Source organism: Indicator indicator, chromosome 25, assembly GCF_027791375.1.
Source record: "Indicator indicator isolate 239-I01 chromosome 25, UM_Iind_1.1, whole genome shotgun sequence".
NCBI lineage: Eukaryota > Metazoa > Chordata > Aves > Piciformes > Indicatoridae > Indicator > Indicator indicator.
Window position 1 is genome coordinate 7,402,864 of NC_072034.1, and position 72,089 is coordinate 7,474,952.

The window sequence follows — 72,089 nt, forward strand, 5'->3', positions numbered from 1 at the left end:
GTGCTGTGTACAGGGGTACAATGACCTCCCTGCTCCTGCTGGCCACACTATGCCTGATGCAGGCCAGGATGCCATTGGCTCTCTTGGCCACCTGGGCACACTGCTGGCTCATGTTCAGCTGCTGTCAACCAGTACCCCCAGGTCCCTTTCCACCTGGCTGCTCTCCAGCCACTCTGATCCCAGCCTGTAGCTCTGCATGGGGTTGTTGTGGCCAAAGTGGAGCACCCGGCACTTGGACTTGTTGAATGCCATCATGTTGGACTCTGCCCATCTGTCCAGCCTGTCAAGGTCCCTCTGCAGAGCCCTTCTACCTTCTAACAGATCAACACCTGCTCCCAGCTTGGTGTCATCTGCAAATTTACTGATGATGGACTCAATCCCCTCATCCAGATCATCAATAAAGATATTGAACAGGATGGGGCCCAGCACTGATCCCTGGGGGACACCACTAGTGCCTGGCTGCCAGCTGGCAGTGGCACCATTCACCACCACTCTCTGGGCTCTGCCCTCCAGCCAGTTCCTAACCCAGAGCACAGTGCTGCTGTCCAAGCCATGGGCTGTTAGCTTGGCCAGGAGTTTGCTGTGGGGGACAGTGTCAAAGGCCTTGCTGGAGTCCAGGTAGACTACATCCACAGCCTTTCCCACGTCCACCAGGCAGGTCACCTGATCATAGAAGGAGATCAGGTTGGTGAGGCAGGACCTGCCCTTCCTAAATCCATGTTGGCTGGGCCTGATTCCTTGGCCATCCTTCAGGTGCGCAGTGATTGCCCCCAAGACAATCTGCTCCATGATTTTCCCTGGCATGATCTTCATTTCCCTGTATGATCTTCTACCAGTTCCATTAACTGCTTGGGAGCTGGTATTGACAGAGCCTTTAGGACAGAAGAATGTAGCTCCTGAATCTTGCATACACCAATTGCTTGATCTCCTTCTGCAGTCAGCTCCAAACAAATAACTGTCATTACAATTATGTAGATTTTAAGGGAGCAAAGACACCATTTTCCATTATTACAAATCAAGTTGGCAGAGTTCACTGTAATATTTTCCTGCAGAGAGAGATTATCTTTCTTTTCCTCAGCTCTGATTTTAAATGGTGGTTCTAGTCATACATCAGTCTAAAGTTAGCTTCAATGAACCAAGAAAGGTTGGACCAAGTGATCCCTGAAGTCTCTTCCAACCAGTTCCAATTCTGATTCTCTATGAACTTAGTCTAGACACACAGTAGTGCAAAGGAACTTTGGTGATGCATAAGGGTTATAGCAGTGATGAGTTTTCTTGGCAATCCCAGATGATCTCTGCTTTTGTCCTCAGACAAGGTGCCAGCCACTATATTCCCTACATGTTGGACATGTCAGGTTCCAGGCTTATAGATTTTTATGGCCATGAATCTGACTCCCCTCAATTTACTCAAGGATAGGAAATGCTCAAGAAAGTATAAACTAATATATTCTGGGAAAGCACACATGCTTCAGTGTGTTTATGCTGAGCAGGAGCTCTGAAATATTGTATGTGAGCAGATAAGACACCCATGCTCAAGATTTTATATCTATAGGGCTCTGGGAATGATTAAATCCAGAGAAAAATATGCAAGAGGAGGAAATGAGTTTCCTATTTCCTCCCCCACACTCTCTGGTCCTGTCTCACTTGCTTCTGAAATCTCACCACCACTTCCCATACAGACAAATCATATCTGTGCCTCTTTGCTGCTCTGTCATGGATGGGAGCCAGAGGAAAGTCAGAGAGCAGAGTAATGAGAGACTGGAATATGCTTGTTCAGACTTCCTGATGAAAAGGCAAGCTAAAAGGAGGCAAAATCCTACACTGTGGAAAACCTGGCACACCATAGAGTTAGAAAGTCCCCATGGTGAAAAGACAGGAGAATTAAAGTTGGGTGAAGATGAAACTTTTGATCTTTGAAGACCCAGAAATCTAAAGAGGAAGAAACTGCATCAGATCAGATAAAAATTTCTGACTGCCCGTCTTAGGCTCTGTGTTTTCCTTGCCTGTCTTTGACTTCTGTTTTTACTGTAAGTTTTACATTAAAACAAAAATAGAAGTAACAAAATACAGAAGAAAACATTTCAAAGAGTTCAAACTGTGCAGAAAATGAAAATAGGAGGTGTCTCTGAATCCGCTTTCTGCTGGACAGTTTCTATTTGGATGAAGTGCCACTTCCAAGAGAATCCTGTAAACAAGCTGGATCTTCCCTGGGTTTTCCAGGAAGCCCAGTGTTTGCAGTATGAGATATGTATCTTTCCAAGACTTTCTGAGTGTACTTGGACCAAGATAGGGGAACGAATCAGTTTTACCCAGAGGCATCTTTTTAATTGTCAGTGTAACACTCTATTACCTTAACATAGTCTGTTGCTAGTCATATTAGAATCATAGAATCATTAAGGTTAAAAAAGACCTCTAAGATCACTGAGTCCAACCCTCAACCTAACACCACCTTGGCCATTAAATCATGTCCCCAGATGCCATGTCCACACTTTTCTTGAACACCTCCAGGGACAGTGACTCTACCACCTCCCTGTGCAGGCTGTTCCAATGCCTGACCACTCTTTCAGTGAAGAAATTTTTCCTAATATGCAACCTAAACTTCCCCTGGCACAACTTGAGGCCACTTCCTCTCATCTTGTCTCTAACTACTTTGGAGAACAGACTGACCTCTTCAGCCTGACCCTCACCTTTGCTGGTCCAAATTGCCTCCTAAGAGCAGTTAAAAAGAGAATTGTTTTCTAGTTTGGAAGTAAAGATTGAAAGAAAAAAGTAAAGTTGAAGAAAGCTCTAGAGGGCTTTGCAATGAGATTGGTTCTTGTCTTTTGCAGTCAGCACTGCAGAAGCCAGGATGGGTTTGTAGTGCAGAGCTTGCCAGGGACTGCACTGGATGCTCACAGAGCTAATAGGGAACATGTTCAGAAACGAGCTTGCACCACAACAAAGAAATTAATCACAATTTGTTGGCTTGAGCCTGAAAACAATTTCTCTGGGTCTGTATTGACTGCAGTTCTGTTTAGCTTTGAGTCTCCTCAGCATTTAGAGTTCTCAAAATAGTGCAATATAAACATTATTCCATTGGGCCAAACCTCCATTAGGTTTCAGGTCCCTGAGAAGGGAGTGCCTTTACCTTTGAAAGGGACTCGAGATTAAAGCAGCAGCAATCTGCCAGAGCAGTCTCTGCTGCCATGTGGTTAGCAGAGCCTGCAAAGCCAGTGGAGCAAAACCAGTGTGAAAATAGGATGAAGACTCAGGGGTTCTCTCTGTAATATGCCTCGGGGTTGGGATACACCCCAAATTGAGCACAGTGCCCCAGCCTGGACTAAGGAATGGTTACAGTCTGGAGATATTTAATCTCTTAGACACAAGCATCTTTTCTTCTCCTTAAACCCAGGCTGAGTAGAGGATAGGCCAACCAGCATGAAAGGGTAGCAGTGGGAGAGCCTGCAATCACTTTTTCATCTGTCCCTTAGGATGAAAGAGGAATATGTGAGTCATTTTCTTGTACAATGGAGAAGCCTGAATCCCACTGTATCTGGTTAATACCAAGGGCTGCCCAAACAGTATTCCATTGTAATTTGTCACAGACTAAGTGCAATCATCAGTGCTTCTAGGGGTATTTTTCTCATGGGTTTTGTGCTCAGCATTGAAATGCTGCTCTTCCAGTGCAATCTCAGTTACCAACACCTCATAACAAAGCAGTTTCATCAATAAGTGATAAACAATTGTCATTATTTCTGCACCTCTGCATTGAAAACCAGAACACTGAAGCACAGCAACAGAGCTGTTCACATGGGCTCAAGTTTATTATTAATTTTTTGGGTGTATCTTTTCAGACTCACATTGTGAGTCTTTTTACACTAAATGTTTCATAAGCTGCTATTACAGCAATAAAAAACAAAGCCAGGGAAAACACTGAGCAGTTAAGCCTGCATTCTAACAAGTGATATTGCATTGTTCTTTCTGAGAGGCACACAGTCCAGTGGGAGGAAAGGGGATTGAGGTTTGCTTCTTTTCTTTTTCCTTCCCCCCCTCCTTTTTTTTTTTTTCTTGTATCCAGTATAGAGTTCCTTGCAGTGTGAAGTAGCTTTTCTTTTCAGACATCCTGTTCCATGGTCATAAAGATCCTTCTCTGCCTGCCAGACAATGACCTGAGGATGCAGTGTATTTGCCCAGCAGTCCTCCACCATGCTCCAGCTGGATTGCTTTAAAGTAAGCTGATTCTCATTTGACAGCAAATATAAGTCTGAACAGCTATGTGGGGATTAAATTAGTGTGTAAAATGAATGGATACCTTGTGCTTGTTTCTCCTAATGGCAGAGGGGAAGTTCTGTCAAGAAGCTGGAAACTACCTACCTCAAAAAGAAAGTGGAGATGGGCAGCATGCTAATCACAGTCCACACCTCCCTCTGGAAACTGATTTTACTTGTGAACCAAAAAAATGTGGGTGAAACTGAGACAAAAAGACCCAGTGCAAAGCCCACAAGAGATGAAGGCAGTGAGCCTTCACTCTACAACATGCCATCAGGGTCTGGAAGTGGCTCACCAGTGATGGGGCCATTCTGGGCACCCCCTGCTCCTCCACCACCCTTGAGATCTCACCACATAAACTTGGTCACACAGACGGGGCTGGCAGGCACAGAGCTGGTGTAGATGGGACAGGGTGTGTTGGCCCAGACAAGGAGCCACACCAACAGGTCTACACCACTTCAAAGGCCAGATTTGGAGCATTGCCCAATGCCACCTCCATCCCATGGCAAGAGGATTTGTTACTCCATTTTCAGGAGAGGGAGTGCAAGGCAGTAGCGTATAGAGAAACACCTCAGGTCCCACAGGCTTAATAGCCCTGGCTTGGTGCTGGCACCATGTTGCAGCTTCTCTTCTGCTCCACAGCACTTGTGGGAGCCTCTCAGCTCTGATGCAGGGACCCACAGAAGCCATCCAGGTGAGGCAGCACCAAGGCACCCAACCACCTTTGCAGGGTGGTGATGCTGAGCTGGAGCAGAGAGGCCCTGGGGCCAGGCTGTGACACACAGGGGCTCTCTGCTTGGTCCTCTGAGGACATTGTATGAGCTCAGGAGCAGGCCTGACCTCAGCTGCCTCCTCCTGCCTGCACTGATTCACCCCACAGGAGCCAGCACAGGTCAGCAGAAGCCTGTGTGGCCTTGGGGCTAGCAAACTTGCTGGCTAATATGTAGATGCTTGGGCACCATGTTCCCATACACATCCTGCAATATTCATGCTTGAGGGAGCACACCTGGAGAATGCCAGTCTTGTGTTAATCTTAAGTAACAGAGAACGAACTGTGCCATAATATGGCTGCATTTCATATTTAGAAAGAGTGTCAAGCTCTTTGAATAGCCCTGAGTGACAGAAGTCATTCCCAGAGAGCCATCCCTCCCTAAAGCCTGCACTGCAGGAGCTGGGCTGAGATCCTTGCAGACAGATTGCCTCTCTGGAAGGTTCCATGGCACTGCAGTCTCAACAAGCTACAGCAGTAGCTTCATTGCACAATAGATCTTGGGCAAACATGTCCAAAAGAGAAGAAACCTACTTCAATAGCCTGGTGTAATTTCAAATGAATGAATGATTACAGTCCACGTCCTAAGGGAGCAGTCACAATGTGCCAGCCTAATGCTAGGGCAGCTCCCTGATATCCAAACGTCCTCTGACCAGCTGATCCCAAATGGGACAGCCCAGACTACAAGAAGGGAGATTCAGACTAGATGAAAGCAATTAGGGTGGTGAGACCTGGTTGTCCAGGTGGGTGGTGATCCCCCACTCCTGGAAACATTTCAGGTGAAGTTGGACAGGGCTCTGAGGAACTCTTCTGTTCACATATGATATTGGTCACTGCTAATGATAAGATTGCTGGGACAGATGGATTTCTGATGTGTCCTGAAATGGCAGTTCTTCAATTCATCATGTCAGCTTGGCAAAGGGGATAGACTTACCCTCTTTAAAAGCGGGTTTCATGTAAATGAGCTGGCAGTGTGAGCAAGAAAGCACTGGAATAACAATTTAGTTTCTTCTGCTTTTCCTTCAGGTGAAGGGAATCTCACTCTTGAAGTACTGCTATGGAATCAGTGCAACTGCTCAAGGAGGGACTCTCTAACCCATGTAAATAACAATGTCCCTGAATAATTTTGTTCATGTATTTCACAGGTTAAAAAAGTAATGAGCAAAATCATTTCAAAACTCAACTTCATCCAGTCCTTTTGTGGGAAACCTCAACAGAAGCCAAGCAGACTGAATTAACTAGGGTGTTACCAGGGCAAACATTGCAACAGAGCCAGAGCAAAGGCACTTCTGCCTTCTCCCTGGTCTGCAACAAACACCTCCTGCAGACAAAGGAGGACTCTTGCTCTTAATTATGCACCCACTAATAACACAAGGCTTATTCTGTAATAAAGCTTTTTAGATGTGGCAAAGAGTGATCTACATTTTGAAGACTTCTGACACAAACCTTCCACCTCCTGCTTTCTCTCACGCACCCAAATCTTGTACGTCAGTGCTGCTTCTGCTTTTTGCTCCTGCCTTTCAGAAGTGGAAAGGCAGGTAAACAGCATGGCCCTATCTGCCTTCTGAAAAATCTCTATGCTTTGAGCACTGTGCCTGTGAAAAGACCTTGTCTCTCAAACCCATGAATACCACCAAACGACAGCCTTCAAAACCAGACAGCCCCATTAATTCGTCAAGAGGCTGACAGCTAACCAAGGCACAAGGGAGATGCTGAAAGTCACCAGACAGAAACATTCACGTTGCTCTATCTCCCATTCAGCTCACATAAGGAGAAAACTGGCACCAAGACATGCAGGCTGGGGTGAGAGCTCAATATCACCTCTCACTAAGTTTGAAAAACTCTGGGGTCTTTCCATATGTGTCACTCAGGTTCCTGGATAAGCCTCATGGATTTTTTTTTTTTTTCCTAGATGGGCTCTTGAAAGATCTGTGGCAAAAACATGACTACACACAGAGCTTAGCAAGCTGTTCTACACACCAGGCCACTCAAGCCCACACCAGATTCAGGAAGATAGCCAGCTGCCCAACCTAATACAGATCTTCTAGCTGAGAAGTTTCCAAATCAGAGCTGAGTCATCTCCAACACAGCTCCCACGGCTGGCCAAAGAGCTTGGGCTGGTGACACCCAGCTGTGTGGACACCCTCCAGACAGTTATACTGCAAAGGCAGAGAAAGCAACTGAAAAGAAAAAACAGAAGATGAGTTAATGCCAGACAACAGGTTATGCAGGGAAGCAGAACTGCCTAGTGCTGGGAGAGACCCAAAGGCTTTTCCTGACTTTGTGTTAAGTGACTGACAGGGCTGACATTAGCTGAATATTCCCCTTGCTTGTTTTTTTTGGTTTTTTTTTTTTTTTTTTTTTTTTCTGTGAAGTGTTTTGGGATTTACTGGTGAAAAGTAACACCTTCCTTAAGAGCTGTACAGAAAACCAGCAATGCAATTAGGAGATCATCATTATTATTAAATCAATCATGAGCACTGTAGCACTGTGCTTTGTCCAGCTGTGCTGCTGAGTAAGACTGGATTGTTTTGTACTTGGGAAAAAACACAATGGTAGCCAGTATAATGCAAGAAAACAGAATAAATGGTAACAAAGATCCATTTTGTCTTTGTCATCCATGAATAAAGCTCTGAATTTTAAAGAGTCTCCCTATAAGGCTGCTTAATATTCACCAAGACATAGCAAGTACACAACAGCTGTGCTCACAGCCTTAACTCATGATGGAAAGAAGAGAATTTTATTACTTACATGATTTTTTTTCCCAATCTCTTTGGCCTAGGAGATACAGATCAAAACCAAGTTACATCAAAGAAGTTAAAGGAAAAAAAAAAAAAACCAAACCAAAACACAAACCCCCAAACAAACTCAAACTCTAACAGCTTATTATGTTTTGTCCCCCAAACTCTGCTTGTCTGGAATCTTGGATATTAAATTAACCAAGAAATCTTTAATGTCATCAGGAACAAGGAGGTTCCTTTGCTCCTTTAATAAAGACTCCAAGCACCTTCCAAGGAATGTGTAAAAATGTGTCCCTTCCAGCAGTTCCAAATTAAACAGACTTTGTCAATACAGATCTAGAAATGGAGATGCTCATCACCATTCTAGCAGTGAAAAAAAAAAAAAAAAGGAAAAGGAAAGTCTTTAACATAGTTGAACGAAATATTCTGAATTTCCACTTTAACTTACCCTGTCTCAGTGCTTCTGCTACATCTCTCACAGGCTAACTCTACCAACATTTTTTTGTGTACTTTCACCTCTCTTTCATGCAGAAAAGAAAACCCAAATCTATCATCCTATGTACAGGTGCTGTTCCCCAGCAGGAAGCATTTATGATCTGCCCTAAGTTTGTAATGAACAAAACTTAATTAGAAATACAACCATATCTTTAAATCAAATCATAATCCAACTACCAGGCTTTGACTGGAGAAACAGCAGTAGGTGTCTGGAACAGCTTTCAAACTCCTTGCATTTTTATTTGCTCTCAAACCAACTCATGAATCAAAAATTTCTAGCCACTACCTTCTTCAGCTGAAATTCTAGAGTTGCAGTTTCCAGGCTTTTTGATTTGCAAATGCCTAAGGCCCCCTTACAAATTCCAGTCATTCTAGATTTTTTTTTTTTCGGGGGGGGGGTGTGTGTTACATTTTTATGAAGCCCTTAAAATTCATTCATGATTCATGAGGGTTTTGCAGACTGCAGTTGGAAAAACACAGTACATGGGGCGACGGCTTGCCTACATTGTGCGAGTCAGACTTCTCATCTTAACTCTGTGACCTATCATCATTTAAAAAACAAAACAGTAAGTAAATTTAGGACTAGTAAACAGACTGAGATGATGATTTCTGAACCTGGGCTACTTAGCACAGACCAACAGCAAGTTAGAAGAAGACTAACGTGCAGCAAGATTTACTCTGAACACAGCTGCTGACTTAGAAGCTAAAGATTTTAGTCCCCCACAAACAGGTTGCATCCTGCTTCTTTGTAAAACTTTTCTTTGTCAGGTTTCTCACAAAGAATTAAGCTTACTTCCCAGAAAGAGCAGATTGTGTTCTGAATTGACACAGCCCTTCAGCAAAGATCAGCTCTTACTTGAAACACTCAGCTACCTGGTAAAGCCAGTGGCACTGGGTCACCTGCCCTCACTCTTCTGCCAGTGGGCTGTGGGGAATTTGAGCTTAAAGTCTGTATTGCTTCAGCTGAAAGAAACCAAAGATAACTGCTTTAAATCTCCCACATTTGTGTTTCTGATTAGCTCTATCTGGCACAACCATTTACTGCATCACAGAACAGTTTGCATTGGAAGTAATCTTTGGGATCACCTAGTTCCAACCCGCTGCCATGAACAAAGACACCTTCCACTAGACCAGGCTGCTCCAAGTGCCATCTAGCCTGGTCCTGAACACTTCCAGGGAGAGGGCATCCCCAACCTGTCCCAGTGTCTCACCACCCTCACAGTAAAAAGCTTCATCTTTACCTCAGGTTTAAATTTAATCCTCCTCATCTCCCAGTTGTTCAAGGGCATGCAAAAACAATGGTGAAAGCCACTGTAGTCCTGGCAGCTCACTATGCAAATGATGGAGCAAGCCACAAAAGTCAACTACCAAGCAGACTGGGGAGTCCAAGATGAAGAAAAAGGTCCCAAACCAAATCACAAACTCCACAGAACACAAACTGTGTCCCTTTTCCATCAGGAACAGCTGCAGGATGCAAACGAAATTCCTGAAGGTGCAAGACAGATCCAGGACATGAAGGGGACCTACAAGAAAGCTGGGAAGGAACTTTTCACAAGTGCTTGTAATGACAGGATGAGAGGGATTTAAGCCTGAGGAAGGTAGATTTAGACTGGATATAAGGAAGAAATTCTTTACAGTGAGGGTGTTGAGACACTGAAACAGATTGCCCATGGAGTTCACAGATCTTCCCTCCCTGGAGGTGTTCCAGGCCAGGTTTGATGAGGCCTTGAGCAACCTGGGCTCATGGAGGGTGTCCCTGCCATGAGGCTGGAACGAGATGATCTTCAAGGCACCTTCCAGCCTAAACCATTCTATGAAACTATTAAGATTTTATCACAGCAGTCCATTGGAAATTGTGTTCCTCTAGTTCAAAGCCGACATGCAATCACTGTTCGGTGGCTGGACTAAGACACACTTAGAAACATAACAGCAAGAAGAGCAGACCTTGCTGGGAATTAGATTTCCAGCCTAAAGGTCAATTTGGTTACATCACTGACATATAAATGTGAAGGCTTCTTTAACATGATGATTTGCCAAGTAGATTTCCCAGTCCCATACCCTCTTTCTGTGACTCTTTGTAGCATAACATGATTAGGATTTAGATCAATGCCAAATTCTCATCGCTCCCTCTCTCTCTAAAGGCCTCCAACTGAAAAGCTTCAGTTCCCTGTGCCAACTAGTCCCAGCTTTCCTTTGGACAATCCATGTAATACTCATGCCAAATTGCTGTAAAGGTCTCACAGAAGAGGTGAAGCATTATTCAATGTGATTGTTTAGATTCCATCGAGTGAGAGATTAAAAACAGGTGCTGAATAATTTTATTTCAATATTATTACAGTGATTATCTGCAGAAAATGTCTCTGAACCCTAGAATAGCTTGCTCAAAGATTAATTCAGTGAAAATGGTTCTTTGCCTCAATGAAAAATAGCCACTGAACTGATGCCATTTCAGTTTGTTATTTCAGACATGAAGAATTTAATAAGAGGGTCAATAATTATTGTGAGAAACCAGAGGAATAGACAGAAATCAAGCTGACAGCTACTGGCAATTTTGTCTGTCCCTTTCCTCATCTTAGATATCTGTCCAGCTGTGAGCACCAACAGCTGGAAGCAGTGTGAGGCAGAATACAGAGAGGTAAACCTGAACCATCATGTGCAGCAGGTACAGCCAAGCAACCCCTTCACACTCAACAACTCTCTGCAGAGAAATCCCCACGGGTATATAATGCAGAGCAGAAGTGAGACAAAAATCAGTAGGGCAAATGGGATTATTGCAATGACTGGAAAACTTCTTTCTCCCATTTTTTTTTAGTAACAAGTAAAAGAAAAATGAATAGTTTCTGCTTACACTGAAAATCCTGCAGACAAACACTGCTCAAAAAGATAATTAACAAATATCGTTTGAAGTCATAAAGAACTTAGAGCAACTGAAATGTGGAATTTATTTGCCCTTCCGGTATAGACAGCCTATAATGATCATTTTAAACCAAAGAACATGCAGCAAATTATCTCCTGCAAATGCTAAGGGCTGACTCAGATCAATCAGGTCAGCTGAGTGATGAGCTGGGTCACAGGAATGAATATTTTGCTAGCCTAGATTGCCCACTGGACCCATACATTGTGTTTCAGTAAGTCCTATTTAAACATTTTATAACGTTTAATAATCTTTTCCTGAGATGTCCCAGGAAATGAGGTAGTAAAATTAAAACAGGTAGATGTCTGCTGAAAAGCAAATATATTTATTATGCACTTTCATATACACAGGGATTTTTGCTTAATATAATACAAGGAATAAAATAAAAATTTTACAATGTGAAATTCATTCAATGTACATTAAAGGCTATTTACAACCCACTCCAGGAAAAAAAAAAAAACAAACCAAACAAAACCAAACAGTCAGTCTGCAAACTGAGTTAACTGAGGAGTTCAGATGGGGAGTATTAAGCGTAACAGACATTTGCATAGCAGAGTAACTGATGAGGAAAAATACCTTTTCATTTTTTAAATAAATGCTAATGGTTTCAATACTGATCACTGAGAAGACTAAAAAAATGCATCAGTTGTGCCTCTGTCTCTTGATGCATTTCTCTTCTGCAGAGTTTTTCCACATGCACACAGTATTGACAGCCATGTCCACAAAACAGTCTTTTTCCCTAGCTCTCCCATCGAGAATTTTAGATGTCTTGTGGAGATGACCTTGGAAGGACCAGTGAAAGGGGATTCATGGATTATTCTGTGTTGCTTGGTTTTTAATTCCTTTTTTTTTTTTTTTAGGTTGTGAAAACTTACATTGCCAGAAGAAACCGTGCTGAGTCACAGCTATGCAACTCCATTCACCTCGACTGTACAGATGGGAAAGAGCAGAGCAGGACAGAGCAAACAACAGGGTGGGGGGAAACAGCAACTTCTCTTGGGATGCAAAACCCTCACAAATGATGGTATTAAAAAAAAAAAGAAAAAATCACATACAACAGCAATGTGGAATTACACAGACCTTCAGATGTTTGATGCAATAAATGTTTTAAAGCAATCCATGCTCTGTTCCAAAGTGATATTCAGAATCTGTAAGAACTGCCCTTCTGAAAACATTTCCGACAGGTCTACTTTCTGCTGATTTGGATGGAAGGTTTCCCCAGCAACTATTTCAACTGTAAATACTATTCACACAAACCCCATCAGGCTATCTATAAGTTGTGGCCCCTTGTGAAACTGGCCATAGTTCTACGTCCTCTGTCCACAAGGTGCAATTAATAACAGCACAATAAAATTAAATAAATATAATCCCAATGACAGTCAAGGTCAGCAGAAAAATGTCAGCACTCAGGGATCCCTTTCTACAGAACAAAACATACACCTAGGAACTAAGGAAAGTTGTGTTTCTTGCACAGTATTGCAAACGTACTACGCTTGAGGTTTGGAACAAGTCTGCTGAGAACATTTTGGTAACTTTCTCTTCACTGAGCCACTAACCCTCTTAAGGCCATTCTGCCAGTCTCCTGTTATGTTTATTTTATAATTGTCCCACAGGGACAAGAAATTCAATATGTGAAACATTCAGAATAATCAATATTGCCGCGTGTCAACTTTCAACTTCTAATTCTACTACGTGCTGAATACCTGACTAGAAAAAAAGGCTTTTTACATTTAGTAACAAGCAAATAAGAATGGAGGTGCAAGATATTAAAACAAAACAACAAACCCCAAATGTTCTGATGATTGTTAATCATAGTAACAAGACACAGAGCCCTTCAGTGCCTCAGAATATGCACTAAATCTACATCCAGGGGCCATTTATCAAAGATGAAAGGTAGCCATACATTTAATTAATACTCTGTGAAAAATAACCTCAGCTTTCTAACATCTGAGCTGTGGAACAGTCAGAATTGGAGTATGAAAAAAAGATGAAATCCAAGTCTTAAGAAGAAATACTCACATACAAAAATAGGCTTACTTTCTAAAGAGCAAGGCTGTGTAATGGTGAATAGTAGAATATAGCTCGCGTTCATAGGAGAAAATAACCCACTTGTTTCATTTTACCACTCCTAGAGCTGTGCAAGTAAGATGTGCACATTCAAAGGAAAAATTCGTACTGTTCACTTTCACAACAATGGCCTTGATTTTGCTCTCTTTTGTAGAAGTAAAATTCTTCTGCTGTGAGAGTGGGGAACCAGCTTTCCATTACCCGTAGATGGGACTATCCAGGCTCCCAACCAACTGTGCTCCAGGTACAGAGATACTCACACTGGCTCTACCTAACCCATCTGAAGCAGGAACACATTCATACAAGTTTGTGCTTTAAAGAGCTATTGTCTCAGGAACAGGGCTAACTCAGTAATCTCTGTACCCCCAGACAAGGGTTATCTAAACAGTTTGCTCTTCCACTGTACTCTCACTACAAATTCTCATTAACAAAGAATCTGCATCTTCCATGGTTTTACTGACATTTTCAGTACAGTCCTCTGCCTTGGAAAAAAAAGAAAGAGCTGTTTCTAACATACAAATGTATACATGAAAGCAGGATCAGACCTTTCACTTTAGCACCTAAAACATACCCATATTGTGATACCTCATCATTGTAACAATAATGGAGGCTATTTAAGATCAAGTGTCCAAGAGCAAATCTGCCTGTTGCTTTCAGTGGTCACCACCTGCCATCCAGATTTGGTGCTGTAGTACCAGAGAGTGGATTTTACCTCTTAAAAATCCCAAAGATACTGCAGATACTTGCAGTCCAACCCCTTTGCTACCACTGAACAGCTATTTACACAGACAGAACACACAGTACAGTATTTATAAAATACTGTTACAAGACTTGTATCTCTGGAGAGAACTTCTTTAAGTACACAGGGAACTGACCATACATTACAACAATGCAAATGTGGCAAACTGTTTGCTTATTTTCTTTAGCCACAGGAAAATAAATACAAAAAGCACACTGCCTTTCCATACACAGTTCACTGTGGCACATGCACCTCTACCAAGCATTCCGGAATAGGATGTCAGGATTCCTTGTTCTTACCATTTTCAGCTGTTGTCAAGGAAATACAGCATGTATCTTTCTGCAGTTAAAAAAACAAAAGTGCTCGTTCTGGGTATTAAATACAAAGTACACAAAATAAATTTCTGAAGCACAGAGGGTTATACTGAGAAGGCAGCCTGAAAATGTAGGCACATTACAGTAAGTAAGGTAACTGTACTGTGGTAATCACATTCTTGAATTTCTAGGTGGACTAATACAAGCACTGTTTGCTTCCATCCCAGCCAGCTGATGAATCATTCAGAACAGAAGAGCTTCTGGTCATAGCATCGTGGAATTGGCCTAAAAGTACAAAATAAAAACACTTAAGTTTTTTAAATGCTCTGTTAATATGAACAAGCAGTGTCAGAAAGAGCTACAGCACTTCTAGTTATAGTTAAAAGCACATAACAACATACTGATGACTAAAAGTTTTTCCTTGTCTAACTCAAATCCCGTGACTGATTCCCTGGGCTTTCTCTCTCTCCCATCCAAAGCAGTTAGGTACCCACAGCAGGAATGCTTCCCAAAGAGAGCATGGAAGCAGCAGCCAAAGAAGGAAAGCTACTCCTCAGGTGCTCCAGTAGAGTATTTCTGAAGTGTTTCTCCACAGGTGACTACTTTGTTCACTGGTCAGGGAGATTACTGGGTTTTGTGCTCAATGCTTGGCAAAAAGAGAGGTAAATTATAACCTTTGCCAAGTACTTCATAATCCACACAAAATGGTTTTAAACTTCCGTATTTAAAATGAAGCTATGCCAAACCATTAGAGAAAAAGCAAAAGGAACCATTTAGTTATCCACCACCTCATGTGCTTAGCCACTTGCTAAAACCCAAGCATTCCACTGAGAAAACTGAATTTTCAAGTAAAGCACAGATTTACTCCCAGTAAAGCAAAGCACAATTCAAGGTTTGAAATTATATGTGGAGTGCTTCAGTTTGTTCTTTTTTTTTAATATAGTTTATATTTTAAAATCAAGAAAGATGGAAAATTCATCATAACCAATCTTTTGATGGCAGGTCAGGTCAAGTCAATGCATTCCAGGTCAGAGCCATCAGACTTATTTACAATAAAGCATAACATGAAAGCAAGCACTGAGCATCAGGTGAAGGTACAGAAGAGTTAGGAAATACCGTTCTTAATTATACATTTGAATGTTTTATGGAGGCAGGAAAAATTACAAACTGATTTAAATCCTGTTTGGACATGATGTAGAACTGTGAGAATCTAAAGTTCTTTCATGAAGATTTAGGGCCCATTCTCTCACACACTTGCTCCTCTCTGTGCCTGCTCCTATTGTCCTGCCTCTTCTCTTTTGCCTGCCCCACAGCTCCTCTGAGCCTTTGATAATATTTTCATTTTACAGATGTGAAGGCTCTAGTATGTAGCTTACTGAAAGCATTAAATTAAAATACTTGAAACAATATAATCAAAATTCCAACCACAAGGAAACCTCTCAGAGCTCTGCATGATGTTCTAATACTCTGCATTTCACACCTAGGTGGATGCTCTCCATCTAGTGAGATGCATTCCATTTCCAGGACAATTTGGGAAAAACTCTGTCTATCTGTTTTCTGACAGCTGAAAAGCTCCCATTTGTGGATTCTGCACCACCTGCAAATGTCCTAGAAACCTGCAGACTTTGATGACTTGCAGCAGAACTGAGTCAGCTAGAGAGAATGTTCTTGTTCCAGACAGCAGCAGTCTGAGCTGTCAAAAAGGCATCATTTGCACCAACAAAAAATGTTTTTAAAAAGAAATAAGCAATAAGAGATGTGCATAAATTTCATAAAGATGCTGATTCTTTGAAATTCAAATAAAAAATATATTAATTATTAACACATTCCCAATATTCCAAAAAAGACAAACCTCCTGACAAGGAGGGAGAAAAATAGTTCTCTTTTAGCTGACTCACTGACAACCCAGGTCTGAAAAAGCTACATAGAAGTCCTTTTTTTCAACCTAAAATTCACCATGGAAGAGAAAGTAAGAGCTCTAAATGAATTCCACTGAATCACAACTACAGAAGGGTCAGAAAATTGGTAACACAACATCGATTCTAATCTTGCTTTGAGGAATACCACCTCTTTTACAGGATGGTCACTTTCCCAGTAAGAGAAATATAAAAATCAAAGCTTGAGCATTTTAACTTTTTAATTTGCACATCATTATGCTACTGAGATTTTGCATTTGAAATCCAAATGCAAAAGCAGTTGCCTGTAATTCAAAAGCATCTTCAGAAGCTTCCTATAAAAAAAAAAATTTACTAAATAATGAAATAATCACTGTATCTGAAAATATCACAAATTAAAATTCCCAGCTGTCTTTATGCTTGAAGTGAAAATTCCAAATCAATGTTACATGGAACTTGTTGCTTTATTCAGTCACCTATCAAAGACAGTGAGGTATGAGTTGAGCAACCAGAATTCAACAGAAAATATGAGGATGATCCAATCCCTCTACAACTGACACTTACAAATGACAGCAAGACAAGTACTTGTCATTCCTTCCTTAAGAAAGGAATTAGGATAAATGCCAATGAAATATAATTTTAGTATATTTAACATGTACAGGATGAAAGCATGGAAGCATTTGCTTCTATTGTGACTGGATAGGTTACCTTTTATAACGGTGTTTCCTTCTTGTAGTTGAAACTCGGGTCACTACCTTCAATCTGTAGTTTTAAGGCTTGCTTAAGGCTGAGTTCTGTCTCTGCGGGAGGATAACCCTCCAGAACCTCCTGATGCCCTCTGTCCTGCACTGTGCGTGGGACAGAGACCCTACCAAGAAAAACCTGATTGCTCTGAAGGTGGTAATTTGGATTTGTCATAATTCCATTCCTCTTCTTCTGTTCTCCACTCTGTTGGTGGATCAGGAACTGTTGCTGAGATCGACCAACTTCTTGCTGAGCTGGGGGGACCAAAATTTTGCACTGTGGCTCTGTGGGCATCGATTTAAGTGGCACGCCTGTCCCAGGTTTGGCAATAGGTACTCGTTTATCAAACTGAGTCATTTCATACTCTAACACTTTTGGTTGGGAGGAACTACTTTGTTTTATTTTTTTCCCAGCTGACCCAGATTTGCTGGAGTTGTCCGTTTTCCCCCCTTTGTTGGCTTTAGTTGATTTTAGACTAGGTTTTACTTGGCTCCATTCAAATTCACTGCTTGGTGAATTATGATTTTGACTTAAGGAATGAGTTGTGGAGGAAGGAGAAACGATAGACTGCCTACTTCTGCTGCGTGGCAGGGAATGCTGCTGGATTTGCTCTGTGAACGACAGGCTGTGGAAGCTATCGATGGGCACTGTCTGAGCAGTCGCTGTTGAGGACGTGGTGCGGAGAGAAGAATTTTTGGAACTCTTCAGGGAATTATTTGATAAAGATGATTTCTGACGGTCAACTGTGGAATCAGGAGACTCTGAAGGAGAGCTGAAGGCATGAGCGGGTCCGTTAGATAAGCCACGCATACTAGGCTGCATATCCCCACCAGTGCTCCCTGAACTATTGGACTTCATTGTCAGTGACTGCATTTTAGAGGAGACTGACTGCAAGGGCTTTTGCTCCATTGTGTGAACTGGAGATGGAGTGCAACCATTCAGAGTAGACGCACCATATTTTTCCAGTAATTTAATAATCTGAGAGTGTCCGTTTTTAGCTGCAACACGCATAGCGGTGCGCCCAAACTGGTCAGCATGATTTGGATCAGCACCATGCTCTAGTAATATTTGGACAACGTCAATGTGCCCTTCTTGGGCTGCAATGCAGAGTCCAGTAGCACCTTGATTACATGTGTGGTCAACCAGAGCTCCATGCTCAATGAGAAGCTGCACTACTTTCACATGACCTTGCCATGCAGCAGACTGCAGAGCAGATCTCTTCTCGTTATCAGCAGCATTCACATCAGCATGGTACGTTATCAGCACCTGTACCATCTCCACATGGCCCTGCCAGCAGGAAACATGGAGTGCTGTTCTTCCTTCAGCATCACTTGCTTCTACGTTTGCACCATTTTCTAGAAAATACTCAGCCATTGTAAGCTGGTTTTCTAATGCTAAGATGTAAAGGGTGGGCCGCCCATCAGCATCTTTGTAGTTTACATCTGCTCCGTGGCTGAGCAGTAGCTCAACTATATCTCTGTGACCTTCTAAAGCAGCAACCCGGAGAGCATTTCTCCCATCATAGCCTCTCTGATCAATGTTGGATTTATTTTCCAGTAATATCTGCACACAATCATAGTGACCTTCTTGTGCAGCTAATATGAAAGGTATACGTCCATCATTATCAATTTCATTTGTTCTAGCACCTTGTTCTATAAGAGCTTCACAGATCAACCTGTGACCTTCAAAAGCTGCCATATGCAAAGGTGTCCAGCCTGCATCATCTCTATGATTTTCATCTAGCCCCCTGTCCAGCAGAGTCCGTACTACTTCAACATTGCCTTGTGCAGAGGCTATGCTCAGAACTGTTCTCCCTTCACTATCAATGCTATCGACAGCTGCACCCCAAAACAAAAGAGTATTTACAACTGAAGCGTGGCCCATGGAGGCTGCTGCTAGAAGTGGCGTACGGCCATTGTTGTCTGTATGATCAACATCAGCTCCTCCTTCTAGAAGCAGGTCAACAACATCTACATGTCCTTCATAAGCAGCTACCAGCAGCGGAGTCATGCCATCCTTATCACAATGGTCAACTTCAGCACCACGGTCAATTAGCAGACTAACCACAGAGGCATGGCCCTTACTGGCTGGTACACAAAGTGCAGCCACAGACAGCGCAGTCCTTCCATCCACATCCTCGTGGTTTACCTCTGCACCATGATCCAGCAGGTGCTCCACGATCTCTTTATGCCCCATGTATGCGGCTGCAATCAAAGCTGTTCTGCCCTCGTTATCAGCCTTGTTCACTTCAGCACCGTGTTGAAGCAGATTCAGCACAATATCTTCGTGTCCTCCCCAAGCTGCTGCTCTCAGGGCCGTGCGACTGTCGGCATCCGCGCAGTCCACTTTGACCCCAGCGTAAAGCAGAGCAGAGACCACCTCAGTGTGCCCCCCCCAGGCTGCGGATCGCAGAGCCGTCCAGCCATCATGATCATTGTGATTGACGTTAGCCCCACATCCGATCAAGCAGTTGACCACCTTGGTATGTCCCTGCCGAGCAGCTAAGGTAAGTGCCGTTTGCCCATGAGCATCTTCTATCTCTAGGTCCGCTCCCCTTGAGACCAGCAAGTTCACGACGTCGAGATTGCCGCTGTAGGCTGCATTGGCCAGGAGCGTTCTCCCGTTGGAGTCGCACTGGTTCACTGACGCTCCGTTGTCTAACAAGGTGCGGATGGAATCCTCTCTCTCCAGAGCCTGCCGAACGATGCAAGACGTGCGGTCATCTTCACTGTTGACGTGAGCACCGGCTTTGACCAGCAGCTGTAGTACTTCTTGCTCCTTAGGAATTAAGGTTGACAGGGAGTCTTTGACAGGTGTGCCATTCCAGATCATCCACAAAGCCAGCTCGGAAGTCTCTAACTGTAAATTTGAATTAATGAGGTGCAACGCAAACTCTTGAGCCTCTAAGGGTGTTAAATCCTTTGCTCGGCAGGTGTAGCTCATGGCCAGCATCCTGTGTCCCTCTGCTGCATTACACAAGTATTTTTGTGTACAGTGCTTCACATCCAGCAACCACTCTGCAAAGCTGTAGTGGAACAATATTTTTGTATTTCCAAGCCCATCAATAAGGACTTTTGACAGGACATCCAATTTGCGCTGAAAGTCTTCCATCGTCAGCGTCATATTTTTGGTCCACACCGCATGATACAATTCCGTGATGGTTAATGGCCTACAGGCTGCGAGGATGACATTGAGAATAGGCTGGACTTTTGCAAATTGCTTTCTCACAAAAAGTCTCTGGCAGAGCCAAAGGTAGAGGCCGTTTAACGTGCCCGGAATATCACGGATCTCTCGTAACATAATAAAATTCTCCACGACTCCGTCGAGGACCCGTTCCAGATACAAAAAGCAGCCGCTGCTTTTGATGTGAAGCTGGTTCAGCATCTCTGCAGTTTCTTTTGTGAGATGTTGTCTCAGTGCCTCTTCCTGGTCTAAACGATGAAGAATGTATTGTTGCACATCTTTCACTATGTAAGCCTTTCGTAGATCATCCAGACTTATTTTTCGAAAACCTGTTAAAAGGGGAGGAGAAAGTTGTTAGTAATTCAAAGCTAGTTTCACTTAATGCTAAAAAAAAAAATAAATACAAGACAGGCATTTCTGGGTAGGCAACTCCCACAGAGTTTTGTGTGCATGCATGGTGAATGCAAATTAATAGTAATAGCAGAGAACCTTGGTAATAGTCATTTTTATCTACTGCAAGAAGAAAATATGCTACTAACGAAGAGCAGAGGGCTGAAGAACCTTCCCTGGGGACAGGTTGTTAGAGTTGGGGCTGTTCAGCCTGAAGAAATGACGGCTATGGGGAGACCTTATGGGGTACCTGAAGGGGTCTGCAAGAAAGCCCTAAGGGACTTGTTACAAGGGCTTGTAGTGATAAGGACAAGAGGGAATGGATTGAAGCTTGAGGAGGGTAGGTTTAGACTGGATATTAGGAAGACATTATTTACAGTGAGGGTGGTGAGACACTGGAACAGGTTTGCCCAGCGAAGTCATGAATGTCCCCTCCCTGGAGGTGTTCAAGGCCAGGTTGGATGGGGCCTTGAGCCATGCAGTCTAGTTGCAGGTGTCCCTGCCCATGACAGGGGGGTTGAAATTAGATGACCTTTAAGATCCCTCCCAACTTAAGCCATTCTATGAATCTATAAATAGGTCCAAAAAAAAAAAAAAAAACAAACCAAAAAAATCACCAACATCACTTTGAATCAGGCATTGTGCCTCTCCCTTGGATAATATTAACACCTAAGCAAAACCACCAGAACTGCAACCAAAATAAGACTATTAAGTATTATTATATTATTCAAGGAATAATCCCTTCTCCAATGTGGTTAAGAGTAGAATTCCAAATCATTTTCAGCTATTTAGATTAAGACAACTATTACATTAATAGAATTATAGAAGAGGTTATTCACACCTGGTGCATATGCATGATCCAATTAAATAAATTATTTAATCTTGATCACCTTAGTTTATTTTACAAGTTTTTAAGATATAGGAAAGAGACTCAGAAAGAGTTTTACACATCTTAACACCTCTGTGCACTGAAAATTGCTTATTTTTTTCCAAGACTGAATTTCAGATAAAAACCCCAGTTCTTTTTATGTGACATATTATATAAGGAAACAGGTTTTCTCATAGTCACATGATCTCATTGTTTCTCCAACCTGTTTACTCTTTAGAGAAAGAAGGGAAATGACTCCATACATACATTCTGTGTCCATCTCCTCCCTACACACGCACACCCCATCCCCCAAGCAAACAACGCCGTTCTTAGCAGCACGTGTGAAGGAGTCCCTAGGATGACCTCTGTGGCCACAAGGCTCTCAAGCAAAAGGCAGAATGAAGATACAGTTGTGTGGATGACCCAGCTATGCCTGTCATTTAAAACACTTGCTTTGGTGGTGCCAAGTCAAGCATTTCATGAAGATCTACCTTCTGTGGTTAATGACATTATGCTGCTTGAACACTACTTTTCCAGAAGCTGTGGGAAAACCACAGAAGTCAGACACAGCAGCTCAAACTGCTGTGTTTTAGGCCAGAACTGTGCCTCACCTCTCCAGGGCCAGGCTGTAATCTTCCTCCAGTGTAGCAGAATGCACACATTTGCTTGCACTCAGCTGGGCTAGTTGTAAGAACCCCCCAGTTTGGCTTTTCAAACTAAACCAGTTACTAACCTCCAGATTATAGTGAAGAAAAAGCAAGCACAGAGCAATGCATTCAATGTTACATTGGCCCCAGCTCCACAGAACAAAGAATTTTAAGGGAGATGCTGAAAAATGTTACTTTCAGATTTGTATTTTTATTGTAGTTAAACATTCTGCTGATCAAACCACTTGGTCTGTGAGGTTGTTCTGACTGAGAATTCAGCCTGATAATAACAGCGCTGTGTTTTTTTGTTCCCAAGCATTCAGCAGAGGTTCTGAATGTCACACTAAGCTCGCTGTTAATTGTTTAGTCTCCATGGGCATTGTGCAAACACAGCAGATTAGAACTCAGGGGCAAACTATGGCAGTGTTACTAAAATACTTCTGCTTCCCTTATTATGACAGCATTACAAATCTAACATGACTAAATCAACAGAATACCTAAAACCAAAACCAAACCATGGTTATTCCCAAAAGAATAGGACACCTTTGCACAGTCACATCTTGGATTAAAGCTACACAAACGAGACTCTCTACTTGAAGATATTTGAATGAGAAGACCAGGAGGCAGAAAATGATTATTTTGGGGGAGGATCTTTCCTTATCCACAGGGGCTTCCCCCCCCCCCCCCACTCCTTTCTCTCAAAAAAACCACAGAACCATCTTCATCCATCAAAATTTCTCACAGCTTCAAGAAATGTCCCAACCTGACCTGCAGAATGGTGTCATTCATCGAGTCACTATCTGATTGAAATGCTCTGTATGTAACTTTACAAAGCCCTTAGTTTTTGCACACAAGTCAAAAAAGGAAACTTTGCTGAGTAAAAACAGACAGGACCTTGTGACTCTGCAGATCCCAAGTTTCCATTTCAAGTACAAGGCTATTTTTACATTACAGAAATGAAAACAGAGGCACTAAAACCAGGGCACTGCACCTGCAGAACTGTAATCAGACACAAGTATCCCTTCAGGTATCTCATGTGTGCAGGGAACAGATCTGTTTTGCTCAATTCAGATGAAATGCAACCACTGCATTGACTCACCTTCCAGTTCTTTGAACCTCTCTACATCTCCTACTCAGATCTGTACCTGCTGCTCATGCTTGGACTCAATGATCTTAAAGGTCTTTTCCAACCTAAATGATTCTATGATTCTACCACCTGCCCAAAGAATAGGTATAGAGCTCTACAAAGTCCTTCTCAATGTGTTTAGTCATGTCACTCTGCTCACAAGATCCCCAGTCAGTCACATTAATCCCATGCCCATGTCCTTACACCCAATCTACATCTACAAATATAAGCTATTTTTTTTTAATTAAGTTTGGTTTTTCTTTTTTCATTTTTTCAGGAATTTTATTTCCCTCACTGAGAAAACCCTGACTGACTCATGTAACAGCAATCCTGAGATTTCAGCTCATGTTCAGTGTTGCCTGACTAATAACTACACTTCACCTCCTCTGACCCCCAGCCTTCACACAAAACCTTGCAGAGTGATAACTGTTTAAGCGTTTCAGCCTCTCTGTGTGCTTCAAAAGCAAAAGATTTGTTTATCTTGCATTGGTCTCTGAATACCATTTTTCATTTTGCTTCTCCAAATGGGTGGCAAAGTGAACAAAAACACCCTGGATGTCACAGAAAAACCGCAAGCTCTCAAAAAAAAAAAAAGTGAAAAAAATAAATGGTTTGTGTATTTGTTTGTTCGTTTGGGTTCCCCTCACCTTTTAATGAGGCTGTATCATTACTTTGTTCCATATCATGGTTAAAAATATTGCCCTGTTCTGTACTTACCTAAGTCAGGCCAAATGTCTAAGCACTTCAGACAAGTAAATAAATTTCAGAAGACTTCAAAGCAGTGAATATTCCAGAAGTCAGTAAATTAAACAATTTTATTGGCTATATGTTCACAGAAGCTAAAACTCGTTTCTTTTATTTTGCTGTATTTCCAAATATTCCTTGTTAATGAGATCCTCCATCCTGTGTCTAAAAAACAAGTTTGCATAGCAAGCAGCACACCACACTCATAGAGACCTTCACACATCCAGGGGTAACATGCTCTCTAAAGGCTGGAATTAACAAACTGCCATTATAAGAGACTTTCAAACAGAAATAGGTTGTTAATTTTAACCACTGCACCATACCGTACTATAATAAGCAAATAATTTCAAAAAGGCCTTATGGATGGAATGTGGATTTAACAACAACAACAAAAAAAAAATCTCAAATTCTTTTTGCTAGCTTGAAGGAGAAGAACAAAGCTGTGTTTTTTTTGCCCAGACATCTATCTAAATGAGGTCGTTTTACATTTCCAAACAAAGATCCTGCAAACTTGCTTTTCAACCCTACCAGATACAATAAGTCACTTTCATGCACAAGAAGCACCAAAATATTAAGAGAAAGCTCATTTTGTTTCAGATGCATTCCCATGAACTATTTAAACTCAGCAGAACAGGAGTGCAGTAGACAGAACTCACAGTCCCACGACCTTGCATTTTGCATTGTTAAAATTTTTCTTACAACACATCACTTTCAACCCAATTGGAGCTCCAATATGGATTTTCCTGATTTATTAAATTCCTGGCAGTTCTGTAAACAAATCAGTTCCAAATGTATTTCTTGGCAAGATCTAGGGTCATTCAAAGGAAAAAGGAAAAAAAAAAGAAAGCATCCTGGCCATATACATATTTCTACAGTATGTCAACCTCTTCAAACTGCAATAATAAAAAATAAGCTATTAAGTAGCAGGTTCCAGTAAATACTTAAAAACATCTATTTTCATATCTTTACAGAAATTTACATAAGTAAATTAGCCAAGTTTTTAATACATTTGAATACATTTCATTTAACTGAACTGTTAACTTTAATCTAAGTGATTTAAAACATGGTAGTGTTTTGGAATCAGTAATTTCCACTCCCTATCTCATTAGGCATTTCTGTGGCCATTTATGCACACCTGTTCAAAAAGAATAAACCCTATCCAAGAAAGTCAAATGCATCTGAAAACTCCAGCAGCACACTTAGCCTTTTAGTGCATTTGCAGTACATCATGCACTACAAATTTCACTGAATCTACCCCAGATGCTAAGAGAATGCTGAGACTGAAATCTGCTGCTCTCACTGGTCTGTGTCATTGCACAGAAGTACATTTAGTTAGATTCACAGGTAGTAACTCATTTAAAACAATTTAGTCTTCCCTCTTTAATTATAAAGCAAGTTAAAAATTCACACATAACTTTCTACTAGGAAATAAGAAAATCCCTAGTACCGTGCTTTCAAATTGGTAATCAGAAGACAGTGGTAAAGAAAAGAAAGGAAACAGTAATTAAAAGCTCTCCATTTATTTCCCAAGCTTTCTAAATAATTTTTCCCTCCCAAACCTAAACCAAAACAACAAATAAACTTTTTCAAAGCTTTAACATTACAGAAGTAAATTTTACAGCTACATAAATGCATAAAAATTATCTTTTATAGTGAAAATCCAACTCCCATAAAGACTTCAAAGTAACATGAAACCACTCAAATTCCAACCTACAATGAAAAATCAGAGCACAGCTTAGATTATTTTTTCTTTTAAAGCAATCTCTCTTGAAGTGGTCTCATGCCATTTACTTTCTGGAATGGAAGCTAATGAGAAAAGGTTCTGTTCCAAATCAGGCAACCAATTTGATTCGGGGATTCAGCAATCTGACTGCCTGAGCAGCTTCAATTACCAAACCATGTGAGTTTTCTTGGGTTGCTGGAAAGCTGGGTTGTGATCCGTGCCACATTCTATTTTTCTAAAGTTTTCACAAATTTGCCTTTTAATTTTTGTTTTTAATTTTTTTTTAATTTTAGGAAAGGCTACAAGAAAAGTAACTCTCCACATCTATTCAGATCAGAATAAGCAAATAGCAGAATCTGAGAAAGACTTCTGCTTCCAAGATTTCTAATCCAAAATAAGTTTGGATAAATATCAGCTCTTAATAATGTCTGGCTGTCTGGAACTGAAGGACAGATAAAAGGAAGAGTGAAAAATGAATGACAGATTGTCTGCTTTTGCCTATGGATAAGAGGGTGAATGGAGCTTAAGCTGCCTCTGAGACTAAATTGCAGCCTTTCATGTCCACTTTTGATTCTTTTTCTTGCAGTTTCCAGTATCTCTCTGGTATGTAACATTAACTTTATGGAAACTACAACTCTCTGAGATGTGACATCTGCAAGGGTTGTACCACACTGGTGCACTCATGCCTCACACATTCTCTGAATGAAGAATGTCAGTATTTAATTGAGGGGTATAATCAAGCCAGATGCCATAGATACTTGATTTATGTGTAGCAGGAAAAAAAAAAAAAAGAAATTAAATAAATACCTGTTGCAAAAAGCTTCTTTAAACCAACACATTGAGCACTTGTACTTTTGTCTATTTACCTTCATGCTGCTATGAGAAATTATCTGCTTTACTTGAACTTACCTAAATAAAGCTGCCTGACTGTAAAATCCCTGAAAACAACATAATGGATGTTTGAAAAAGGAATTTAATTTTTTAAGAACTGGTATGCTTTCAAGATTAAGCCTCATTTGAGGAGCAGCATTTTTATTAGCTGAAGCATAAAATAATGAAATAGTACTTTCAGATAAAAGGGCTTTTTATTTGTTATTTAGAAAGACAAGGGAACTTGTTCTAACATAATACAAAGATTGGAAAGACTGTTCAAAGTCAGTGCTTGACTGTAGCCAAATGAGGACAAATGATGTGGGAGATCACGTGGATCATTACGGGTGCAAAACAGAATTGTTAAATTTAGGGAAAAATTCTGTAAGAAAAATGAACAGGCATGATGTGGCAGCTGGTGACAGTCCACAGTAAAAGAAGGCAGGAGGACAGGCATTATTTGCTCCCTTTCTTTTTCACTCAAATGTCTGGCTTTTGCTCACAGTGAGGGATACCACAGACTCATGCAGGCATCCTTTTACATTTGGTTCATATTTTTGAGGTTTCCTCTGCAGCCACAAGAGGCAAAACCTTTTTTTCATCCTTTTAATTAATGAAAGCTGAGAATCTGAGTAAGAGGAAAAAAAGGTCTATAGCACATTGTGCTGCTACAGAATCTGGGAATACAGATGGGCCCAGGACACGAGCTGCAGCAGAAGGAGGCACAACTATTCAAGGTTGGTAAATAAGTCATGGACACAAGCAAAAGAACAAAGAGGACCAGAATAAACAGCCCTCCTCATTTGCTCATTGTTGGGAGTGGTAGGGATGTTGTATTCACCACTGGCAGCATCAAGATCACAGCAGATGAGAAAGACCGGGCCCTCTTTTCCACATCATCACTGGGTTTGGCTAGGGAGATCACAGAATGGTTTGGGTTGGAAATGACATTTAAAGGTCATCTAGTCAAACCCCCTTGCAGTCAGCAGGGACATCTTAACTAGAGCAGGTTGCTCAGAGCTCTGTCCAGCCTGGCCTGAAATGTTTCCAGAGATGAAGCACCTACCACCTCTCTGGGCAATCCATGCCAATGCTTCACAACCCTCAGAGTGAAAATTTCTTCTTTGTATCTAGTCTGAATCTCCACTTCTTACTTCAAAACCATTACCTTGTGCTGTCCCTACACTCCCAGATAGAGTCCCTCTCCATCTTTCATGTGGGCTCCCTTTAAGTACTGAAAGGCTGCAGGCCTCCCCAGAGCCTTCTCTTCTCTAGGCTGGACAACCCCAACTCTCTTAGCTTTTCAGAATTCTCATCTGTACTGAACACCCAAGAAACAGCATCATCAGGACCAGGTTACAACAGCAATCTTGTTCCCAGTCATTGATAACACTGTGACAAACAGGCTTACCTTTCATTTGAGCAGATACCTGCAAGAAATTTTCAGTGCATGGAAAGTGAAAACTTCTGTAAACTAATTGCAAGCAAATGAACACTGATTAATACACATTTTATAATGTGCTCTCAAATTTTTAGCAGAACAAACTACAGATGGGATGCATTTTCCTAAAATAACCCTGAAAGGGGTTCCAATCTAAGTTACAGTGAAACTGATCTTTTTGGGGTTTGTGGTTAGAAATTAAAGAAACATACTTGAAGAAAACATACACTGATTATGTTATCATTATGGTTGCAAACATTTATTTGCTGGGAATTTGGCATTGTTAGAAATTCAGTACAACTTCTTCAGTCATGAGTGCTAAAAAACTACTCTGAATACCACAAAGGAGGAGAAGGGTTTGCCCCAGCAGAAGTGTTAATGACAGTGCATCCTTTTTAGGCTAGAAAATGAAATCAACATGATTTCAAAAGTTTTACAACACAAATTTGCAATGGAGCTGAAGTTGAGGGGAACTTCAGCCATGCTCCTCACATTCTGACTATTCACAAACTTGAAACAGGAAATTTATCTGACAATGTATTAAGTGGGCAGCCACCAAATTGCCTGAAATGTCCCAAAATTTTCTTCCATAATGGATAAAACATCACTTCCTCTAAACAGACCCTGAAATTCCTTCTCAATTCAAATTCAGTTATTTTGGGATTCAGTCTTTCTTTGATGTACCTCTTCCATAATGAAGATGGGATTATAATATCCCAAGCCAACTTCCTTTATGCTATTCATCAAGTCATTCTCTGTGGAAATGAGAAATTAACTCATTCAAATTAAATTAATTTTAAAGGCAGATCCATTAGTTCTGCTGATTTTTCCTGTCAGGAATTCCATCTGGAAACATACTTAGAAGACAACAGCAATTTTTTTAGGACCAGTTTGAAACATGATATGATTCAATGGAAAGGAAATAAAACTGCTCAAAGTTCTGTCTGCTTTTTTAGCAATGACAACACATCAAATTGGCCAAACTCTGACTAAACCATTGTCCAAAGAAGCCCTGGGAAGCTACCTCCAAGTGTCCTTTAGTTCTCACATACTCTCAAATACCAACCTTCGTGTCTGCCACTGATTAATTCAGTACTTCATTCCAAAATGCAATTATCTCATTGACCTTTTGCTACTGGGGAAACAAGGACGCCTATGGGTCTATGTTCCATAATCACATTTTTGTCCTAATTGTTTCCTTAATACACACAAGCTCTATACATAGGCCTGGAATCCAGTCTAGATATTGCCCTTTATTAAATTCAGAGAACTTCCAGTAACAATGTCATTATAGTGAAGAAATGTTCTCATAACACAGTACAGCCTAGATGAAGAAGCTGTAAAGAATTTTGTTACTGTTCAACCTTTGCCAAAAGTATGCTCCAAGAATCCACAACTACATTGTTTCCCTCTCAAGTTCCACCTTCAAAGGTTATTCCCTGCTTTCTGCAAATATGGGGAGAGATTTTAATGGGAGATTAAAAAAAAAAAAAAAAATCTATCTTTTGAGGTTGTAAGGAATGGGTGTATGCAGCTGACATACTTATGTACTTACACATCACCTACACTGTTTCAAAGCTTCCTAAAACTAGCAAAAGCAAAACTCAAAGCAGCCATACTCTTCATAGAGGCATTGCAAAGGTAAAAATTACCTGTAAAATACTTTTATGATTTATGCTTTCTACACTCCTCAGCAAAATGGAATGTGTGTTTTTAACAGTGACCATTTCTGTGACTGCACATGTTTAGCACTAAGCAGGCACCAGTGCTTTCAGTCCCACTGAGAGTCTTGGGCATTCCCTCCTAGCTGCAGGCACAGGTAATGAACAGCCACTTCTTGTGTTTTGTACTCACCTGTAAACATTTTTGTAACAGCCTTGCTCTGCTTGCGGGCGGAACACAGGAGGAGCAGCCAGGGAGGGAAGAACTCAAAGTGGCCAGCTAAAAGCTCTGCTATTGTTCCAGACAGACTTGTAGAAGTCTGTTCACCCTCAGAAACGTTACAGCCCTCATCAACCGAATCTACCAGCAGGAACAGGCTTTGCTGAGGGGGCTTCATCCCCAAGAGAGGGAGCAGAATGCACCTGTAAGGAACGAGAGACAAAAATTGCATTTTAATGACATTTAACAATACATTGAACTCTCAGAATCATTCAAGTCAAGAATCATTCAACTTAAAAACACAAAGCTATTTTTTAAACATTCTTAAGGATTTTTTTTTAAATAGTTACCACAGAAAATGGTGAGGTAGACTGAACTAACAGAAATAGAGATGGTTTGGGCAGTCAGTGATGTAATTTCTTAATGGAAGAACACAACCCACTCCAGAAATGCTCCATAAGCCCTGTCAGTGGAAGGTTTGTTATTTTCTGGTATTCTGACTGAGAAAAATATGAAATGGAAATCAAGTCTTGTGCCTTTCACCTCTGACAGTACCAACAGAACCTAGCAGAGCAGACTAGGTGATATAGTACACTTGGAGAAGACTCCCCAATGGTATTGACAAGGAAGTAAGAAATACCTCTGTCCTGAAACTACTGGAAACTAAATGGATTTTACATGCCTAATGCTGGCTCCCCTTTGTTTCTTTTCAGGTGCACAGGACTACTGAGACTTCTTTGGTGCCTCCAGAAGCAGTTAATCTTACAGAAGATGTCTGAGGTACAACTAAAAATCACTTCTCACTAAGCTGAGAAGTTATGCAGCTTCCAATTTACAGAACAGGAAATTAAAAGTAGCCATAAGGTTAAAATTACTTTCCTAAGTGATGCCAATCCCACAATGAAAGAAGGCCCTTGGAAATGACCACATTTTCCACCCCTTCCCCCTCCAGAAGGCTGCCTTGCACCCTCAGCTATTTATGTCAAGGCATTTTCTCTGCAACATTCCTTTTCCTATCAAAACCAATTTTCACTTCACACAGTTCCCTGTATGAAGTTATTTTCTGAGTATGAATCTTACAGGAGATATGAAGAAATGGTACCCTAAACCTCACTTAAAATCTGTGTGACCCTAACAAAATACCTATGAAGGATCTTAGGAGCATCTGACAATGTGCTTTTGTTAGGTTTACTTGGTGGTATTCCCAACAGGTAAATACTAACTGTCATGTCTGGGAAAAGTGCCAAATCCTTCTGCTTAATTCCTGCAGTAGGTCAAATCAAAAGGTTCACCCTGCCTCCAAACAGGGTTGAAAGCAGATGCCTAAGGAGCAATGTAAGCACTGGGCAAGCCCAAAGCCACATTTTCCCAGGACTCTCAGGGACCACAGCAAAAAGTGCCTCCAGGGGTTTTCTGAACCACAGATTCACTCTCTGCATTTAAAATGACCACACTTCCACAGGTTGGTCCAAGTCTTCTATGAACTGATTTAAGCCTCTGGAACCCAAAACACAGAACCCCATCCCTCATTTAAATGTCCATGCTTCATTTCATACCCCCTCAGGTTCTGTACTGGAGGGGACAGGTGAGCAATTCTGTCATATTCACTTTCTCCATGGCATTTGTAATCTTCTGACTTGTATCACAGCCTCTCTGAGCCATTTCTTTCCAGGCAGAGGAGTCCTAGCACATTGATGGTGCTTCATAAAAATCTGTTCCACAGACCCTTATCTAGTCGTGCTCTGCATTTTTCCACTTCACAACACTTGTGTTTCTGAATCTTACATAACAAATTCCACTAGGAAAAACACACACTCAAATACACATATAGAATCAGAGAATTATTTCAGTTGGAAAAGACCTCTAAGATCATCATAGAGTCCAAACATATATATATATGTATACAAAAAATGGGGTACAAATACTTCTGCCAGCAATATTATTAAGTCTGGCACTGAATAGACATTCAGAGATTCACAGAATGGTTTGGGATGGAAGGGACCTTACAGATCATCTAGTTCCAACTCACCTGATATGGGCATAGATACCTTCCACTAGAACAGGTTGCTCAAGGCCTCATTCAACCTAGCCCTGAACACCTCCAAGAAGGGGTGAAGGAGGCATCCACAGCCTCCCTGGGCAACATGTTCCGATGTCTCACCACCATCACTGTAAGGAACTTCTTCCTAACATCCAGCCTAAATCTGCTCTCCTCAAGCTTAAAGCCATTCCCCTCTCATCCTATCACTACAGCCCTTGTAAAAAGTCTCTTCCAGGCTTTCTTGTAGGTCCCCTTCAGGTACTGCAAGGCTGCTCTTAAGGTCTCCCCAGAGCCTTCTTTTCTCCAGGCTGAACAGCCCCAACTCTCTCAGCCTGTCCCCCATACAGGAAATTTTTCCAGCCCTCTGATCATCTTCTTGGCCCTCTCCTGGACTCCATCCAGCACCTAAGGCAATCTCTTGAAGTGCCCTTGGAAGTCCTTTGATAAACTTCTCTTCTTGCTAGACTTTTTCTATCACCTGAGCTCAGAGTAGATATCAAGTAATGGCACAGTGGAACTTTTCAGAGATTTAACTTCAGTGCTTATTTGCCAAAAGTCAGGTTATGTTTGCCTCCACATTGTGGCTTAGTAATTCCACTCCCTTACAATTCCTTGCTTGCATAGGAAAAATGACATAAATCATCACAGAATTAACAATGTCTTAAAGCACCTCCCTAAATGGAGATTCATCCACACATTGTTGTAACACATTGCTTGATTTGCAGAGTGCCTCTGAAAAGGTTAGAAGCTGATATCCAGCTTTATCTTTTTAAACTTTCTATATTCCACAAAGATATAAAAGTGGTTATCACTACAGACAATTTTTGGAACTGAATGTGTGATTTAAACCAGCAAAATTAATTAGTAAAATATGGAATCTCCTCAGAAAAGAGCACCATTAGAGATTTCAAATCATGGAATTCATTTTAATGGCTGTGCAATGTAATGTAACAACTTACTTATGCAGAGTGAAGATGTTTTACATGCTCTCTAACAAATAAAGAGTCCTCAGAACAATAAGCCATCCCACAGAATTCCTCAGGATTGCTACTGAGCTGACTGAACCCAGGCAAACACGATTTTCCACATATGGAAGGAATATACACAGGCTGTGCTGAAGTTCTGCTTATGATTATCCTTGAGATTTTTAGATTGGATCCACAAAAATACCAAGACACAACAGAACAAAGTAGAAAGATAGCAGCATTGGCCACAAAGGCTGCAGAGAGTCACACTGGAACACATATACTTGCTTAAAAAAGGGGGGAAAACCCCCAAAAAGACAAACACACATGCCAAACAATGAGTGGTTCTAGGAGCAGAAGAAATCCTAGTTTCTTATGAATGTGTTCCTCATGTTTGATTGCCTCTGGTGTATAGGAAATTCAGTTATGTCCCCACTGAAACAGTTTGATGCCTGTTACAGTGTGAAGGTAGCTTACCCCTAAAAAGGCTCCCTCTTCTTTATTCAGCTGCTGGCATTCACTACTGACAACCCCACAAAGTAAGTGTGTCAAACTTACCTCCTAGCAAGCCTGAGAAGCAAGGGGGGAAAAAACCCAAACCAAACAAACCCCCCCAACCAACCAACCAACCCACCAAAACACCTCCAAAGAACCAACAAAAGAAAACCAGAAACAGCCCTCACTTGTTAGACTCCAAGGGCTGCCACTTTTAGTAAAACATTACATACTTCACATTTCATGATAGAAATGACTGATTTGAAAATCCTCTTTACTCCTGTTACTACACCTCTAATGTTTCTTCTTCAACATCAGTATGACAACTTTTTGACAAAGTGCCTTTTGAGTTGCCTTCTCACCAAAAAGTTACAGTTTAGCACTTGTATTTCAGTCACAGCCACGGAAGCCAAGAAGCAGCATCCCAGAGGTCTGTGTCAGGAATTTACAAGCTCTGTTCTTTCCAGTTAAAGCCTGTGGAAGAGCAGACAGTATCATCCACACAGAACCTTCCTCATTCTCTCCTCCTTTTTATGCCAACACTTCTACACCACATTCCTTGAGCAAATTCATCAGCTACGTGTCATATTCTTAATCCCTGCATTAGCTTCTTTCTTCTCCTTAACTATTGAGGTTTTCCTCCAAACATTTTTGTTCAGAGGAAAGATTCTGCGCAAGCTACAGCCAGGGATCCAGCTTCAGGGTTTGTCAAAAGCATGCACACACCCTGCACTCTTGCAAAGGCAGAATGTGAAAATGATTTTGCATCTGCAGACCAAAACAGTAACATTTTCAACACTGCCAGGGAGCAAAGCCTGCTGTCTTCTTCCAAGCTTTGCCAAGCCTGTGGTTTGCCTCTGAAACACTGTAAATGCAATCAGAGCAGTACAGTGCTCTGAAGTGCTCAAGGAGCAGGATCACAGCACAGCCTGGCAGACTCTCAGCCCATGGAGCAGGACCCCGGTGCAGCCTGGCAGACTCTCAGCCCATGGATCGTGCACTTATCTACACCAGACCACCTCTATCAAACGCATCAAGGACACACTTCTACCCCACACACCATTTTTTGGGGGACCAGCTAGCAAGAAAGGATTCATATTAGCCCCAAGCACACAAGCAGCAACTACTTTTCAAGTAGCAGTCAGACATGGCTTATGTTGCCCTTCCTCTCCCATTCTGTCTGCTTTAAGTTTTTCTTGCATACCCAGAGAAGAGCACACCATGCCATGTGCTTGTTCTAGTTTGGAACCCATGCAAGGTCATCACTCTGAAAGTGGCTGCACCTGCTGTTTGAGGTATTTTCACTGCTGCATTTTTGTCAGGTTGGAAAAACCTCACTGGAAGTGCTGCTAGTTAGAAACCACCACTACAGGACTGGAGCATGAGAAAATTAAGGCAAACTTCCTCAGGTGATTTATAAAACAGCACTAAAAGCTCCAAATGATGTTTACTTCTGTCAAGTAAGGTTGCCCTCATGTTTTGAGTCAGCTCATCCATCTCTCTCTGTTTTGGGAAGTTCTGAAACGTTAGGAAGCTGGCATTCCCCTGCTTGAGTTACCTGCATGCCAAGATCCCCACAGAATGTCTTTGTTCCTAAACCCTATTTGCCTTTGAAAAAGGCAAGCAATATTCACTGTCAGTGAGGCAGCTCATATGCAATAGATACAATTACATCAATAATAATGTTGCTATTCCCAGTCACAACAAACAGCAGTAGGCAACCACATGGAGTACCAGAAATTTCATGAGGACTGTAATTCCTTGCAATTGAAGGAATTCCCTGGAGGTTGTAAACATATGCTGAAAAAAATGTATTCATAATACCCTCTATGAAAAGGTTTGGTGATTACTAGCAAGATGATGGAGCTGATTGACTGCTATCAGTAATCAAAGTTAAGTTTTACCTGAATTTATAATTCTATTGGCAAAAATTTGCCAGTAGAACTTTATAAAACATTCACTGTACAAGAGAGGGACACTGCAGTGCAGTCCTCTAGGAGATCTTTGGGAAGTGTGAGTGGAGAGCTGTCTGGCTGAAAGGGACCTGGGGGTTCTAATCAAGGGGCAACTGAATATGAGCAAGCAGTGTGCCCAGAAGGCCAAGAAAGCCAATGGCATCCTGGCTTGTATCAAAAATGCTGTGTCCAGCAGCAGTAGGGAGATGACTGTCCCCTTGTACTCTGCTCTGGTGGGGCCACATCTCGAGTATGGTGTCCAGTTTTGGGCACCTCAGTACAGGAGAGATGTGGAGGTGCTGGGGTGAGTGCAGAGGAGGGCAACGAAGCTGACAAAGGGCTTGGAGAATAAATCTCATGAAGAGCAACTGAAGGAGCTGGGGCTGCTTAGTTTGGAAAAGAGGCAGCTGAGGGGAGACCTCACTGCTATCTACAACTACCTAAAAGGATGCTGTGGAGAGGCTGGGGCTGGTCTCTTCTCATAGGTAATTAGTGACAGAACAAGAGGGAATGGAGGGAATGGCCTCAAGCTACAACTGGGTAGGTTGAGACTGGGCATCAGGAAAAAAATTTTCCCAGCAAGAGTGGTCAGGTATAGAATGTGCTGCCCAGGGAGGTGGGGGAGTCACCCACCCTGCATGTGTTTAAAGGTGGTTTGGATGTGGTGCCTGGGGATATGATTTAGGAGTGAACTTCGTAGAGTAGGGTTAGTGGTTGGACTTGGTGATCCTAAGGGTCTTTTCCAACCTGCCTGTTTCTGTGATTCTGTGATCTGAATGTCTCAAGAGACTTTACAAAGGAATTGCTCCTTTGCACATTTAAGCTAAAGAGCTACTGAAGATTAATGCAGTGGAGGACTATGCCTATGTACATTAGATAGATTTTTTTTAATATATATATATATTTATACATAGAGTTTAACAATACTTAGTGTACAACAAACCAGACAATTCTTCAAACACTAGTCTCAAGCTTCAGGAAAGCAAACAAGCATCTTCCTTCTTATAGGCAGCTTACAGTGTGACATACCACAGCAGTTTACCATGTAATTTTTAGGACACTCATTTCCATTTATGTTGCATCAGAAATTAGAGAAATTGAGGTACACAGTGAAACTCTAAGTAAGCCAACTCTGTTTACACAATGTAGGAATTTTTGCCACCAACATAAGTAGTGGGATTTCTGCTTTAAAAAAAAAAAAAGGATCGCAAAATCTAGCAAAAAATCTAACTAGTAAGTGGAAACCTGATGCTGTCTTGGTCTGAATCAGGTAGAGCAGAAGCTCCATCTTCCCCAGCCCACTGCAGGGGGACATACAGGGAAGAAAGCATCTCTCTAGGGCACTTAAGAGCTGGAAGTGCTGCATGACAGCAAAAGAAGGAATTATGTTATACAGACATTACAGAGAGGAGTCCAGGCCTTCCTTCGTAAGATACTAGGGACACAGGTACCTAAAGGCACCAACCTATACACAGAGTTTTCACTACTTCCACTACTAACATGGAATAAACATTAAAGTATTAAAATTATAAGACTCAGGGGAAAAAAATGCAAAATTCCACTTTTTTTTTTTTTTAAATCATCTGTCCTTAGTGTCTCACAAGTGACAGCAAATATTCCACCTTTCTTCCCACTGCCTCATGAGAAATTTTTTATAGTAAGGATGGTGAGACACTGGAATAGGTTGCCCAGGGAAATCATGGATGCTTCCTCCAAGGAATAATTCCTGTTCAAGGCCAGGTTGGATAAGGCCTTGAGCAACCTGATCTAGTGGAAGGTGGCCCTCCCTATGCCATGGGGCTTGAAACCAGCTGATCTTCAAGCTCCCTTCCAACCCAAACCATTCTATGAATCTGTGAGGTCACAGACACATGGTCATTTGTCTGTTGTCATAACCCAGCTGCTGGTTAGCAGAGCACAGCCCCTTAAGGCTGTTCCATGCCCTCAGTTTGCAATTGCCCTGTTAAAGAATGCAGCCAGTGAAGATAAAGCTGCTGAAGAGTATTGGAAGCTTCAAGGACAGATGTACAGCAACAGCCCTTTTTTCCCCTTCTTTTGTTTTTACAAACCTTATCTGTGACACAAGCCACTGTAAAAGAAGGTAAATTTCACTTAAAATAAAATTGTCAATTTCTGCTGCTCAGCTGATGAAGTATCACCCTCTTTGTGAGAAGCCTTTCAGCAGCTGTAATCAAACAAAAAGAACAAACAGAGCATCCTTACAAATGACTTCTAGTACTGTTTATAGATTAGTGAGTTTTACTTTGCCCTGTGACAAGGAATTTATGTCTTATGGGTGACTGCAGTAAACACTTTGTTTACCTGTCTCATAATGCATTCTGGCTAATGATTAAAAGGGAAATTCTGCTGCTCAGGTCCAATAGCTGCTTACTGTAGAGTATCACCCCAATTCTTACAACTATAGACATGTATAACATTGCTCATACAGATAATAACACCCTGAAAAACATACACACAGGACCCGTAACAGTGAAAGTACTCCAGAAATAGAAGGGCTGTGAAGCACAGGACACTTCTACACTTCAAAAGCTGCAAAATTAAACATATGGCTAAGGATGGCAAAAGTGAAGTGACCCAGTTTGCTGTGTGCACAGCTGTGTACATAATCAATCAGGTTACTGAGGTACCTGCTCTGTAATTTTTCAAAGTGATAAAAGTGTACTGCGACTGATTATGACTTTCTGAGGAGGTGGAATACTGGAATGATACACACTCATGGACTAGAGTATAACGTAAGATTATTGTTTCTTGTAAATTATTCATTTATAGGCTGCATAGAAAGACAAACTGCCTTTAGTATTTCAGTTAGTTTTATAAAAGAAAGAGCAGACAGCAGGGAAAAAACCCCACCACAACAACAAATCAAATCCTGAGAATCACCTACTGGGAAAGCTGAAGGTAGAGCACAGGGATGTAAATCTCAGGTCTGGTCTTTTCAGGAGGAGTGAATTAGGAACAGCAGGCAAGCCTTGTGCAATTCAGTACCTGATTTTGCAATGTCTTGTAGCAGCATGGATTTTATCTGTAATTGTAAAGCAGACTTGCAAGTCCCACAAGGAGAGCACAGAAGTTAGCTCTAGGGCATAAGGCCAGACAAAGGTAGAGTTTATGGCAGACCCAGCGCCGTCGGTCACACACAGACAGAGCAAGATGAACCTCTGGGTGTTGATTATAGACCTCCTGCTGTCTCATACAAATAGGTGATTTTTTTCTACAAAGCACTGCCAGCAGATCTGCTGGGGGATTTACTCAAAATCTTAGAAGAAAGAAACCTTTTTAAAAACAAATATTTTGTGGTAACAGTTGGACTGTCTAGAACAATTTTCAAACAGCTCAGCTATGATAATGGACAGAAAACTGTAGCTGAAAACCATTCACACCTGATACCATGACCAGGGTTGACTCTCTATACATTTTTAAATGGAGTATATTTACCACAAATGCTAACATATCCAACATGCTCTGAATTAGTCAGAGTCTGACATACAGAAATCTACATCCTTACCAAGGTCAAAGAGAAGAGTACAGGAAACAATGCAAATGTTTTCCAGAAAAAGCAGTATAAAATAGTAATTTATTCTAGACAAATCCTCCTAGCTCTGATTTTCAGAAATGGAGAGGTCATCTAGTCCACTTCCCTACCTATAGCAGGTCTACATCTGACATCCCTGACAGATACTAGTCTAAGCATTTCTAAAGACTTCCACTGATCAATACTCTGTCTCCCCAGGCAATCTATTCAGAGCTTCAATGTTCTTGCAGTTGGGAAGTTTTCCCCTTCCCCTGTGTATCTAACCTTGACTGTTTTCCCTGTAATTTAAATATTTTACTTCTTGCCCTATTACTTGTGTCCCATGGATAACACAGTGACAAGGAAGTCAGTAGCACCCAAAAAGTATCATTTCTGAGGAGCACACTGGAAAAAGACACAACATGCTGTGTCGGGTTGAAAATGAACTACTGATTATAACTCTCTAAGTACAGTCACTAAACTTTTGCACATAGCCAGATTAGTTTTACCTTGCACACAGCCTGTTTGTATGACTCTCATGTAAACATCAAGGCCTTCCTGGAGTCACAACTGACATTTATGGTTATCCCTTATCCACAAATACTCTAACTCTGCCTCTGACAAAAAGTTAGATTAGATTTGCCAAAATGAAACCACATCATACCACCTTCATTGTTTTTAACTCTGTTACCTTCCATCTGCTTGCACACTGTTTATTTGTTCTGGCATCTTTCTTTTTTTTTTTTTTTTTTTTTTTTTAATTTCAATTGACACTTCTAATTCCCCAATGCCTTTTTGGCCCTTTTTAAAGGAAAGCACTAAATGTGAATCTTTCAAGTCTGAGTTTTCAGCCAGCCTGATAAAGATAACCTGTCCTTTGAAGATAATCACTGCAGTTCATAGGCTGAACAGTTTGAAAACACCTCACCTGTTTATGTTTTGGGTTGTCTTGTCTGGGCTATGTTTTCCTGTAATCTTATTTCTTTGTTGCTACTTTTAATTATGTTAGCTGACTACAAAATGACTGTTTTTAAGAGAGGGCAATACAGATTCACAGATTGCACTGGGTTAGAAGGGACCCTCAAAGGTTATCTTGTCCTGCTGCCCAGCAGTCAGCAGGGACACCTCCAACTAAAGCAGGCTGCCCAAGGCCACATCGAGTCTGATCTTGAAAGCCTCCAGGGATGGGGCCTCAACCATATCCCTGGGCAACCTGTTCCATTATTTCACCACTCTCATTGTAAAGAACTTCTTCCTTATGCCCAACCTAAATCTACCCTGCTCCAGTTTCAAACCATTGGCCCACATCCTATCACTACAAGCCGTTCCAAACAGTCCTTCTCCAGCCCTTCTGTAGGTTCCTCTCCAGATACTGAGGTGTAGCTACAAGGTCTCCCTGAAGCCTTCTCTTCTGAGGCTGAACAGCCCCAATTCTTTCAGCCTGTCTTCATGCAAGATGTGCTCCAGCCCTCTGATCATCTTTGTGGCCCTCCAGCAGGCCCATGTGTCTCTAGTGGTGGGGGGCCCAAAGCTGGACACAGTACTCCAGATGAGATCTTAGCAGAGTGGAGTGGCAGTATCACCTCTCTAACCCAGGCAGTGAACATTTTAGCTTCCCCAGTGACACCAGTTTTCCCTCTCCAATGAACAGCAGACCAGCTCTTGGTGATGTTGCCTTCCCTCTGCTAATGCATGTGCAGAATTACTTCTTATGACCAAACAAAACACACCTCTCAAGAAATATGAGCAACGCCCCTTGAACTTTCAGTTTTGCCCTCACTGTCACATTACTCATTTACTCTCACATTCAGTAGCTGATCTACTCTCTTTCTGCAGTCTTCCTTCTAATGTTTAACATATGAATGATGAGGAGTTCAGTTTCACTAAGCTGGACATTTAATATACTGCTTTCAGATTTCTTTCCAGCTAATTATTTTCGTTCCTTATACTTCTCTTCATGGCATCTTACCCACAAATTATCTGAGGTCACCAGTATCTCCAAGTCCACTGCTTTGAGCTCATTCTTTCTCCTCATCTTCTAAATCTCATGCATTTAAGATCATTTTATAGTCACTATCTCCCAAAGCTGCTTTTCTTTTTCTCAGATAGTTTTCTCCCCACCTGACTGAAGTAAATGGATGTTTTCCCACTAGCTATTTTCTCCTCTTTGACATTAGAGATATGGTCACTGACAGACTCCTGCTCATATCATGCTTTCCCAGCTGATGTTTATCTCTTATTTGTTTTGTTATTCAAATTTTTCAGCTATGTAAACACTACTGTCCAAATTCTATGCCTTAGACAAGTCCTTAAGCTTAGCTTAATCTTGCTGTCCTGATAGAATGAAATACGTGTATTTTAGGAAAGTTATGATTTAGAGAATCTCTCCTAGCTACTCACAACCACTATGCTTTGCCAAAGCAGATAAACTTTTAGATACACAGGGGTAATTGTAGGTACATAGAAGATAACACTTTTACCAAGCAGGTATCAGACATAAAACTATCTATATCTATATATCTATATCTATAAGACTACACTATATATAGTGTAGCTCTTTTATTTAGAGATTTTTCAGTGACTTTAAATTCAATTTACTCTAGAACTACAAGCAAGCATACGATATACAAAGCAACTCCTAAACAATCTACTTTTCTTTTTTAACATACCAGTCATACAAGTTATCCTGACAGACCTTTTAGAGCATTTAAATCAAGCTTGACTCTGTACTAATATTTCCAGTTCTGCCTGTTCATTCCATACCTTTTTTCCATTAGTATGAAGACACCTAAGGCATTTGATTACTACCTCACTTATCTTCCTTGCTGTCTGTCTCATGACCCTTTATGAATAACCCTATTACCTCTCCTCCTCCACCCCCAGGTTTTGAGCTGTTGTCTAAGTCGCTGTTATTTATATTTACTCCTGGGACTTGTCATCCACAAGGTGTTCTTTAAAAGCTCTCTTATTAGGGTCATAACTGACTGCTTTTCTTTGTATTAAGCATCAGTTGAATACTGATTGTTTGTTTCTCCACAATTCAATGTCTCATTTTAAGAAAGAAAAAGGTACAAAAAGAGAAAAGTACATTTTATATCACATGCATGAGATGAAAGCGTCAAATCAAGACTCACTGAAAACTATCATTACTTGAAATGAGAGAATCACCCACACTACACCTCATTTTCTCTTCCTGTAAAGTTAGGGGTAATAGCTAACTTTGTAAATACTCAGCAGCCTGTGGTTGAAATGGGGTACCACAGTAAGAACCCTAACGAGTTTATATATGCAACACCACGCATTAGAATTACAAAATCAGTTTTAAATCACTTACAAAACCAAAGGCTGAGCAAAGTGAAATATGTCATCCTTTCAGCTTTCTTTATCAACTACCTGGTTCTTTAGCCACATAAAAATTAATTTCACTGAACAAAAATGCATCTTCTCCTATGAGCACTGTTTTCTGAACACAGGCATACGCAACTGACTCAAAATTCTTGTAGCTTTACAGGCATTTGAATTTATTGGTATCATTTTATGTTTTGGAGACAAAGAAAATCCATTTCTTTCTGCTGTCTCGATTTATGCAGAGCATAAATACAACTGAAGAAAGAGATATTGCTTTCCCTGTGTATGATTGGATTTGTGGACATGAGAAATGCTAGCCACAAAAAAAAAAGACACCAAAACACAACTCTCAGATGAGACAGGTAAAAAAAAAACTGCACTGAATACATTCAATTGTGTGGCTTTCATCAGGCTGTATTCTAGTTTACTGTCCAGCCAGCTCTATGTGCTATTATTCCACGACTCTGAAAAAGACAATAGCATAATATGCATGAAACAAAAATTGTCACCATTACTACTGCAGTTCAGTCTGACAATCCCCAAATCATTTGTATTTTTCCCATAGATTCAGTTCCAAAAGAACAAAACAACACATCACTGACAGGCAAGCACAAAGAGGAGGTGCTGCTGTGGCTGTTCCAGCAGTGAGCTGTTTCTTCAGAGCAGGGGGTTCCTGAATTGCCTGCCTGAAGAAACCAGGATAAACAACAAACATTTTGAAAATGATCATTCCCTAACTGAGTTGCCCTATACCTGCCTTTCTCATTTCTTGCACATTATCATAAAGCACCCCACATTTCAACTGCTGAACTGATTGCAGGATTATACCGTCCAACCTCATTTTCAGAAAATCCTCTGCACAAATACCAGATGAAAAGCTGTTAACATTTTGCCTTACTAGTCAAGCTCTTAAGACAGCTCTCCTCCTGTGTTTGTGTTACCACATATCTTTTCCCATCCTATTTTCACTAATAAAAGGGACTATCCTAATCTTTAATTGCACTGTCTAAGGTGAAGAGGTAACAGATGGAGCAGCTTTCATGCGTCCCAGTCAAAATTATTCTCCCATACTCCCCGAAGTAGAATCCACAGCGTATGTTCCTCATGCATCACTCTGGATCCACAGTAGCTAACTTGTGGATTAATTCTTTCTTTCCTTCCCCAGCCCCAAGCAGATAGAGTGTCTCTCAGTTTGACTACAGTTCTCCTCTTGAGCCTTTCTGCACCTTCTCTATAATTTACTTTAAAAAACAGTGTCAGGTTAGCACCATGTGAACCTGATGAGGGCATCTGCAAACACACAACATGGAGAGGACTTTGATTGTAATGGTTTTGCCCCTTTTGCTTGGTCAGCTATGTGAATTTCTCTGTTTGCCTCCTTTTCTTCATCTGAGTTTCAGTTCTTCTTTCTTGCCATTCCCTCATATTTTTATATCATCAAGTGCACCAGGAACCTGCCTATGTTCTTGGCAGCACTTCCTCTGCAACACCTCTGAACAACAGAACCCTTTTTTCAACACAATTATTTCCTTAATTTTCTTTCCATCCCATTTCCTAATCATTTCTTTTCAATCACGAAATGTTTCTGCATTAACTATTCAAAACATTCCTGCTCCTGGATAAAGAGAGAAGATTTCTCACCATTCCCAGTGTATTCTACACATCATGACACCAAAGAAAGTAAAACTTCACTAACACTTTTAGGAGGTGATATTTCAATACTATCTTTCTCAGTATATTAGACACACAAAGTCCTTTCTACTTCACAATCCACCAAATCCTTTTCAATTTTTTTTCCATTAAAAAGGAAGAGAAGAAAGAAACGCAAACCCTTGCACAAGCTATGAACATGTGCATAGAAAACTGGAAGCAAGGGAAATAATTAACAAGTGAGAACTGCTATGAAAGTCCATCTAACTAAATAGCTTATAGGAAGACCTGTAAGGTTTAAGACTGAGCCACACAGATTAAAGGCAAAATGTTAATGCCTATACAAGTAGAAGACAAAAAGGTCTATGTTAAGTTGTCATTATTAAAATGCCTTAGGGAAACTTTCTTACGGTAATTTAAACTGAAAAGGTTAAAACCTTAAATGGTATTATGCTCAGCCTGTATGCAGTGCTTCCATACAATGAAAGAAGAACATACAACCTGCTCTGGCAGAAACACTAACTTGTTGCTATGTGACCCCTTAACTCCAAAGATTTAAGGGAAAAGCCTAAAGAGAAACATGCCACAAAATGCTTAAGCTTCAGGCAATGCTTAGCTTCTTAATAGTCTAGAGAGCACCAGAACACAACGTTTTCTATGAAACCAAGTATCAGTTAGAAGTCTAAAGCATCACTTACACATTACATGTAACCAGTCAGAATGAGAAGCTCCATCAGAGTCAAGAAGCTCTCAAAAGAGTGAGTTCATGGAATCCAAATTTACCTTCTGAAGCTTTTACTTCCACTAAGCTGGAAACACAAGCCAAGTTGGCAGATTCTGTTTAACCTCTTGTGCATGCTCTTACAAAAGTAACTTTCTTACTTCACCCATGGTAGGATTTCCAGTTGGCATCCTGCCTTTATCACAGGATGTTAGGGGTTGGAAGTGACCTCTGGAGAACAAGTGCAACCCTACCGCCAGAGCAGGACCACAGAATCTAGCACACATCACACAGGAACGCATCCAGATGGGTCTTGAAAGTCTCCAGAGAAAGACTCCACAACCCCTCTGGGGAGCCTGTTGCAGTGCTCTGTGATCCTCTGGGACTATAAAGCAAAGCTTGTTACTGAATAATTAAAATGTAGACAAATGTTGAATTTACTGGAAGTTTCTACAATATACAAGACAAATACATAAATACTTAGGAATTAACACTCATACCTGACAAAAGTGAAAGTCAGCACAGAAACTGTATTCATAACTACTTGCACTGCTGTAACTAGTAAGCTACACTGAAGACAAGCAGCCTTTTACCACACATTTAGCATTAATACTGCAGTTCACCTCCTCACAGTACATCACCACATTGAAGCCAGTATTAACGTTCAGTGCAATACATTTTTTGTACTGTTGCTTACTTCTTTCATATAGACTGTCTTGTTCACTGTTGTTTCTTCATTAGCTCTCAAAAGATATTTTCATCTTGCAGATAGCTTACATGTAGATGCTTCCTATTAAGAGTCCTAAAAGGCTCTGTGCTGTGAAGTCTGCCTGCTACTTTTAATATTTTATGTCTCTTGCTATGCTATCACTACGCCTCCACAGTATGAAGCTCAATCTACTGGGGAGCTAAAGACTGTAAAACTGTCCTGTCTTTGATGAAATCCATAGGAGCAATCTCCTCTAGATTAAAAAGCAACTCAGCCACTTGATGTTGACAGCAGATATTTCTGATGTATTTTTTCTTCACCAGAAATAAAACACTAAAAATCAAACTGGAACTATTCCATGACTGAGTACATAGTGCTTTCAATAACAAAGGGACATGCTCCTCATGTTTTGGCATGACTGTGTTTGACAGCCTTAAGTTTTTCAGTAAGCAGAGGGACTTAAATCTTTTCATGAAATCCTTAAATCACACAGAACTGAAAGCTTCTCATTCCAACACCCAACTTCTGTGGAATCTCCAAATGAGACTGGAAACAGGTAGAAGACTACATGGAGAGACCAATGAGAACCTCCCTTGCCAGAGCACTGCTTGCACTTTTCCTTTGGCAGCTTGCAAGTGCTGAGATCTTGAATAACCCAGGATGTCTACAAAGAGGTACCTAAAATACAAAACATCTTACTTTCAACTGAAAATGGTTATGTCTTCCACTAAAAGCAGAATTCAACCTTGCACCAGATCAAGCTCTTCTGGGCTGGGATCCAACTAGGTTCTGGCCAAGCATAAGTGAAAGATGCAGGAATGGACAAAAATCAGAGAAATTACATCGCACATTTACATCGCACATTTACATCGCACATCTAAAATGCTGCTAAGAAAAATTCCCTTTAGGTACAGAAAACTTTATTTAACTAAGGGATTTGTTTAATGTCACATTCTTAGGTGTGACCTCTGAGAAGAGACCAACAAATTGGAATTACTTCATTTAGATGAAAGAGAATAAAGCAGTATTCAAATATGTAGAAGGCTGTCCCAAAAAGGAAATAATCTATTCTCAAGGTCTCTGGAGAACATCATTAAGTAGTAACAAGACTAGGAAAAAAATCAAAAACAAACAAAAAACCCTCAACCCTTAGGTTAGACAGATGATTTATTTTTCTGGTAAGAATTGTAAGGTGCAAGAACAGATAAAGCAAGCATCTCTCAGAAACTTGTTTTCTTCTGCCTGGGGAAGAAGATGATGCACTTGATTCTCTGATGTCCCCTTGCAACCTCCTCTCATAAGGTTCAAATCAGTCACTTGCACATTTGAACTTTGCATGTGGTAAATGAATAAACACACTGGAAATTTAACAACTTTCTCCTCCAAAGGGTCTTGTAAATTAATTCATTATGCATTCAGATCTTTCTTCACATGAAACAGGATACAGTTAGTCCTTGGCTTTGTTTCTAGCATTTATAGCTCTACAAAATTAGAGAGTCTGACATGATCTATGATCACATCTTTCTTGTAACTGTTGCAAAGCTACAGCTACCAAGCCTATACTGGAGCTACAGAAGCAGGGGAAAAGGCTGTGTAGCAGCCCTTTCCAGAAGGAAGAAGAAGATAAAAGATGTAGATCATTTTCAGTCTTTGAGAGTTGGGTGAGAAAAGTCAAGGCATTTCTTTCCTGTTAAAAGATTAATACTGAATTACTAATGTCTTACAGAATAAATGGATGGAAATCTCAGCAGCTTTCAAGTTTCCAGCAGCCCAGGCATCTGTAACCATCTCTGATGTGCTGTTTCTTAGTGTATCTTTTATTTCAGTCCTTCTTAAGCTCGTGGTAAAACAGACTTTTACTAAATGTATTTCACTTAAGAGAGAGGAAAGTTGCCTGAATAGAACATTCTACAACCTCACTCCTCCAAAGCAAAATTAACACTGCTTATTTTCATAACAGTCATGGAAATCTGGGGACTGCAAACAGCAGTAGAAGCATGTTCTGTAGACAACTCACTAGGAAGGAAAACTCATTTTGTAGGGTAAAGAATCAAAACCTAACTCCGTGGAAGTCAGGATATTCTAATTAATATCTGGCCTCAGTCCTAAAAGTGGATTTGAAGCTTTCTGTTAGCCAAAGACAATGCAAAAGTGAACAGTTAGAAGAGGAGGAAGAGATAAAGGGAAGAACTGAGGAGCTGAACTTCTACACACTCAAGTTTCTGCAATTAAGAATAAGCTACTCCAAACCAGTGAAAAGCTCACTAATTAGTTGTTCAATAAAGCCTACACGATCCATGATAATTTTAATTATATTACTGGCTTCAGAGATTGTACAAGGAGTTCTAAAAAGAGCAGCTTCTTCACACTTCATCTGTTATTGCATACAACTCAATTTCTAAACCTGTTTCTTCATCTATGCTAAGTAAGTGGCAAGAAAACTGGCAGTTCAGCACTGCAGATTTAAAGTCCACAGACAGCAGTCACAGAACATTCTCTGAACAAAATTGTGTTTTCCCACACTGTCAGACAAACAACCCAGAACTCGAAAACAAAACTTATTTCCCCTTATCATTTAGATAAGAGTGAAAGCTTTCAGTCACCTGCAGTTTGCAACTTTTTGATGATACACCACTCTTAAGGGAAACAAGGAATCCAAAAAAGCAATAAAAAAATTAAATTAGTATCATGGGAAACCAATACAGGTGAAGGGCAAGGGTAGTAGAGGAAATGTTTGTTAGCACTGATTTACAGTCCTTGTGTTTTTACTCTGAATTCTGCTGCTTATGAGATTTCCATCGTATTGCCAAACGTGAAACACCAGAGGCTGGATCCTTTGGAGTCCTCCTCCAAACAGGTGAAAGTAATTTTACATAGATAACAGCTATTGGCACAAGATTTGTTGTATTTTAATGCTGTCCAAACAAATGATTCATACAAGAAAGCAACACAGACCCCTGCTTCAAACTTGCAGTCAGCATAAAACCTTACATGACCTCTCACACTTCTCACAATCAAGTCTACAGATGTAATTTAGAGACCTATAAAACTACTTTGCTTTTTACACCACTTACCATTATTGCTTGTGTTCCATTGCAATGCAAGTTTGTTGTGCATGCCAAGGTACAGGAACTATACCACAGACAGCAGAACTTCCCAGAGCACTAAGGTGTGGAGAAACTGCAACATCCAACAATTCTTTACTGCCATTATTTTAAAATTTTAGTGAGAAGGCTTCTCATCACCTGTCCAGCTTAGTTAACTCTCTGAGGTTTCCCTCTTTAAATAGGATTAGCACACACCAGGAATTAGAAGAAAAGTTGTGATTGTCTGGAAAGCTGCAAAAAGAACCACGACAATGAATTCAGCACCAGTGTGCATATACTTTCTGCTCCACTTTCACCTAAATCTGACTGATAGGCTTCAGCATTCTCCCTTATATTTAAGGCTGCTCTCTGACTGTGTGAGAAGTGCCTCAGAAGCAGTGCTGTAAGGAGCAGGTCTTTCAGCACAGCAACAAACGCTTCTTAAATACATTTGTACAGATCAACTCTTCCAGCTCTTCAGATCTGGTCCTGCCTGAAAAAATTCTTATGACACATTTAATAAATATACAAGAAATTAAGAAAAGACATTCAAACAGGATAGAAGTCTTTAACCCTCTAGGTCATCACTTGCATGTGGATCACCGTGACCATCAGGGTTGCTGAAAACCATGTGAAAAACCTTTCAGATGAAGATTCACTATTTTAACTCATGAACTTTAGATTGTTCATGAAGTGGCATGTTACAAAACACCAGAAAGTTTTCCTTTCTTACTATTTGTGGGACAGTTAGCAAAAATAGAATGGTGTAATCTTGTTTAGCACTTCTAAAGAGAACTCTTGCCATTTTAGGCTGTGAGCACACAGCTGCCTCTGGAGCAGACACAAAGTAGAGCAAAAATTTGACAGTGTCTTTGAAGAAAGATCTTTCCCATCTTCTACTGAATCAATTAAAATAAGGCCAAAATCAATGGAGCAATGGAGCACTGAGACAAGAGCTTTATGCTGTTTCAATGCCTTTGCATGATGTGAAAGGCAATCAGCTGACAAGTCTTGCTAGAACTCATTTCACATTACAACAACTTTCACTTAACAGAAAGCACAATCACACCAGACCAGAATGCTGAAGGGCTCAGCCTTAGAAATCATGAAAAATTCTAACTTGTTAAGCATTTCTTGTATGTTTTACACATCAACAAAAGTTCAATTAACAAATGATTGAGGTACTCCATGGTGGGAAGAGGGTGGCCAAGTTCCTCATCTGTAGACAGTAACTGTGTATCATACAAGCAGAACAAGCTCATAGTACTGCTGTCAACAGCCACCTCCTGGTCCCCTGCCACAGTGCTGAAAACTTGTATTTCCAGTACAGCACCTTGTCTCCAACACCTCATCTCCCTTAAATCTGAAATATGAGAAGGAACAGTATCTACCACAGCTGCTTTTGAAGGCAGGAGATCAGGGTAGGTGGGCAAAAAAGGAACAGATGAAGGGTGAAAAAAACCCCTCCTCCTTGACTGAAGCTGTTGTACTACAGCCTGAGTATTTTTAGTGCAATAATAAAAGAGTTCCCAATCACTGCTGTGAAATTTAAGGAGACTAGTACCAAATGTTGTGTCATATTTTATTTTTCCAGTACAAAACCAAGAACCCTGTATATTGACCTAAATACTCATATATCACAAAAAGTGGTCTTCCTTAAAAGCTGAGCCTGACTCACAAGTATCTTTAATGTTTCTGTATTGTGTTGTTGTCTAAAGACGTTTACCTAACTCCTGTTCTTTGGAGTAAGAGGAAGGATTCCAGCTCTTGAGAGCACCTGCCTCTACTCAGTTAGCAAGATTTCCTTGTAATAGTCTTTTAAAACATAAACAGGCTCCTGCTCACCAGATTAATCCACTTCCACGATTCTAAAAGACTGCCTAAAGCTAGATGGCTGAGTCTGCTCTTCCATTTATAGACAATTTCACCCAGTTTTTAAGTCATTAGAAATTGAAAGGGCTTAATACTTCTGAAATTGGGACTTTAATAGCTACTACCAACAAACAAACAAACAAAAATCCAGAATTAGCCTTGGTTTAGACTATTGGTTTTAAGACACTACCCTGAGAACAATGTAGGCATGCATCCTGTTTATTCAGCGGACAAGGATGTAACAGCCATCAAAACTGGAACGCTCTTTTACACCACCATGACAGTATGAGCAAGCACTACCTTTCACCCTCAATATTTGTTTACCCAGTTTTAGTAGTCAGGAAAGAAAGTAAAAAGGAAAATAAAAATTAGAAAGAAAAAAAAAGAGAAGATTTTGTTTATATACTGCAAACATCATCCAACAAACCCTTAAGTACCAAAGAAAGTTACATTACTACACAATACTAAAGAACTGCAGTTTAACTAATATTCCAGGGAAGTTTTATGCTGGGAACACAATTGAAGCTCTGTTAGCAGAGCCAAGCCTTATCCTTTCTCAATTTTCCTTCACTGTGACCCAAAGGAGCAAAGAGTGAGTCTTCACAAGCACTTGTCTGTCAAGGTAACACATTGTTCCAAGTGATCAGTGGCTCCACACTCTTGTACACACAACAGCATCCTTAACAGAAACACAAGTTCTTAGTGACATACTGAAGACACTTCGGTTTCTTGGGGCACACTAAGTACAATATCAAGTATTTTCCTTCAGCTTATCTAGCTGACAAACCCTCTAAAGGGCATGGTGAGCCCTCTTGATAAATTTCTGATCCACCACTGTGGAGAATTTATAAAAGAAGTAGCAATAAAGATTTCATATAATCTGTGCATATTGTGAGAAGCAACATAAGGAGTTAATTGACATTTTCCTAGCACATATTTTTAGACAAACATAAAACTGATGTGCTGGACCAGACCCAGAGATCCATTAGTCCAGTTTCCTCTTAGAGCACGATATTGGAAACTCTTCTATTTCAGGTACACGAAAGACAACTGTCCTACCTCTATGACACAAGAAGGCCACTACCTAGTTATCTTCCACTCTGAAGACAATTACTTGAAAGTCTTTCCAAAACATTGGTTACAACTGAAGGTATTAATATAAAAATGGAAAAAAATTCCCATTAATATTTACTTTTTAAATAAAATTATTTATGCCAGCTCTAAAGACAAACTTAGATTTTTCCATGGTAGGTCTGCAAGCTCTGACACAGATGACAAGCCACTGAACAAACATGTTTTAAACCAACTGCATTGTAGACTCTTTGGAAGGAAGGAAGACCTAAAGAGAAGATAGTACTTTTTTTTTTTTTTTTAAACTTTTTCAATAGGGTTTGGTTTGTTTTTACCTTTTAAATGCTTCAGCAGGGTTCCTCTCACATTCCCCAGGTTGCAAGAGACTTTGAATAGCAGGATCTCTTAGTTTGTCCTCATATCCCTGGATCAGACCACTGCGGCAGATCTGTGCAACTAAACCTCTAATGAAGCCTCCAACACATAGCGTGTCAGAGTCTTGGGCCCTGCAGAAATGGAAGGCTAGAGCCTGGCGATGTAAGCCTCTTTGTAGGTTTGCAGGTGAGCTTGGCCACAGTAACTCAGTACAGAGGGCTGTCTTCCCACTACCAGGCCCTCCTACCAACAATACACCCCAGGCAGCTCCTTTTCCAGAGACAACACCAGTATTATTCCCAGAATTCGCTACAAGAGATGGTTTGTTGGCAGCACTACTGCTGCAGTTAGCTTTCTCCTGGAGGCAGTGCTGAAGCTTGTGGAAAACCCACTCCCTACAGTAAAACTGCTTTCCTTGCAGCAAGCTGGTTTGAGCCATTTTATAAAGTTTCTTCTCTTGGATTTGTCATAAGCAGCAGTACACCTTCAGCATCTCAGGGTGGGGAGATACGCCGTCATTGTGCGCTGAAAAATCTTCTGCAAGGAACTTGACAGAGGTTGTGGTAATCAGTTAACCTGCCTCTCAGAACTTAACAGCCTCTCCTCAGGAAGGGTGTCACTCCATTTGTGTGCTTTATTATGATTAGCATAACACAATCACAGTTCAGCTGACATCATGAAGTGGTGCCTGATACCAGCGCTCAGAAATACTTCTCACATGGCTCAGAAGTCCACACACCTCCATGGCTGCATCTGCAGTTTTATGCAGTTGTGTGTGTTCCCAATATACAGGGGGGGCAATACATCTGGAAAAACCGAGGGAAAGCCAACTTTTCAGTGTATACTAAATGCCTTTCAACTCCAAGCATTAATCTCTCTGGATATACATCCAGAAAAAGATGTCCATAATAAAATGTTCCTTCTGGGAACTGTGTAGAGAAGGTGATTTTTCTTCAGAATACTACACACATACCACAAGCACGGGTAAGCACCACTTACTAAGGAATGGTCAGTTTGGACAGCAAGCTTTGCAGGCTTCATACATCTGGACAAGTGTCTGAGAAGTGCTTCAGATTATAGTTTCTTAAGCAGTGGAGACAACAGGAAAAGAAATAATGTCTACAGCTTCTTATTTCAAAACATTCGTGAGTCTTCCTTAGGAACTTGGATTCTTACTGAACCTGTTCTCAGGGATCTCAATCGCAAGATGTCAGAAGAGACAACATCTTCCCCTAGAGCTCTGAAATAAAGAAGACAGCACTTTTAACCCTACATGCAAGTCACAATCGAGACAATTCCAAACGCAGACAACAAAGAGTAAAGCCAAGGGCTCTTACTCTCTCTTTCTGCATCGCTCTTAATTAATCTAAAAAGCTGGTTTAAAGAGATCTGTTGATACAAGGTACGATCAGCCAAGTATAAAAAAAAAACCCAAACATAAACAGATATGACAGTGGTCTCAGAAGCACAGGAGCACCAAGTCTCGCATTTTCTCCTAAGGAGACCTGAATATACCTTTTCATCTTTCCTAACAAGACTTCATCATCGAATATTCCCTTCATCCCCTTTTCCTGCACTGCTGGGTATGGGCTGGTGGGTTTTTGAAGTTTATTTCAGAGGGAAGAGCTGCCCTCGGCTCTCCGCACACTTCTTTGTTCGCGACTAAGCGGCAGCGGGGCGCCAGCAGCCTCCCGGGTCCCGGTGTAACACCGCCGCCGCCGCCTCGATACCCTTGTCACCGCTCCCACCCCTCCGTGTCCCCACCGGGATACCCCAGTCTGTGTGTGTCCCCCAGACAAACCCCTTTATGCCAGGCTGGGCTTTAACGCCACGCTCTGGCTTCCTTCAGCCGAGGCAGACCTGGCTCAAAAGTCACTTCGGCAGCGCCCGACCGTGTCCCTTAGAAAAAACACCGAGTCAAGCGAGCAGCTGGGAAGCTCCCCCCTCCCCGCCCACCCTTCATCTGCTCCTCACACCCCCGGCGCCGAGCACACCCGCCCTGTCCCCCGCTCCCCTCCCCCAGAGCACACACACACCCGGCTCCGCACAAAGATCCCGGGCACCCCGCCGCGGTACCCCGCTGCCAGCCCGCCGGCAGACAGCCCCTCCCTTCCCTTCCAACCCCGCGCACCGGTGTCAGTCCCCTGCCAAGATCAGGCGGCAGGTACGGTACGGTACAGCACAGCCCGCCCCGCGGGGGCAGACGGACCCGCCGCCGCCGCCGCCGCTTCCCCAGCGGCGGGGCGAGGGGCCTCCCCACCGCTGCTCACTCACCTCTGCCGCCCGCCCCAGCGGCTGCTGCTGCTTCTCCAGGCTCTACCCGCGGCAGCGGCGCCGCGCCCCTTCCTCTTCCTCCAGGCCCCCGGGCTCCCGCCCTACGGGCCGCCGCCGTGCCAGGACCGCGGCCACGCCGGTCCGCGGCTGCCTCAGCCCCTTTGGTTACTCTCCTCGGCGCCTCCTTGACCCTCCTCCGCCCGGCCCCGCCTGCCGCCCCGCCCCGCCCCTCCCACTCCAGCGCCCGCCCCGCCCTCTGCCTCTCCAGCGCGTGCGGCGGCGAAGGCGGGGGCAGACACCGCTCGACATCTGGGCCGAAGTAGTCCTAGGCGGAGGAAGACATTCCCCGTGGTCCCGCCGCCGCTCATCCGCCCGTTCGCCGTCGCCTCGGGGCTTTGTCCCGGTCTCCGTGGGCCGCCTGCACGTTTTTCCTCACCGGGACCCTCCCGGCACGGCCCTGTAGAGGGCGGCAGCGGGGCTCCCTCAGGGCAGGGCTGCGGCGACTGCCCCGGGTGGTGTCGGTCTGCGTGAAGCCGAGTACGGAGCCTGCGTGCCCAGCCCCTGCTGACCTGGCCCGGCGCTAGCCGGCGGCCCTCCAGGGCTGAGGGACTTGACAGTTAAAGGTTCTCGTGTGGAAGGAAGCAGTCCTTAAAACAGCCCCGGGACGCCTCGGTTGTGATCCCAGCTCCTATGTGGGCACAACATGCATGGTCCTTCAGCGCAAGTCGTTACTTGGTACCTTTTTAACCAAGCACAGCCTTGTTCGCTTTTTTGCCTTTCTCCCACACCGTTGCTGGTTCACATTTTGCCCCGAACGGACTCAGTTTAGACAGAATTTGATTACACAGATGGAGGATTATTTAACCCCCTCACGGTGATGCAGAGAAGGAAAAATTCTTGGAAGGCTTAGCCACAAGGTAGGGCCCAGGCCGAGGGGCAGGGTGCAGCCCACACCCTTCCCTCACACCACATTAATAGAGTGATCCTCGGGCTTTACAGGTTGTGGGTCTCTGCAAACCATTGTATACGTTGGGCCTTAATGTGGGAGAAAACAGTGTACAACCTGGTCCTGGACACCTTTAGGAGGCTGCTATGAAGCCCCCTTCACTCATGACGAGAGGAGGAGAGCTCTTCTCTATTTTGGCTGCATGGCATCAAGCAAGGGAAGGGTTTTCATTAAAATTTTCTCCCCTTGGAGCTGCCAGGATTATTTATGATAACACACTTTCCTATTATCTGTTGGATCAAGGTCTTTGTGATGACTAAATTGTGCCTTCGTTTTAGCATGGCTCTGTATGGTTTTATACACCAGGTAATTAAGGTATTGTGGAGTACACACTGAACATATCCATATGATACAACGGAGTGGTTTAGAGCCCTTCAAGGAGTGTCCTGAGATTCTTTGTAGGAGCAACGTGAAAAATTAAATAAATTCAGTTGGTACACTGAAGAGCTCAGAAAAACGAGTCTGCCTGCTTCTGAAAACCAGTAGAACAAGTTTGAAGAACCTTTGGAAGCAGTGAATTACAAATTTGCAAAGCAATTGGGAGTGGGGGAGAAACAGAAATAAGATTTAGTAGGAAGAAAAAAAAGTTGTGTGGTTGTTGTATTTTAGGCACTTTTATTATGTTTTATTACTGGTTGGGTCTTCTTCCAACCATACACTTTAGGCAAATAGTCAGCTTGAGGCTTTTTTTTTCCCCAGCTGTACCACCCTTCCATTTTGAAATGTTGTGGAAACAAGATTTCCAAAACTGATACTAATAAAAGTTCCAAGAGGCTTTGAACTGTGAAGTCTTTTCCTTTTTTCTTTTAACAGTAAAGGAATAGAAATGGATAACCTTTGGAGTGATGGAATTGCAGATCTGGTCAGCTAGGCTGGCTGGAGACAAAACAGCTTGATGGGGAAAGAAATGGTTGCAGATTCCATACCTTAAGAGACATTAAACTGGTGATTGAGGGGGAAAATAAATATATAAATTGGACAATGGTAATACCCAAGGGAAAGTGCAAATGGAAACCCAATTCACATGAGGTGCTATTAGATTTCACAATATCCAATATGAGTATATTGCAGCAAGAGGAATAGTACCATGGCTTGCTAAAGTCAGATACTTAAATGTAATCATGACAGGGTTCTAGATAGTAATTGTAAAAAACACTTAACTTTTCCACACTAACAGAAATCCTACAGCTGACAACTTGTTTTTAGCTTGGGACGTAAAATAACTGCTCCTGCAAAGCTAACTTCTGGGTGATGTGTCTGAGCAAAGCTTCTCCTTCAGGATATCACTTTTACAACTAACCTGAGGAGTGTTAAGTACTTGTGGGAATGATAAGGGGAAGGAGGAAAGGGAAGGGAGCAGGGAATAGAAGTAGGAAAAAAATGTGGCAGGCCTACAATATCATTACACCCTTATCACTGATAGGATTTTTAGTCTGTTACTCAAAAGAAGGCAAAATATTCCAAGATCCAAAGTATCTCCAAACAGTGTATGGCCTAAAGGTGAAGGTTGATAGTGGCCTTGCACTGGCCCTCCTGAATTAGTATTGGGAAGCAAAAGCATATAGACACTTTCGATGGCAAACAGTAAAAAAAGTTCAAAGGGTTAAAAAGATGAGATTGTCATGAAGAGGTGCAGCCACTGAGGCTGGCATCTTTCATCAGTACACAAAAAACTTAAGACCCCGAAGTCAACCTTCAAAAGCAAGGAAGGCATTTTGTAATCAAGTTTATTTGCATAGTACCTCCTATATGTAAGGTGACAGCTTAGATGACATCATCCTGGTGAATTATTATAGCTAAGGGTCAGGTATTACTGATACAATTGTGCAATGTTGTAGTTAATGAGACAGTATCAGGATAAGAACTAAACCTTATTTTGTGGTTTTGTATAACTTAGTTTGACAGAGTTAGCAAACCAGCTATGATGTAATTGGATGCAACCTTGCAGGCTACAAAGACAGATAAGATCCAACAGAGACACAAAAGATGGAACAGATTAAGGTTTCCTATCTGAAAGAAACCCCCCCTGCTTTTGTCTTCAGTGGTCTGAAGCTGTGGTAGTCTTCTTGCTTAACCTGAGCCATGTTGCAGTACCTGGTATTAAAATAGGACGGGAGTTTTGTGTCACAAGGTTTTAGGCACAGGTTTTATATTTAAATACTAGTTAAGACTAAGAAAATGAAGCTTTTTAGTAAAAAGGTGGCGTAGAGAGTTGTAACATGAACTGAAAAAACTGAGGGGAGTGGGTTAAACAAAAACTTGATATGCTTTACAAGTTATTTGCTGCATCCTCTTCAAAATAGTAGAAAACACCATTGTGTGGTTTTCAATTATTTTAAGTTTCAGGATCATGTTGTTGGGAGATGAAAGGAGTCACTCCTGAAGGGCAGGAAAACCGCAGTCGATTACAATGAGAAAAGGCAGCATGAGACTGATGCTTGAAGTCCTCAACATTGGAGCTGCCATCTGCATAAGTAAACTTTTGTTTGCTTTGTGTGTAGTTTAAAATGCTATTATCAGTTTGCCTCTTTTCCTTGCAGGGCATGACTTGGATGAGCTGTGGGTCCCACAGCCCAGGTGCACGCACGTCCCAGCCACTTTGGAGCCGGCTCTGCGTGCAAAGGGAGGGGAGCTGCAAATCCTTGCAAGCTTGTCATGTCTTTGGTAAAGCTTTTGGTAGAGAATGATTCACAATCAAAAAAAAAGAAATATTTTGCAAGGGTGGGCCTGAGGCGTAATTATCTACTTAAATGTTACTTATGATTACTTGAAGTAGTCATTTTAACTGCTTTCCTAAATTTAGGTTACTGATTTTCACACATAATTATGTATTAATTAAGATGCTTTCATCCTCTGACAGGTAAAATTAGTGAAGTTGATGGTAAATAGATAATGTAGACTTTATATAACATAAGAACATGAAGAAGAAAAAAAAATTCCCAAGAAAACACTGAAAGTCTTATCACATGAAGTATTTAGGCAGAGGCATTTCTCTGGTAGTGATGTTTCAGGTCTCAGTCCTAAAAATCTGTCTACGGTGAGATGTACTTTCGTCTTGGGCCTCTCACTATCACATAAAATACCTCCACAAAATCATCTGGAAGTCCTGTACATGGGCAGCCCACATGCATCCAGGAACGCACCACAATGTTTGTGGGTCCCTTTCAGCAGGGCTGCTGCTCCACTGGTTGCTTCCTGGCCTGGGAATATGCCTGAGGATGCTCTGTCCCACGCACAGGACTCTGTGCATCTCTTTATTGATCTTCACAAGGTTGCTGTTTGGCCAGTTTTGAATTTCAACAACCTGCCTCTGCTAATGTTTGCTGTTTGCCATGCCAACAACATGGAGTGCCCTCTACGAGTTGCACTCCATGTTGTTGTCTAGGCTAGCAATGAATATGCTGGAAAGCATTATCCCCCAGTACTGATTTCGAAGCCTTCTGCTAATCACTGGCTGCCACAGGGATGTCATGCCACTAGTTGCTATTCTCTGAACCAAGTTGTGCAGCCAGTTTCCAACCTGCTTGATTGCCTGTTCCTCTAGATAATAATTCCTCAACAATTTCGCAAGTGAGAATGAAACGGGTGATGTCAAAAATGTTGCTATGGTCTGGTTAGATCCTGTCTACCACTTTGTGCTCATCACCCAAGGTCAGACGTAGGTAGCTGTGCTGGTACAGCCCCCCAGTTTGCCTTACTATTTTGTCATATGTTTGGGAACGAACTCCAAGAAGATGTACTTGCTGAGCTCCTCAGAAACTGAGGTGAGGCTGACCATCTGGTTCAAGAGTCCTCCTGTGAAGAGGAACATAATGCCTTTTTTTTCCCCCCTCTGGTTTTCAGGGACCTACCCTCATCATTGTGATTTTCAATAGATGAAGGCAATAGTGATCTTTTACATATAAATATAGCTAGGAAGTATAGTAGTTCCTTCTGGGAAGTATAATAGTTCCTTTCACCTTCTTCCTCAAGCCTTCCTCATTACCCAGTAATTTGGGTCAGAGTACTATCTATCCCATCTACTGAAACTGGATATCTGTGAACAAAGGACACAAGAATGACTGAGCTGAAGCAAAAAAAAAAATAAAATCAAACAAAAGATCCTGAATAGGATAATGTGGTGGTTGGAACACTTGCTCAGGAAAAGAGGGAGATGTATTCTCATTCCCCTTGAAAAGGAAATTTTTCCCATTTCCAGGCTGACAGCATTAATTTCCAGGTCATTACAGAAATGCCACCACACATATTCCAGTTGTACTGTGATAGAAAAGTTGTTACTGTGCTTTAGGTTAGAAAAGGCAAATATCTACTCCTTGGTAAAGCCAGGGCCAAGATCTATAGCCTCTTTCAAATAACAGCATCTGTACCTATAGCCACAGAAAAGGGAAGGGAGGAGGATGGCACCCATATGTCCTCATCCTTTGGGCAAATACATTTATGTACATCAAACACCCCAGTGAAAGTGGATGGTCATGTTGTAGCTTAACAGTGGAATCAAGACAAACTCAGAAGACCTTCTGCTTGTGCCTGGGAAAGATCAGAAGTGGGAAGAGAAGGCCTGTGGGGAAAGGCACCCACACTGCCTGGTCTAAAGGTACTTACCAGGTGGCACATCACCCTCCACCATGGCACAGCAGGGCAGGTAGGACTGCCTGAGGTGGAGAACCAGCAAGAAGGAATTCACCAAAGTACAGCCAAGCTGAGCTGCCAGAAAGAGCAAAACACACCACCAATATTCAGATACTGCAATTCCACAAATGTCTGCTAACTTTGAGTATTTAATGATCACAGTTATAGCTACACACAACAGAACTCTACTACTATGTGATACTATCATCCTAGTAGTACAGTTGCTCATCACTACTATGCTGTCAAGAGAAATGCTTCTCCAGATGGATATTCAAAATAGGAGCTTGGTTTAAGTGTTCTGAATTCCTTCTGGAGTAGCCTTTTTCTTCTTTTTTGACCTGAGAGAATGATCCTCCTAATATGGGCACCAGGATTGAACACTAAATTAAGCTAGTAGGTTAGGAGGCACTTTTATGCTTCTTGGGCAAAACCCCAGGTATTTGCTTTCAAGATTTGCTGCATTTCTTTTTCAATATATCTATACACACACACACAAAAACACACATCTGCATAGAATTAGGAAGAGATGAGTCTTTAATTATTAATACTAAACCTCCAATAATTATTAGATATGGGTTTAGCTGACTGTCTGGAAAATTCATTGAAATTTTTCACAGTCTCACAGGATATCAGAGGTTGGAAGGGACCTCAAGAGATCATCAGGTCCAACCCCCCTGCCAGAGTAGGATCACTTAGGGATGTCTGCACAGGAATGCATCCAGGTGGGTTTGGAAAGTCTCCAGAGAAGGAGACTCCACAACCCCCCTGGGCAGCCTGTTCCAGTGCTCTGTCACCCTCACTGTAAAGGGCTTTCTCCTCATGTTGAGGGTGAAATCTGCTATGTTCAAGTTTGACCCCATTGTTCCTTGTCTTACCACTGTGAACCACTGAAAAAAGCCTGGCCCCCTCCTCCTGACACCCACCCCTCAGATATTGATAGACATTGATCAGATCCCCTCTCAGTCTTCTCTTCTCCAGACTAAATAGCCCCAGTCTGAGGCTCTCAGTCTCTCTTCATAGGGAAGATGCTCAAGTGCTAATCATGGATGATTAGGGGACTTGATTTTTAGTCAAGTAAAAAAAAAAAAGAATTAATCCCAAACCATTGCTTTTAGCATCTAAAAACAAACAAACAAAAAAACAACAACAACAAAAAAAAAAACCCCCTGTGTTGATGTACTGCTCTGGAGTGTTATAGTCTGTCCAGCCTGTGTGTGCAGGATCATGAATGTTCTTCAGCTGCCTCCTCCCTTGAAGTAACATGTTACCCACTATTTGTACAGTAAGAATTACAGTATTACCATTCCATGTAATGACAGTTGACAAAGCACAAAGCCAGTCAAAATTAAAGTATGATATTCTGGAAAGCAGGTGCTGCAGTTAATAACTAGGTCTGTTGGATGAAAGCGTATGAGGAACTGGGAAGAATTTAGATGCCATTAATGAGGACATGAAAATGTCTACTGAGTGGAAAGAAAAAAAAAAAAATCTACAGCAGTAAGCCATAAAAGAAAACTAAATCAAGATAGTGACCTTTTATGTAAGTGGGACCAGAAATATATTCAGTATCCATCTGAAACTGGGTATGAAAAAGAATGAGTTGCCCAGGAATATAATTCTTATATGAATAATACACTGCATTAATAAAACATACTACATGCACAAAATGCAACAAGAACAGAAGACTTGGTGCTGGCACAAGACTTTGTATAAACTCAGTGAGATCTAACAAAATATTTACGTGGGAAATGAATAAGCTGTGTACAAGTAGCTAATCTACATATAATCTACTCTTCATGTAACCTCCCTCTTTTCCTCCTTTGTGTTACAAGCAGTGTCTGAATGCTTGCCCTGACCTGCTGTGATCTTGAGCAACTCACATCACCTTACCTGCTTCTATTTCCCTATCAGTACCACAAAAATAGTAAATCTTTCCTGTCTCCAGGTCAAATTGTGAGCTGAAGCAAGATGTGCCAAAATATTTTGCACCACTGCAGTAACACAAAGTAGCCATAAACTTGCTCTATGGCTAAGTTTGACTGATGTGTCATTGAACAAGTGTAAGCTATCCAGAGTAAACCATAAGCAATAGATAAGCAAGATAGTTTTTGCTGTGTGCTCTTACAAACCTCTGCCCTCAGTCTGGCATAGCCCATAAACTTCTATGCAAGAAGTCATGCTGTCATACAAGAAAGTCAGCTGAACTCATTTTCTCTCCATGTAGTTTACCTTTTCCTCAAGACAATTTCTTGTCATTTGTGCCTTCATGCATTTTCAACACTATACTTGTGCAGGCAGGCTGCCTGTTTGACAGAATCTGCCAGGTCAGTGAGCACTTGATGTTGCACTTCTGAATTTGTGAGTGCTCCATAAGTCATCATTTTAGAGGGGGGAAGATGGAAGAGTTTAATTTTGCTTGGCCTTTTAAACAAACTTCACATGAACAGGGAGCAGCCTGCTCCATCAGGAGCTGGGTAGGCAGTCCACTATTCAGTGCATCAGCTGCAAGACTATTCCATCAATCAAATGCAGATTTGGTTAATCTGCAAGCTAACTTCCCAGAGTTCAAAGTATTTTGGGAAATAATGAAACACAATTGTGCACATCTTTGATTACAACAGCAAATACAGATCCTTCTTTCTTACCAGGAGACTGAAGTAACACAAAGCACATACAACACAGCGTGCTCACTGAGAGCACTGGAGGAGCCAGGAGCAGGAGGGAGCAAGCTCAGAACTGTCTTAGACCACCTTGCTGACAGTGTTGCTCATAGGGTCATAGAGCAGCTCTAGCCCTTGCCCTACCCAGGTTAAGATAGGGAAGAAGGATGATGCTGAAGGCAGTGCTTTAACTTCACCACACTGAAAACTCCTACCTGTTGCTTGTAGAATTATTTTTATGCTTCCAAATTTCGTAAATGCAAATAAACAGTATAATCTTAAGCTTTGTTTGATTTCTTTTTGATTTTTTTCCCAGACTAAGCTATTAAGATGTTACAGACACTCAAACCCAGAAATTACTAGTGGCAAATTGTAATCAACAGGGATAAAGATACAAGAGACACTTTTAAATGTTTCACTGCATCTATGAAGTCACTTCATTAGTCCTTTCTCAACACATTTCAGAACACAGAGAAAATGCATACTGAGATGATGAGTTTTTGGAGCATGTTTTGGCTAAGTTTGCTCAGAATAACTGCAGATCTTCTGGACCTAGAAGAGGAAGCTAAAATAGATTCCTAGAAATGCCCTATTAGCCTTTGAAAATTAGACAAATTAATGTTGATTGAAAAGCAGATTTACATTTTGTGTGGAAGTGAGTTCCCTTTGATCATTCATGTCCTTTGATAAGCAGAATTTCCTGCAATTCCCCTAAATAAGAAATTCACTGCATTTTCCATCTTCCATGCTGTCTGTTCCAGCAGATTTTAAAACTCCAGAATTCCCTTTTGGAAAGGGAAAAAGGAAGAACGAATCAGAAGTGGTTCCTTGTGCAACATAGCAATTCAGAAATCCTGGAAAAGAAAAGACTCACATCAAAACAACTAACCTTTCCACATGCTATTTTCCAACCTGACAAAATTGGTGAGGTATGGGCTAAAATTTATTTTGGCATGTCATCATAATACTAAAACTAGTTTTGGGTTTTTTTTTTCCTGCTCCCACCATACTCAGAAGTCTCGTGGCTTACTTACAGTTTACAAGCTGAAGGTAGCACAGAAGATACTTAGTAAATACACAAAGTTGACTCAGAGCAGATTCTGATTTGGGGTATTAAATGGTATTTGTAGAAATTCACAAACCCCACTGCTCCACAAGGGCCAATGACTGCAGATGCTTGGCATCAGTGTAGATGTATATAAAGCTGTATTAAAGACTGCAATGTGAAATAGAAAATGTGGGTAGCTGTCCTCTACAGAAGCAACAGTCAGAGCAGAAGAATATCCTTCCCTGTGCCTGTGAAGCATGCAGTAAGCCACTGCAACCTTAGTAGTAGTAATACCAGTAACAGCCTCCACAGATACCCTCTTTGATGGTAATTGGCAAAAAGTTCTCCCAAACTGACAGATACAAATTTTTCCCAAGTAATTTGGATTTCAGTGGCATTTGTTTTGGACTAGTCAATATACTGGGAACTGAGAAAACAAGCATGATGATGCCTTTGAAACAGCTCCTCAGCAGCACTGAGTGGGATGATACAGTACTGAACATCTTACTGTACACTGCTAACTATCTGCTACTGTTCAACTTGCACTCCCAAATACCCTGCCTTTGCTGCATTGCATTAGCACACTGCAAGAATCCAAGCTGAAGTCAAAAACCCAGGGCACATCTTTAAAGCTCAAAGGGTTTGGGTACAGGTTCTCTCCATGAGTGCCTCGTTTTCATAAAGTCCTGTTAACACTCTCATGAAGCAGACAATGAAATTGAAACTTGTGAGAAGAGATGCAGCAGATGGTTTATGATGATGGTTTATGACTATGGAATACACTGCCCAAAAGGATTAAAGGGTATTTAAATGTAGATCAAGGCTCATCTTATTATTTTAGCTTTCTCTTGAAAGCTATTTTCATAAAAATAAGTATTAAGAAAAATAGTAATAAACAGAGCCGAGATTAAAAGAGAAAAAGAAAAAGCAAAGGAAAAAAGAAAACCTGGCCGTCTGTGTTGAAAATGGTTTGTTAAACTAAACAGATTACTAGTCTGACCTATTTACCTCCTTATAGATGAACTCTTGTGATCCTGATCCTGGAGAAAGACTGGAAAAAAGGCACAAAGTCCGTTTTGTTACATAGTCATGAGCAGCAGACAAAGGGCGAAAGATAAATTGTCTTTGCTGGCTCTGCTGAGTCTTAGCAAGACCACTCCAGTACATTAGTGCTGGATATACTTAGAAACATTGAGAGATGGCACATAGGACCTTGAAGCTGAGGATTTAGCAGAAGGGGGAAAAAATAATGGAAGGATTTAAATGGATTATGTGGGTGATGGGACTGAGGCAGAAAGAGGTGGAGATAACTTTAGCAGTTCCAGTAAATAAGAAGAGGTAGAGATGATAAATGGAGCCCTGAAGCCTCCACAGATTACATTATCTGGGTGGGAGGCAGGTGTGAATTACTGGTGAAGTGCAGGGACTAAAGGGATTTTTCTTTTTGCTGGTGTAAGATAAGTTCCCCTTTATAGGATCAAGAAGGCTGGAAGAGACCTCAAAGATCATCGAGTCCAACCTGTCACCCTAAACCTCATGACTATCTAAACCATGGCACCAAGTGCCACGTCCAATCCCCTCTTGAACACCTCCAGGGATGGTGACTCCACCACCTCCCTGGGCAGCACATTCCAATGGCCAACCACTCTCTCTGTGAAGAACTTTCTCCTCACCTCCAGCCTAAACCTCCCCTGGCACAGCTTGAAACTGTTTCCTTATGTGAGAGGGTCACAGTGGTGGAAATGCTTGGAGCAGTATCTACCCATACACATATTGTCTAAAGACTGGGGAGTAATTCTCAATGTGAAAAGAGAAGGAACCTTTACTGTCTCACTAGAGACTCAAGTGAAGCAGAAGGATCAACCTTGGCATACACAGGAAAAAGTCATTAGTCACCATGCCGAAGACAATCTTGCTGTAGTGGGAAGGACTGAAAGTAGTGTGAAGACGACTGAGGAAGCTGCCTGTAGACCAGAGAGACATGCTGCAAATGTTGCTAGAAATCAATTACATATTCATGGTGTCAACAGGCTTTCCATCTCACTGCCAAGACTTCCATTTCAAAATACTTTTGCAAGTATTTTCAAATCAATCTGTATTTCTCAAGTGGTAAGAACCTGTTTGGTGGCTCTGACTCCGTTATCATATCTACCATGTCTTGCTACAGTTTTTACCATGACTTTATTTGCTTCCCCTTTGACCACTAATCAAGAGGGTAATCACTCTTACCCTTACAGTAAATCAAAATCAACAGCTTAGAGCCAGGTTTATCAGAAGCTCTGTCAGAATTTGTCAGAAAAATAGAAAATAAAGTCAATGACTTTCTAATTAAGAATGACAAATTATGTCTCTATATTAAGCCACTATATTAAGTCCCCATGTTAAGACTAATTAATGTCATTGCCACAATAGGGAAAAAAAAAAAAGGCAGTAATTGTTTCCTTCCTTTGACAAGCACTCCAGATTTCAGAACTTGTTGAAAGTCAAGCAGGCATTTTGTGCTGTGCACGTTAAGGAAAGTTTACTGGCTGTTTTCAAGGAGTTTCAGACTCATTTGTATTTTCTCTTGCACTATATGCACAGCAGTAAATTCAGTGGAAGAGGATTAAGTGTTTTACTACCAATTCAGAGCCTTATTACTGGAGGTAATATCATTCATGCGTATCAACTGCTTTGTAATCCTACTGACAGAAAGCAAAAGCAGATGCAAGTAGTATAGGAGCACGGTGGTGATTGCAGTGGTTGTCCCAGCATTGTCATCCAGTGAGACTCTATGCTCTCATTTCACAGAAGTATTTTCAGTCACTTCATACTTACATTGTCTTCCTGTTTAAGCCATGAACCTTAACCATATACAGGGGCTGGGTGCCTTCTGGAGCGTTTTGATGCGTTCTCAGAGGGTTACAACCGCTAAATCCCCCACTAGCTCGTGAAGTAGCTAGCTTGGGTTTTCTGAACACTCCTTGCAATCCACCCACACCATGAAGAGTAATTCCCTCCACGTGAAATCAAATTATACTTAATGGGAAAATTTAATTATGCCATGGCAATGGGTAACTTTTGGAATGCCATGGATTTAGATGGATTAATCAGATGCTCAGGAGGTAGGCGGCTGATATTGAAAAGGCAAAATTTGTTTGTGCTGCATATACAGACAGTTCTGAAACTGCCAGCCAAATCAGAAAGGAAGGATTTGCATTGGTGCTTGTAATGAGAAGTAGATTAGTAGAAGCTGTGCAGTTCAAAACACAAAGCAGAACCAATCACCGTTCTGAGCCAGGCAGAAGAGCGCAAGAACAGCGCAGGTTTTCAATAAGCACAGCAGCACTACGTTCTTACTGACAGCTTCAGTATTATCTCACCATAAATGTATTGCAATTAGTTGGGTAATCCATCTTTCTGAGGAGCATTATTAATTATATTAGAATTGCAATCAGCTCAGGAAAACAGATTTCTAAATACACTGAAGCCAATGCCTGTTTCTATAGACAGCATCTGGGAGAAGGCACAAGTGGAGTTAAGACAACACCACACAAGTATTTCAGGAACCTCGATCCAGGTTTTCCTGAGTTTATGTCTGAACTAGAACTGTTTCCAGCTCCACAATAGGGCCAGACCTCAGCATAAAAGCAGTCCCTGCCCTGGAGCAGGCAGCCAGGGCAGGACGTGGCTGAAACTGCTGCAGGGAGAGCACAGCGACAGCAGCCTCATGAGATGGAGGCAGAGGAGTGTGTATATAATTATATTCCTGTTCTGATTATATAGCCAGATGACTCAAACACATGTTGCTGCTGTTCCTAGGAGCATAGAAAATTTAGACCACACCAGCCACCACCAAAAAAATAAAAAAGAAGAAAAAGAAAAAAGAAATATAATGGCTGTCATCACGCTGGTTTGTAAGCAAGACACATTGTCACCTTCAGGAAAATCCACTTCATTTAGAAAAACATCAATGTGACATTTTCATTTAGTCTTAACAACTGTGTGATTATTAATTACAGCAGCTACAGAAGCAAAATCCCAGGGAAGCTGGAATCTCAGTTGTATTCTTTACAGTTGCCAGGTACTTTTGGATTACTCTACCCAGAAACAGCCATCACCACTACAGAAATTCTGTCACAGCTACTGAAAATTCTTCTGTCAGGCTTAAACCCAAGAATTACAAAGAGCATTTCTATGCAAAAATGTCGTGTTGTGACACTTCAGCTTAGTCAAATGACACCCTGAATTTGTCAATATATTGAACATACAAACCAAATAATATTGTTCAGCGTTGGACTAAATCCTGACGAGTTAATAACTAAGTATGGTTCTCATTGTCAGTGAGTTACAAACTTATATTGCTAATAGCATCTATGCTAATTTAAATCTGCTTTCTCCTATTTAAGCTTTTGGTACTTCAAATATTTAATTTAAATTAGTGAAATCAAAGTAATTTTTGTTTGAATCAGTTTAGGATTGCTTGAAACGTACTCCTTGCAATTAGGAAACCCTCCCTTTTCTGCAGGCTGAGGGAGATGAATTCAAATTGTCAAGCACATAATACAAATTTTTTTTTCCATGGTTTGTTTTTCAGAATTATAGGATACTTTGAAAGGAAGAAGGGGTTCTGATGCATTCCAAATTTGTCAATATTTACACTTACTGTTAGTTTTGTTCTTTCTGCTGATGAAACAGACTGCATATTTAGAGTAGAAGTGGAAGCAAAAGGGGATGGTGTAACTTCCAAGTATTGACATAATGATACAGATTACAGAAGGCAAAGGTAAAAGTGGATGAAAAATGGATGAAAAATGGATTAAGCTACACTTATCATGCTCAGCATAGTGGTCTGAAAATACAAAAAGAAATACCATAAATGCCATTTTTTTAATAAAGGTTTCACATTAAAATTGACATTTTTGAGATCTCTTTGTGGTGTTAATTTTGAAGAATGGCAGCATTAGCCTAAAGTAACCTTCAGTTAACTTTAAAGCTTCCATTTAGGTATTTTAGATAGGCTGCTGAAACCTGGCTCTTTCTGCTTTAATCCTTACTCAGATGTCCCTCTGAGTGTTGTAGTTTCACAGAGTGCTGTTGAACTACCAGTGCCTTTGAAGCTGAACATGAGGCTCATACATAAGGTTTTGGACCTGGCTGCATACCTTGAGCAGCTCTGCACATATTTGCCTGTGGAGAAGCATCTAGGAATTGGAAGCACACATGTGCATTTCTGCCAGAGGAAGCTATGTGCAGGCAGACAATGAATGCATGCTTATCTACCAAAAAAAAGAGAAGGTGATCTGTGAAAGGATACCTGTACTGCAGATACTATGGATGAATTAAACACCTATTAAATTCTGATCCTTGAAGCCAAACTGTTTTTATTTTGGTGTTTAGTATATGCAGCTATTCAGATTTGTACATACTAAATACACTCAGATAAAATGCTATGAATCTTCATCGAAATGCACAACCCTTTAAAACTTCACTTAATATCAGATTTGTTCTGTTATGGTCTATTAACAATACAAATAGGAAGAGTCTGCAGGCTGCTTGGCAAAGAACAAAAGAACATGAACCAGCAAATCTTTGGTTAAGAATGAGGGCCCATTAACATGCCCACATCAGCACTGTGAAACTGAGAGAAGTGTAGAAGCCAGCAGTCAGAGAGCACCAAGACTCCTTTGTTAAATAGATACTGGTAAGCAGGAAGTGCTGTGGGTGTGCACTGCAGTAAGGCATGATACAGCACTGCAGCACCAAGAGCAAGGACATCTTTGAAAGCCATGGGGATAGAAAGGCTGTGACTGCTATTAGGAGTCTAGGCAAGCATTTTGAGGAGTTATACACAAGCCAAACACAGGAATCTCTGGGGCTTGTGGTCACAAAATGACAAGCAAGTTAGCTACGAGGGTGTCTGGGCAAGAGCAGCATGCAAAGGCTGTTTGTATTCTAAGGGTCTTTGTAGTCAAAAAAAATTGAGAGGGGAGAAAAAATTAGGAAGCCTTGATAAGGAAATGTGAAGTCTATACTAAAGGACATGAATAGATTTGCAAAGCTTTGTTCTAAAGGTGAAAAGAATTATGGTTAATAATAGTAAGAAGCAGGATCCTGGAATAGGGAAATTTAATTACAACACCAATTATACACTCTGTAAAGAGTTCTAGGACATGGAAGACAGGACAGCAATGAAAAGGAGGACAGTGTAAGCTTTAATTAAACACAGAACATGGAACTGGCCCTCTAAATCAATCATTATATCTAGGAGGCAAGGAAGGATAAGTGCAGAGCTGTGTAAATGTGTGAACAGGATTTTGGGTAACAGCCCTGCAGATTTCTCTGAGGAAAATACTTTGACAGATGCCGAGTGGGTCTGCTTCTCCTTATGCTGAACCCAAAGGCAACACAAAAAAAATTAAAATTACTTCATGGTATCCAAGAAAAATTCTAAAAGAACTCTTGATGTGTAAGGCTCAGAGTTTATTTTTTTCTCCAGGTCTAGAGTTGAGGTATTGGAAAGAAAACAGAGACTAATGGTCTAATTCAGAGAAAACTTCAACACTACTTTTGGCAATTCAGAACAGTTTTCTTCCCATGTAAAGACTAACTCTCTTGCTCTAGTTACACACTTAACCACAATTAAAGCATTGATTCAACTCTTCATGCAGTTTAAATGTGTCTACATCTATAAACATGAGCAGGAACACGCTTACTTGACTTCAGCCAAGCATAGTCCACTGCCCTTAGTGATAAGTGGTCTGAAACGGCAGTTTGCCAGAAGAAAGTATGCTTCCTGTGTGCAAAAATCACATCTGAACAGAGTTCTCAGTGATAAACCATCCCTGAGTCTTTTCAGGTGAGCTGACAAAAGCATTTATTTTTAAACTGTGGAACACCAAGTTCTCAATGCTGACATTTGAAAATGCCTATCATTGAAGTGGCAGGAAGACAGTGAAGGTTTGTTATTTGCTAGTCAGCTCTTTGCATCTCACTGGTTTATGGAGTAATATCCTATTCAGTAATTTTTGTGAACCTTGTCCTAATATAATGTGACAACCACACCATCAGAAACAGCCAGTGGTCCATGACTCGAGGACATCAACCATGACAGGAACAGACTTTGGACAACAAAGCACATGAGACTAAGACAAGACAAAATAGTTCTAGTGATGACAGCAGGAGACTAGACAGATCTTATGAGATACACACATCCTTAAATCTTTCAGAAGATAACCTCTATATTTAAGGTTTTATATGTGAGCCAACATTGCCATACCACTATCTGATGTTGGATACTACAATTTCTTTGTTGACTCACATGTCTGGTTGGCTGCTCAGTGTTGATATGCATGTTTAATTCATGGGAAGGAGAAATTATCTGGACACAGATTTAAGGTTAAAAACCTGCACATTTTCCAAGAAAGTATTCTATAACACATTACATTGTAGAAAAAAAAATAATTGAGAAACCAGTCAAGTAATTCTGCAACATGCTCAAGGCTTCTTTTAAGCCTTGATAAGTATTCCTGGTTACTGGAGAAAAAGGCTTTGAATCAAATGCCTGGAATCAAATCAGTCACAACATTCCTGCAGCCTTTGAAGCATCAGAGTGGAAGATGGGAATGAAAAATGAAACCTCAGAAAATGAGTTACCCTCTTCCAGTCATCGGAAACCCCTGCATCTACTTTGTCCCAGTTGTGCTGGCCTGCACAGACAATGAGTGAAGCACACTGAGGAGTCCCCTGGTACAGACAACCATAGACATGTCACATCTAAGTTACAATGATACATCTTTTAGATCTTTATTTCTACTCATGTGATGGCACAGCTGTACTGGTATCTGCTGTCTTCCACAAGCATTTATCATGCTCTTTGAAAAAGTTTCTTCTTTCAAACCTTTTTATTCCCCCCCCACTCCCCCACTATGGGGAATGGAACTGGAATGCAAAGCTATCACCTCTGGTCAGAGCAACAGCTCTGGGTCACTCTGAAGTGGCAGAGACCTACATGATTTAGCAAATGTGGAGTAGATAACTGCACTTGAATTACTGGAACTGGAAGAGAAATCAGTTTTCTATGGCTATGCTGCAAACAGAATAATTAAATGTTTCCCCACCAGCTAGACATTCATGTCTTGTGTGAGCTATCTGGGGTTGAATTCATGCCCTAGACCTTGCTTCATCACAGTCACTAAGACTTCATTTGCTGTGTCTGCCAAACCTGCAAGAACTTTGTGTTTCTAGAGCTATTGCTCTTCCACCAGATCTGATACGAAGTGGTAAACGATGGATTTGAGGCAGGCATTAAGATTGTCATGTTTGTCTTTGGAGGCCTCCTCAGGAAGAAAGTACCTATGTTCAGAAATCCAGTTCCTCTTGACAAGGCAAGCAGCAAAACCAACTCCCCAGATCCAATGTCAATAAAGTATCTGTAGATAAGGCTGGAGAAACAAGTAATTACATAATATCAAGCCACCATCCAGAGATACCTGACCTACAGCCATGGGTAGAAGACTGATAGAAGCATTTAAAAGAACATTAGTTTAACAATTGCTTCATTTTCTCCACTTGAAAATGAATATGTAAGTTAAGTGATTTGCTCTGAAATAATTTTTTAATGTGATTTACTGGCTTGGCAAGGGTTCTTCAGATAAATATCCTTAGATCTCTACATTTTCGGGGTTTGAAGGCTACACTTAAATCTTTTGATTACTTTTCCCCCTGGAGAACTGAATCCACTCCTTATTGTGTGGCTTGTGAATTAAGCCTCTATTATGACTATTAGATTTCCAACACCCTCATTAGACATGACAGTTTCTTTTCTCCTCTTTTCTAGCAATAACCAAACTAATTCTACCAAGAGTATTATCT

General features: G+C 41.3%; 1 protein-coding gene across 1 annotated transcript; it reads right to left on the minus strand.

Annotated features, from left to right (window-relative positions):
• Window positions 1–16,893: 16,893 nt before the first annotated feature.
• ANKRD50 (ankyrin repeat domain containing 50) lies at window positions 16,894–52,067 on the minus strand. The gene is made up of 3 exons (XM_054392398.1): window positions 51,580–52,067; window positions 29,773–30,002; window positions 16,894–20,438 (listed from the first exon to the last, which is right to left on the minus strand). Exons 1-3 carry the CDS (start codon window positions 52,056–52,058, stop codon window positions 16,894–16,896), a joined length of 4,254 nt encoding a protein of 1,417 aa, XP_054248373.1. The 5' UTR covers window positions 52,059–52,067.
• Between the last annotated feature and the right edge of the window lie 20,022 nt (window positions 52,068–72,089).

Bases quoted from the DNA above. Each gene is read 5' to 3' on its own strand.
- ANKRD50 (XM_054392398.1), bottom strand. From the start codon at position 52,058: ATGGCTCAAACCAGCTTGCTGCAAGGAAAGCAGTTTTACTGTAGGGAG. The intron at 30,003-51,579 runs GTAAAAACAAAC...CGTTCCTTACAG, and splicing joins CCTGCTGAAGCATTTAAAAG to GTGCATTCTGCTCCCTCTCT. The intron at 20,439-29,772 runs GTGAGTACAAAA...CCCTTTTAACAG, and splicing joins TGTTACAAAAATGTTTACAG to GTTTTCGAAAAATAAGTCTG.